Genomic DNA, 72089 nt, shown 5'->3' with positions numbered 1-72089 from the left:
ACATAGCACTTGTGTTTTATTTTGGTAGTTTACAACATTGTCTAAATCCCTTAACAGAATTAATTCTTGAAATCTCTTCTCAAATGTCAGGTAAATATATAAAAATTATCGCACTGCAATCTTTTATTTGCATTGCTAAAATTTTGTAACATAACAAAATAATTTTTGACATTGTTCACTGACTCCCTCGAGACAGCTCCGGTGGTGGCTGGATGAGTCTTGGTTTCCTACCGGGTTAAGATTACCTCTATTGTTTGTTTTATATCTTTCATCCTCCACAACTGCATTCCCCTATTTTGTTTACTTATTTTTGCACTCTAGGAACCTTTCTGACTCCCACCTACGACATGAACAGGAAGTGCCTCCAACTGCTTGCATTCAGGCCAAAGTTTATGAACTTGAGTAGCCACATCAGAATATCACCTGCTGCTTCTTAAGCTCAGAAGTTAAATAGAATTGCATAGAATCTGCAGAACCAAAATGGGCTTTTCATCCCAGATGATCCACATTAGTGCACGCAGTTGGGATACTTCCTGCGGTATTGTATTCCACGAAAATGAAACATTCAGGACATCCTCCATCTAAAACAGAAATTAATGTAATTGCAATTCAGAGCTGAACTGTCTCCAAACTGAATTCTACACTCTCCCAGCTTTTTACACGCCACTAGTCTATCACTACTCAAGATTCATCTCCCATTAATTTGTCTAATCTATAGCCAGGGGTAGAAAACAGTCGATTCACAAACAGTTAAGCAATACTTGTACAATCAATTATACAACATATTCCCAGTTTTTTTTCTCATTCTTTTAGGGAATGGAAAGGCCATAATTTGGTGCCCATTTCTGACCACCCATGCCAACATAGTACATGAGCTGAACAACGGTTCACTAATTCAATGTGCAGGATCCATAGCCCTGGAGTGCAAGTGTAATCAATCCTCTTGGGTGTCAAAGATGGGGGGAGAGAGGACAGCACGGTGGCACAGTGGTTAGCACTGCTGCCTCATGACGCTGAGATCCCAGGTTCGATTCCGGCTCTGGGTCACTATCCGCGTGCAGTTTGCACATTCTCCCTGTGTTTGCGTGGGTTTCGCCCCCACAACCCATAGATGTGCAAGTTAGTTGGATTGGCCACGCAAAATTGCCCCTTAATTGGAAAAAATTAATTGGGTACTATAAATTTATTTTTAAAAAGATGTGGGGAGAGATCTACTGGCCTTACCACGCTCTTGCTTCAGTGTGGCACAGCCGCAAGATCATGGGATATGCCAAAATCGGGAACTGCGCCAGGCGCAGATCAGCCAGTGATCTAACCGGCCCGCTCCTGATAGTGAAACCAGGTTCCCTGCGTGGCGAGAAACTAATAATCATCACTTAAAGCCAATCTCCAAACTATTAACAGGAACGAACCCCTATCTAATGGCCTCCCGTGATCCAACGACCTCCCCAGCAAGCGGTCACATGGGCGCTGATTAGTACAACTATTTAAAAACATGAAGCTGGCGGAGTAGCTGCTCTGGGGATCCGAGGAGGTGTTAGCCATTTTCTAAGCGGGCAATCAGCCCAGGGGCACAGGGGTTACTGGCCCAGTGCTTGGGAGGCAGTGTGGGGGGGCGTTGGGAAGGAGACTCCGGGGGGGGGAGACCCGGGGAGAGGGGGCAGCCTCGGTCAAAGGGTGAACCGCCATGGCTCGGAGAGGCCCCCCGGGCTAGGATTTGGGTACCCTCAGCACCTGCGGGTCTGCCATGCCACCCTCTGGATCATATGTACCCATAATGTAGGCAGTTCTGGTTACTGCCTATCTGTTCCACAGACCTCCCATGACCCTCCACTGACCGTGACGGCCTCCAGACACACAGCTGAAGGCCATTGCAAAATGCGAATTGGCAATTCTAGTAATGTGAGCACTTCACAGCCCCCAAGTGGATTCCTGTGGGAACGTGTGTCATATCGCAGGTGAGTTACTGCCTCGCATCCCAACCAGACAGTGAGGCCTGGACACTCTGCCTGAACACCAAAGGCTTCAACACCACAGAGGCAGAAGATAACATCCAAACACCCAAGAGCTCAGCACTGGGGACACACCCGTAACAATAGGGTGGTGGGTGGGTGCACCGGGGAGGGAGCCAGCACCTGGTCCAGGTAATGTTACCAGGGGGTGACTGGGGCACAGGCTCTGGTACCTGCGGGCTCCTGCTTGTGCAGGGTGTGTTGGATGGCACCCTGAGGGAAGGCAGGGTGTGTGAGGGGGGCAGCCATGAGGTCTGAGGGTACTGGACTGGAGCCCATCGCTGAGGAACTGTCCCTCACCCTTGTACATTCCTTACAGATATTCCATGGGATGGATGATATCTTGGATCCTGCGGAAGCTGCCAGCATGGTGCTGGTAGTAGGCCAGGCGCTGGAGAAGGCAGCGGCAGCAGCATCAACAGAGGCTCGAGGTGGCCGCCCTACACACTGAGGACCGGCTGACCATCAGGCCAGAGAGGAACCCAAAGTGGGAGGCCGACGACGGCCTGAGGTATGCAGGTGTCGCTGCTCGTTCGAACAGATGACTGACAGCATGTGCTGCAGGAGGCTCCACCTCAACAAGGGGAAGGTGTGGCACCTGTGTCATTGCGGACTTGTCACCACAAGGAGGAGGAGGATACCTACTCTCAGTGGCCGTCAAGCCCTGAACGTTTACACCGCTGGATCATTCCAAGGCTCGAGCAGGGACCTGTGCGGTATATCCCGTATTTCCCGTATTTCACGTACCAGCCTCCACGGACAGGCGCCGGAATGTGGCGACTAGGGGCTTTTCATAGTAACTTCATTGAAGCCTACTCGTGACAATAAGCGATTTTCATTTTTTTTCATTTTCATATCCCAACCAACAGCCCACATGTGCATCTATGAAGTCACGGATACCCTGTTTGCCCATGCGGCTAACTATGGAAACTTTGACCTGGACCAAATCAAACAGGATGCTCGTGCAGCAGGATCCTCCGTGATAGTCGGGATGCCCCAGGTCCACAGGATAATACATGGCAGGCATGTCACCTTGCATGTACCGGGGTGTCAGGGAGCACCCTACATGTAGAGGAAGTGATTCCACTCCCTGAATGTCCAACTTGTGTGCAACCACCACAAGAAGATCATGCACATGTGTGCAAGCTTCCCAGGGAGTGTGCACAACATTTACATCCTGGGAAATTAGAGTTCCCGCCATCTTCAAGGAATACCCCATGATTGCCTGAGGGCTCTTGGAGGATAAGGGGTATCTGCTTAGGACCTAGCTAATGACGCTAGTATGAAGCCAATGTGGCCACTCGGCTTGTCATTGGCCAGTGCATCAGACTGCTCAAAATGCTGTTTCGATGCCTCAACTGCTTTGGTGGTGCACTGCATTACACCCCCTGGGGGGTTGCCCACCTTGTGGCGGTGTGCTGTGCCCTCTAGAACTTGGCACAGCAGCGGGGAGACATGCTGGTGGTGAAGGAGGAGGAACATGCGACCACATCAGAGGAGGAGGTGCCTGACCAGGAAGAGTTGGAGGATGAGCCCGGGAGGACCCGCAGAACAAAGTAACAGCGGTGAGGACCAAGGAGGCACTCATCCTGGCCCACTTCACATAGAATGTGTTGCATCACTCCAGGGCGATGGGCCTGTATCGACACTTTAAACGGGTCCACGTTGAGGGCAGGAGGGTGATGATAACCCACTGTGAGCTGAGTACTGGTGCTCTTCACAATACCACAGTCTGACTCCTGTCTCTCGCCCAACACCTGCACGTGGTGTACCTTGGGTGGGGGGCAGATCCAAGACCACCATGCTCGGGGGCTGGTGCAGGGAGGTGAAGGTTGGCCTGCATTGTTGAACCGTAGAATCCCTAACCGTAGAATGAGGCCCTTCAGCCCATCGGATTTGCACCGACCCTCTGACAGAGCATTCTCACACCCTATCTTAATAACCCCTTAACCTAACCTAGACATCTTTGGACACTAAGGAGAAATTTAGCGTGACCAATCCACCTAACCCACACATCTTTGGACTGTGGGAGAAAATGAAATGAAATTAATGAAATGAAAATCGCTTATTGTCACAAGTAGGCTTCAATGAAGTTACTGTGAAAAGCCCCTAGCCGCCACATTCCGGCGCCTGTCCGGGGAGGCTGGTATGGGAATGGAACCGTGCTGCTGGCCTGCTTGGTTTGCTTTAAAAGCCAGCGATTTAGCCCAGTGAGCTAAATCAGCCCACAGTCCACACCCCACAGCCAGCAGCGGAACATGCCATGCCATGCACCTCGTTCCAGAAGCTCGTTCCAATAAACCCGAGAACTCGGAGGAATCCCACACAGACATGGGGAGAACGTGCAAACTCCATACAAACTCCAAACCCATGGTCAGAATTGAACCTGGGTCCCTGGCACTGTGAGGCAGCGGTGCTAACCACTGTACCACTGTGCCGCCAAATTGTGGAATAATGTGCCAGAGGCTTCACATGTCTCTAGTGCAATGTGTTTTATTGTTGTACAACAGTGACCCCCAACTGCCCCTCGATCCCGATGGTGCTGTTCGCCCCCTCCAGCTCTGCGAACCTCCTCCACCCCTCCTCCTTCCCCCACCCCATACCCTGCCCCATCCCTTCCCCACCCCAGTGCCCTCTCAGTGAGCCCATCGTGCTCCGCCACTACATCTAGGTGTTTCCCCAGGATGCACATCAGCAGTGGAGGCAGCCTGCTGCTTACACCATCCTGTGACTTCCGATGCCCTGGCGGGTGTCCTCTGGGGCTCTGGGGCGGAGGGCCCTGGCACAGTCGTCAGCGGAACATGCCATGCCATGCACCTCGTTCCAGAAGCTGAGTCCGAGACATACGGTTGTTGGGGAGGTTGTGGGGGGGGGGGGGGGGGGGGGGGGGGTTGTGGGGGGGGGGGGTGCTTGGGGATGCTGGTAGCCACCATTGCCACACCATAGCGAGGGTCCAGGTCGGCTACCATATCCCCCTCCTCCCAGTAAGTGCCCATAGGGCCATGGGGGTCACCTCGGACAGAGGGGCAGCTAGACTGAGCTCCGGATGCCGCTGCGTCATCAGGCACTGCCAGCCCTGGTGGTGCCCAATGTCTGCACCATGGTGTCAATACCCTCAGCGATGCCCCTCTATGAGCGATCCATGCGCTGCAGTGCCTCACTAATGTCTGCGACACAGTCCTCAGCAATTGGGACATGCTCGGGAGCTCCTCAACACTGTCCACCTGAGATAGGGACATGCTCCCCAGCGCTCTGAAAGGTCTACCTGAGACTGGGACACTTCCCTGAGTGCCTTGGACATTCTCTGCAGAACCTCGGGAAGGTTCACCTGCATTAGGGACACATCTCCCAGCGATTGGTACATGCAGCCTTGTGGATGAGGCATGGCCATCACTGATTAACAATGCCTTGGACACCCCTACCACTCATGGTGCTGATGCCGTGCTCTCGACTCTCCACTGCGGTCGTCACCAGAGCAGTGATGGCCTTGGTGCCACGCAATGTCGATGCAATCTCCTGCATTCTCCACCGTTGGGACTCCTCCAATTGGCTATGGAGCTGCTGGAGTGTCGCTGACATCCGCTCTGAACCTTCCACCCGCAGTTGAGGGGCACTGCTGAGGACATTGGCACCATGGAGCAGACATTGGGGAGCCGCCAGGACTGACAGGGCATCAGCTCTAGGTGAACCTGGTCCAGAGGCTCAGCATCTAACTGAGACCGAACTGGGTCCTGGCAGCCAGTAGACCTCGGACTGCTATCTCCCGTGAATGCTTCTGGACATGTGATCAGTGAGCGTCAGGATCAACATGCAGGCACGTACAATTCACATGTGACCGGGTCTCTGGTTGGGAGCTGGTGGTTATCTACCTTTCTCAACATCAGTGATCGATCTGAGTCTGGCCACCCCCACAACCTCCAGGGCCCATTCCTCATAGCGGGTGAGGACTCTGATATCCAGCACCTTGCCTTCTATCCGGGCCCTCTCCCCTCTATTGTGGGCCAGCTTCTCCTGCGGGGACACATCGTGAGTTGCATGCATTAGGCACCAGGGTGAGGGGGGTGGGAGACAACATGGTGCTGGGCGCGGGCAGAACAAGGCGCACAGTTGTCGGGAAAATGGGGGTGACAATGGGACCAGTGCCTGAGGCCTATGCCAACTCACCCACGCGGCCCGGTGAAGATCATTTCATTTTTTGCGGCACTGTGTGGTGGTCTTCTGGGTCAGGCATCCTACGCTGATATGGCCACTGCCACTTCCTCCCAGGCGGCACTGGCTGTCCTGTGGTTGACCTGCCGAGCCCATCCACCGCGTCCAGCAGGAGGACCAAGTCAGCATCCCTGAATCTTGGAGCCAGTCTCCTTGCTGGCATGGTTGCATGCTGTGTGGGATTACCTCTTTGGGATGGGTTTAAGTGCTGCTCCGCCTCGTTAGCGAGGGGCTGGTGACCTCAGTCCCGGTGAATCAGTCAGTGGGACAGACATTTGTGGTATGAAGCCTGTGGGGCCTCATTAAGTGGGTCAATTAACAATAGATACCAGTAACGGCCTTGCTGGCTCTGCTACTGGGAAGCTCCCTGCATTTTCCGCTCGCTACGATACTTAGAAATCTTTCCATTAGATCGCACCCGTGGAGATTAAAGAATAAGCGATAACAGGTTTAACATCATGCAATAAACTCATACTAGTGAAAATCCATGTAATTGGTCAGACATCACACGTCAGATCAGGCTCCAAAACAACTCCAACCGGTTCACAACCCAGCATCGAAAAGGGAGCTGCAACATTACACTTGAAGGAGAATTGGTGCATCATGTAAGTGCAGCACTCACCTACAACACAGATTAAAGGTCGTGTGGACAAAATGGAGTAAGACAGTGGGCGGGATTCTCCGCTTTCCGACGCTGAAATCGCGAAATGCGAAGGCAAAATTGCGGTAGGCACCAGTTTGACGCCAAATCAGGATGTCCGGCACCCCAAAAATGGCGTAAATGCACCGCGGGGTAAAAGTACAGTAGGCATAACATTAGCGGGCCTGACACCCTATTCTCTGGGGCCTCCGGAATATCATTAGAAGAGTACAAAAGCACACAGACTGGTGAAACTCAATTACGTGCGTCAGAAGAAAAGATGGATAATTGAGAGTAAGCCTCAATCCATGACGTTTAAGCGCAGCCTTTCATCCTTGTCCTTACAAAATCTACACATTTAGAAGAGTTACATTTGAGCTTGATGCCAAGCCTGTCAACTGCTCCTTACATCTCATAGAGAAATCCCAAGAGCTTACGACATTTTGTACCCCCGTTCGGAGAATATTGTCTTCACTGGCTACCTTTGAGGGTATCTGTTAGCCAGGATCTCTTTCAAACTCACATGTACCTTACATGTCCTGTGCTAAGAAGCAACTGTATCGCCAATGACATTGCTGTATGGGGAACAGCAAAACAAGAACATGACCAAAGCCGTCACTTTGAGTATGCTGGGATAGGTTTGACTGCACCGGGATAGCTTTGAGCATGTTGGGATAGCTTTGAGTGCATCAGGATAGTTTTGAGTGCACTGGGATAGTTTTGAGAATGCCAGAATAGCTTGGAGTGTACTGGGATAGCTTTGAACATGTCAGGATAGCTGAGAGTGCATCGACATAGCTTTCAGTGCACTGGGATAGTTTTGAAAGTGCCAGAATTGCTTTGAGTGTACTGGGATAGCTTTGAATGCACCGGTATAGCTTTGAACATGTCAGGATAGCTTAGAGCAGGGGTGGGCAAACTTTTCCGTGCAAGGGCCACATTCAGAAATTCACAATTTTAAAGGGCCGCATAGTATATTAAGTAAAATAATTAATATTTAAAACAGCCAAAATAAAAGGTTTTTAAAGAAAAAAAAGCAATTAATTTTTATTAATTAATATTTTAAAGTAGAAACTTCACATGAAACACATGTTGTGCCGAGCAATGATCACCCTACTCAAGTCAACGTATCCAGCCTATACCAGTAACCCAACAGCTCCCCCCCCCCCCATTAACCTTAAAATAAAAAAAAAGAATTAAAAAAAAAATTTTTTTTTTTTTTTTTTAATGACTTGATCTTGGTGGGCCGCATAAAGACCTTTGGCGGTCCGCATGCGGCCCGCGGGCCGTAGTTTGCCCACCCCTGGCTTAGAGTGCATCGGGAAGGCTTTCAGTGCACTGGGATAGCTTTAGAGCACATTGGGATAGCTTTGAGCACCTCAGGACAGCTTTGAGTGTGCCAGGATAGTTTTGAGCATGCCGGGATAGCATTGGGCATGTCTAGATTGCTTTAAGTGCACCGGGATAGCTTTAAGCATGCGGGATAGCTTTGAGCATTCTGGGACAGCATTCAGTGTTCTGGGTTAACTTTGAACAGGCCGGGATAGCTTTGGGCATGACTAGATTGCTTTAAGCGCACCGGAATAGCTTTAAGCATGCCGGGATAGCTTTGAGCATTCCGAGACAGCATTGAGTGTTCTGGGATAACTTTGAACAGGCCGGGATAGCTTTGAGCATACTAGAATAGCTTTCAGCCCACTGTGATAAGGTTGAGCACGCTTGTAATAGTTTTGAGCATGTTGGAATAACTTTGAGTGAGCAGCATTAACTCTGAGGACACTGGGATAGCTATGAGTATGTTGGGAAAGCTTTGAGCTCACACAAATAGCTTTGAGGACCCTGAGATAGCTTTGAGTTGGCCGGAATATCTTTGAGCATGCTGGGATAGCTTGTCGTGATAGCTTTGAATGCTATATCAGAGGTAGTATCAAATTCATTCCAAATTAGAGCTTTTGGTGTCAAATTGTAATTGAGAGCATGAATACACATGAAAGCAAAAATGATATCAACATTTTCAGGTCAGGACTGGTGTTCAACGGTCTGAAACATGTTACCAATAGGCAGCAGATCAATGTATTTGGTTCTATTTATTCCAGTGCTGGCACATGCCCCGATCCAAGTAAATGAGAAGGTATTAAATCCATGCCAATTCCTGGAGATAAACATGATCTCTGAAGATGTCTCAATCTCTTTAATTTCTTGTCTCCATTCCCAATTGTGCTCAAAGATCATCCACACTAAGGGGAGAAAGATTGAGGAAGGATATGCTATTCCTGTGGCACTAAGACCACCTTTGAAGCACTGAAACAGTCATTATCACAAGCATCAAGTTACTGGATACAATTCCAGGGAGACAACAGCACTGGAGTAGATGCCTCACAGAGAGGTCTTGGAGTGCTCACTACAAAAAGGAAATCCAGTTGCATTTGCTTTAGAAATTTCTGTATGTAACACAATAAAACTACTCCAACATTGACTGGGAAACACTGGGCGGGATTCTCTGATCCTGAGGCTAAGTGTTGGCGCCATCATAAACACCGTCGCGTTTCTCAACGGCGTAAACATGCCCCCAGGAACAGTGATTCTGACCCCTACAGGGGGCCAGCACAGCACTGGAGTGACCAACGCTGCTCCAGCTGCCAATACCGGCATCAAATGTGCGCCACGGGTCTGCTTATGCATGCTGCGACCGGCGCCAATGCGTGCATGAACAGTGCGACCGGTGCGATTGCGCGCATGCGCGGTGGCTCCATTCTCTGTGTCGCCCCCACGCAACATGGCGAAGGGCTATAGGGACCGCGCAGAGCAAAAGAGGCCCCCAGCCCGAAGGCCGGCCCGCCGATCGGTAGGCCCCAATCGCGGGCCACGCCAGAGCGGAGGCGCCCTCCGGGGTCGGACTCCCCCTCCCCCCCCACCAGGCCACCCCCGGATGGATGCATGCCGAGGTCCCACCGGGTAAGACCACAAGGCAGGGCTGAGATTTTTTATGCGGCCACTCGGCCCATCCCGGGCCCCCGACCGGCGCCGCGCCGACCACACTGGCGCCAATGGCGCAGATTCTCCGCTCTCCGGAGAATCGGCAGACCGGCGTCAGGGCGGCATCGCACGATTCGTGCCCAGCCCGGTGATTCTCTGGCCCGGCGTGGGCTGAGAGAATCCCGCCCATTAGCTTTAGTGTGTGGAATCATGTTCTTTCATACTAGCCATTCGGTAAAATATTTGTGGTAGAGACAGACTGTAAGCCAATGGAGATAATTTGGCAAAAACCATTAACAAATGAACTGCCAAGAGTGCTCTTGATAAAGTTTCAAGGCTATGAATGTGAGGCAAGCCCAGGTGACTTGATGATCACACTGGATACACTTAACAGATTGTCTAAGCCAATGAAAACAGGTGATATATCCTTGGATCTACAAGTTTACTTTATTATTTTATTAAACATCAAATTGATCTGTTACATTTTGTGCAAAGCAAATACCATCAGCTACAAGAAGAAGTGAAAGATTTCACACCACAGAAACTATGTGAAGGATGGCCTGATTCAATTCAGCAATTCAGCATGAAAAGGTGAGACCATTTTGGCCTTATCAGGACGAACTAGCAATCTCCCAGGAAGTCATTTTATAGACAGATTGGCCATCATGCTGTAATCTTTGTGACCTGATATTCTTCAACAATTTCATCACTCACACGTGGTGTAGATCAGATGAGAAAACTCGCAAGTGAGACAGTTCATTGGCCAGTTATGAACAGTAACATTTAAGTTATTGTCAAGCAGAGGTGAGACAAGTGAAGAACTTATGCTAAAGCATCATTGATTACACATAGAATTTGATCCATCCTTGGTCCAAAATCACATCTGACCTCTTTCATACATATCTCACGAACTTCTTCATCATCATTGACTGCTTGCCACGTACCCCATTATTTGACAATTACATGATACATCAAGCATAAATGTTGAGCACACGATAAGTGCTATTTCCAGTTTATTTGGCGTGCCAAGCGAGGTCATTATGTTTCATGGTCGGCAATTTATTGGTAAGCCATTAGGATATGTGTGAGAAGTGGAATATCAATCCCAGTACTTTATCTTCTCATTATCCTAGATCTAATGACCTAGCTGAATCTCTAATTCTGAAATTTAGACAGACCAAGCAAGGTCAAAGCTTTGCAATGTTATTTCTGGGAGCGATACCTTTAAGTGAAATTGCTCCATCATGTCCGGCAGGCTATTGCATCTACTCTTACCCATTCTACTCTCTCAGAAACTAAAGAGATACTTTTTAAACTGCAAGAGAAAATGACCAACGTGCATGCTAAAAAGGAAGGTACAGAACTTCTAAGTTTAGAGTTAGGATAACAAGTTCACATGCAAGTTCACATGCAAGATCCCACAGGAGATACGTGGCAACCGGACAAGGTGACAAGGATGTGTTCAGGCCCAAGACCCCATGAAGTTATTACAACAAAGGTGCAATGGTGAGATGTAACAGAGAGAAAATTAGATCAATTCCAGCTTCTCAATCATTGTACAGTCCTTTTGTATCGAGGACAAGATCCCAAATGAAAATAGGAACAATACTCAAGAATGACAACCCCAATGCTCACTGTGAGAAATTAAAGAAAGCTCCAGGCAAGGTTATCATTACAAGATTTGGATGTCCCAGCAGAGTACCTCTATGCTTTTGAGACTCATAGAATGTAGCCCTTTGGTATAGATCAATAATCCTGATATTCCATGTCAATACTTTTAAAGTCATCTAACACCAAGCAGATCACAATCTTGATAACAACTGTAGATTTCATTTAACAGTTTCAGTCCCATGTGACATTTTCCAGTAACTCAGCAGCAAATACATAGCTAGAAGATGCTAAAATCAATCCTTTCTCCAAATACCAGCTGATGAAAGTTATTGACCTCAGCAATTCTGCCGCCTTCAATATTTCAAATGCTTTATACCACCAGCTCTACACAGCCTCCCTCAACAAAAATACACAGAACCAATAAATAGACAGAGTTCAGAACATCTAATTCTCAGCATGACTGATTCTCCAACTATTTTCGGGCTTATAAGGAATACTTGGACCAAGACTTATTACATTTTTCTTGTGGAGGGATAATTTGCAGAACAATAAATTAGTTAGATTAACGTTTTTTTTCCTAACAGCGTTTTTTTCCTTCACAACACAAATACAAGAGATAATATAGAGGTAAACCAAACATACAGAGACCATTGAATCAGAACAAATTATGTATTTTCATTGGAAGCAAAATTAACATAGATAGCAACTAAGCAATTATATTTTATACAAAAATTATGTAATGTATCATCATATATATATCATGGGTGGGATTCTCCATCCTGCCGCACCCGATTTTAGGTGCAGCGCTGCCGCTCCAGCAGCAGGGTTCTCCTTCCCGGCAGCTGGCCAATGGGGTTTCCCATTGTGGGCACCCCCACGCCGTTGGGAAATTCACGGGCGTGTGTCTGTTGCCGGCGAAACGGAGGATCCCGCCAGCCGGAGAATCCAGCCCATATATATATGGGAGCTTTTATTCAAACTAAACACAAAAATAAAAGCAAAGTACTGTGGATGTTGGAAATCTGAAATAAAAACAGAAAATGTTGGAAAGGTTTAATAGGTCTGACAGCATCTGTGAAGAGAGAATCAGAATTATGGAATTGAAACATTAGCTGTATTTTATGCACCACTTTGCGCATGCGTAATTGGCAATGGGGGTGCATAATGTCACAAAACTCCATAAAGGGAATCTTGCCGGCAAGATCAGGTGAAGCGATCATCCCTGACCCTTACCATTAACTAATGCGGTTCACCCACAGGAAATCTGGTTCATTTTAGTATCGTTAATGGGCTTCCCCACTATATTGTCCCCTCACATTTGGCTTTCTCTCCTTGTCGTGTGACGTCACATTGGCATGGTTTACAACAGGTCTGGAACAAGGTGAACCAAGCGAAGAGAACCTGCCCGGGGTGCACAGGAAGTACTTCCCCCAGAACCTCCAGTGGTGTGTTGTAAGGGGTGACACGCATGAGATGCTTCCCGTGGGAGATTTGGGGCGGGATTCTCTGTTGGCTGACGCAGAAATCGCGAAATGCGATTGGTTCTGATGCTAAAATCGCAGTGGGGATTTGACACCAAATCACAATTCTCCATCATCTCGACAGCGGCGTCAATGCGGTCCTGAATGAACGTACAGTAAACATCGTTATTGGGCCCGACCCGGTATTTTCCGGGGCCTCCGTCTCCGATGGGCTGAGTTCCTGATGGCGCGGTTCACTTGTGCTTTAAAAATCATGAAACCCGTGTCTTGGCTGCTGAGGGAGAGAGAGTTATTACGGAAAGTGTCCAACATCGTCATAGTTTGCTGACTGTTGTGCCACTGGCCAGGGGGGCTACTGCCAGGGCCAGGGGGAGTAGCGAGGGTGGCCAGGAGGTGGGCTGTGGGTTTGGAGAGGGCGGGCATGGAACGTCATTGCCACAGCCGGCAAGGCAGCCATGTAGCTGCACACACCACGAACAGCTCACTGTGAACTTAGGACCATGGGTTGTATAGATGACTCCCCCAAGGCCTCTGGCCCAAGCCAAGCCATCAGTATTTTGAGCATGCTGCAGCACAACCAGTGCCATCTTATTGGCTGGGATGCGTGTTTGGGGGGGAATGTAATGTGTATACGGGGCTACAGCTTGTCAGCCTCCCGAGTGTCAATCACGGACTCGGCGAATCCCACATTGCAATTTTTCATTGCAATCCACAGGGCGCTGGTGCTACATAAGAACATAAGAACATAAGAACTAGGAGCAGGAGTAGGCCATCTGGCCCCTTGAGGCTGCTCCGCCATTCAATGAGATCATGGCTGATCTTTTGTGGACTCAGCTCCACTTTCCGGCCCGAACACCATAACCTGTAATCCCTTTATTCTTCAAAAACTATCTATCTTTATCTTAAAAACATTTAAAGAAGGAGCCTCAACTGCTTCACTGGGAAAGGAATTCCACAGATTCACAACCCTTTGGGTGAAGAAGTTCTTCCTAAACTCAGTCCTAAACCTACTTCCCCTTATTTTGAGGCTATGCCCCCTAGTTCTGCTTTCACCCGCCAGTGGAAACAACCTGCTCGCATCTATCCTATCTATTCCCTTCATAATTTTATATGTTTCTATAAGATCCCCCCTCATCCTTCTAAATTCCAAAGAGTACAGTCCCAGTCTACTCAACCTCTCCTCGTAATCCAACCCCTTCAGCTCTGGGATTAACCTAGTGAATCTCCTCTGCACACCCTCCAGTGCCAGTACGTCTTTCTCAGGTATGGAGGCCAAAACTGAACACAATACTCCAGGTGTGGCCTCACTAACACCTTATACAATTGCAGCATAACCTCCCTAGTCTTAAACTCCATCCCTCTAGCAATGAAGGACAAAATTCCATTTGCCTTGTTAATCATCTATTGCACCTGTAAACCAACCTTCTGTGACTCATGCACTAGCACACCCAGGTCTCTCTGCACAGTAGCATGCTTTAATACGTGTGTTGATCGGAAGAACCCAGTTTTAAAGGAAAAAAGAGGATTCTTCGATGGAGCACCAGGATCTCAAGTGCGAAGGCCACTCCATTGGGGAGGGTATCAGGACATCAGTGCATGTCCGCATTTAATGGCACAGGGGAGTCACATTGGGGATGGTTTATCCACCTCGGCTTCTAACGATATTTGAAGAAAAATACTGGGCTGGATTCTCCGATTCTAAGACGTGCTGATGCCGCCGTGGGAACGGTGGTGTTTTACAACTGAAAAAAACGGCTCACAACGGCCACCGATCCTCCATCTGGTGTGGGGCTACCAGGCACGCGACATTGAACACCTGGCTCTAGCTGCGGATATGACGGGAGAATTGCCGGATCTGTGGCCGCGCATGCGCACGGTGGCGGCATGCAGTGGCTGCACTGTCCATCATGGCGGCGACTGTACGCGGACGCGGCCTGCCATATAGTGCCATGCTCAACATCCCCGGATAACCCTCCCACCAGTGCCCCAGCCCCTGTCAAAGCCCCCCCCTCTGCCCATGGATCGGTTCCCGCGCCCCCCCCCCCCCCCGCCAATTGTGGCGGTGCTGGAATTAGTCCGCAGCAGCCACGCCGAGTTCCCGAAAATAAATACCGCATGCAACCGACGCCACACGGCGTACTCCTAGAGCATCGCTAAAGCGGTGCCGTCCCGATTTTGGTGCCAACGTGAATTCTCCGGTTGGGCGGGGTATCCCGCCATTGGGGTACTCTGCCGTCAGGATATTCTGGTTGTCATCAGCCCGGGGGTTTCCGGACGGCACGGGGCTGCCCAAGAATGGGAAACCCCATTGACCAGCCAGTGAAACTGAATATCCTGCCGGCATGCTGAACCAGGAAGAATGTCACTCGGGGGTCTCTTGGGCCATCGAGGTATCTGGATGGTCAGGGATTGGGCAGAGTGGCCAGCTGGCTCTTCCCTGGCATGCAGGCACCTTAGTACTGCCACTCTGGAACTGTCATGGTGCCTGTGTGGCAGGTTGTCAGTGCCACGGGTCAGGGCCTGAGGAGGGCTGTGCCCATGAAAAGAGGGTGGAGAGTGCGTGTGGGGGGGGGGGGGGGGGGGTGCAGGGCTACCTGAAAAGGGAGATGAACAGCTACCCCATAGCGTGGTGTCATCACTTGGTGGGGGGGGGGGGTTAATGCCCATGTGTGTGTGGGGTGACATTACCCATAGCGAGGGTGTGTGGGGGACCCACAAGCTCATTTAGAGATCAGCGCACCCTTTCGAATTGGTAGCCAGATGTTCAAGGAGTCCATCAGGCCATTGAATTCAGCTCCCCAGTGATTAAACTAATTCTAAGGGCTTCCAAGTGTGGCAACGAGTGGAATCTACTGTGAACTTCGCGACGCTTGACCCGGCGAGGCCATCATCGGTATCAAATGTTAATTAGTCTACTTAATGAGGCCCCATGGCTTCACACCGCAAATGATGGTCCCTCTGGCTGATTCGCCAGGACCCTGCCCGCCAGCTCCTCGCTAACAAGGGGGAGCTGCACTTAAACTAGTCCTGCAGAGCAAGCCCCACAGAGCTTGCAGCCATACCATCGAGAAGGCCAAACCCAAGATTCAGGGATGCCGACCTGACCAGATTGTTGGATCCAGTCAAGATGAGACAGGATGCCCTGTTCAACGGAGAGGCTCGGAGGGTCAGCCACAGGGCAGCCAATGCCACCTGGGAGGAAGCGGCAGCAACCGTCAACTCAGGGAACATCATGAGGAGGACTGGCCACATAGGTGGGTTGGCACCGGCCCCTTGCCCTGCCCTCGCCCACCACTACTGCCCCACACCCTATGATCATGTACCTTGCACCACCCCTGCCCAGCAACGTACCCCACAATACTCTCCATCCCCCCCAAAATCCACATCCTCCCATTCCATCCCATCCCCACCCAACCCCTGCGATGAACAAAGAGTGCAGGTCACGGTGCACCTCTGTGTCCGCGCAGGAGAAGTTGACCCACACCAGTCAGGAGAGGGCCCTGGCGGGCAGTGGGGTGCCGGACATCAGAGTCCTCACCTCCTATGAAGAACAGGCCCTGGAGGTCGCGGGTGTGGCCGAGGACAGATCACCGACATAGAGGTTGCCACAAGGCACAGAGGTGAGGATTCATCGGCCACCGCCCCCAGATGACCCGCCATATAGACTGACCCATCCGCCCCTCTCCGGCATGATCTCCATCCGACAGTGCCGCCCCAACTGGTGTGGTTCCCCCTCCCTGACTCCGATGAGAATAGCTCATAGGGAAGCTCAGGGAGCTCACCGCACCCACGGAACAGCTGTCATCCCCAGGGCAGAGACACACACTTTGGTGGATGACAGCATTGATCAGGCTTATGGGGCACATTCTGGTGAGTACCTCACAGTTGCTGATGTGCATCAGGTGGAGGCAGGAACCCGCAAGCGAGACAGAAGTCAGAGGTCTGCCGGATCCCAGATAGGCCCCAGTCAGATGCTGAGCTCGGGTAACCCAGAACTGATGCAGTCGTTAGGGCGCAGCCAAATACTCAGAGAGGGATGTCAACGACACTCTGGCAGGTCCATAGCTGATTGAAAGAGTCCCAGAGTCTAAGGGCACAGCACCGGCAATGCATGGCGCAGAAGCCAACACAACTGGATGGTGACCGCAGTGGAGATCCTGGTACACAACATCAACGTCATGAGTAGAGGTATGCAAGGCATGGCCCAGTCAGTGATGGCCATCATTGAGCACCTCAACAGCATGTCCCAGTCACTGGGGGACGTGTCCCAGTGTAGCATGTCAGATAGACATTGCCGGGGCATATAATCCATCTTGTATAATATCTGTAAGGAATTTAAGAGGGGGTGTGACTGACAACGAGCAGTTTCCTCTTCCCCAGGACCCCCCAATCCTCCAGCTCCCACATCCTGTGCCATCCAACACGCCCAGCCCACGTACCCGTGGCCGCAGCAGGTGCCCTTGGTCACCGGAACCCTCACCCTGTACCCCAGATACCCGCATCTGGACCAGGCGCTAGTCTCTTCCCCGGAGCTCTCTAGTTGGTCATCGACTTCAGGAAGCAAAGTACTGTACACACCCCTGTCAGCATCAACGGAGCCGAGGTAGAGATGGTGAGCAGTTTCAAATTCCTAGGGGTGAACATCACCAAAAATCTATCCTGGTCCACTCACGTCGACACTATCACCAAGAAAGCACAACAGCGCCTATACTTCCTCAGGAAACTAAGGAAATTCGGCATGTCCACATTAACCCTTACCAACTTTTACAGATGTACCATAGAAAGCATCCTATCGGGCTGCATCACAACCTGGTATGGCAACTGCTCGGCCCAGGACCGCAAGGAACTTCAGAGAGTCGTGAATACCGCCCAGTCCATCACACAAACCTGCCTCCCATCCATTGATTCCATCTACACCTCCCGCTGCCGGGGGAAAGCGGGCAGCATAATCAAGGATCCCACCCACCCGGCTTACTCACTTTTCCAACTTCTTCCATCGGGCAGGAGATTCAGAAGTCTGAGAACACGCACGAACAGACTCAAAAACAGCTTCTTCCCCACTGTCACCAGACTCCTAAATGACCCTCTATTGACTGACCTCATTAACAGTAAACCCTGTTTGTATATCTTGTGTTGCCTATTATGGATTCTCATGTATTTTCTTGAATTTTGTTTAATTCCCTTTTCTTCCATGTACTGAATGATCTGTTGAGCTGCTTGCAGAAAAATACTTTTCACTGTACCTCGGTACACGTGACAATAAACAAATCCAATCCAATCCAATCCAAAGTTGCGGAGATGTCCCTGGTGCTGGGGCCTAGCCCTCGGTATTCGGATGTTAGCCGCTGCGTCCTACGTGTTGCCTCCCACAATGTTCAGGCACAGTGTCCAAGCATTATAGTTTGATTGGGATGCTAGGCAATTACTCCCACATGCTCCATGGCACACCCATCCACGGCAATCCACTTGGGATGTGTGAAGTGCTCACTTAACTACAATTGCCAATTCCCTATTAGCTTTAGCCTTGAGCCGCACGGACAGAGGCCTCCGCTGTCAGTGGGAGCTATGGGTGGTTAGAGGGGCAGGGGGACTGGGGCTGGGTTTGCCCTCAGAATAGGACCACGAGGTCCAGGGATTGGCATGGTAGAGACACCGAACATCCAGACCCGTGGGCGCTGAGGCACCCAACATCCCCCCCAACCCCCAAGCCTAGCCCAGGCCATAGGCAGCCACCCCCGCTGCTACGCACCCCAGCCACCCACCGATGCTGGCTCACCCCAACCGAGGTTGGACCCCCCAATGGCTCCCCACCCTCCTCCAAGCAATGGACAGGAACCCCAGTGCACCCGGGCTCTTTGCCTGTGAGCGAGGATGGCCACACGACTCCTTGGGTGCCCGCAGAAAATCTTTCGCTAGCTTCACGTTTTTACAAAGGTGTACTAATCGGCCCACGTGACCACTTGCTGGGGAGGCCATTAGATCACAGGCGGCGTTAGATAGGGAGTCTTTGCTATTAATTGTATGGGCTTATGTGGTGGTTATTAGATTGGTTTCTCACCATGCTACAGCAAGATTCTGCTTTCGCCAACGGGAGCGGGCCGGTTGGATCGTAAGCAGGTCGCCGCCTGCCGTGGTTCACGATTCTGTCCTCGCCCATGATTTAACGGCCTCGTCGCACTCTCGCTTAAGCGGAATGTGGCTATTATATCACGCCTCATTTTCTTCTCAAAGTTCTGGAAAATATGACGGGAAAAGCCGGAAGCATGACTTCCAGGCCGCATGCCACTGTTCTCAACTGAGCAAGCACTTTGAGTACAAAAACAGAAAATTCTGCCCATTAACTCTGTTTCTCTCAACACTGAAGATTTGGAGGCAGTTGAGATGGCACTTTGAGCTGTGGGCGGGGTCAAGAGAGATGCCGATTAGGGGGAACCATAGGTTTGAGCCAGGGAAGTGGGATGGGAGATTTTGGAGATGGGAGTTAAGCGCATTGAAGGATTTGTTTCGGGGGGCCATTTGAAAATTGCTTATTGTCACAAGTAGGCTTCAATGAAGTTACTGTGAAAAGCCCCTAGTCACCACATTCCGGCGCCTGTCCGGGGAGGCTGGTACGGGAATCGAACCGTGCTGCTGGTCTGCTTGGTAAGCCAGCGATTTAGCCTGGTGAGCTAAACCAGCCCCTGAAGATTTGGAGGCAGTTGAGATGGCACTTTGAGCTGTGGGCGGGGTCAAGAGAGATGCCGATTAGGGGGAACCATAGGTTTGAGCGAGGCTTTTTGCGAGGCTGGAGGAGTTGGGGAAGGGGGAAGTATTTAGATATCTGCAGCTCCAGGATTTTGCCAAGAAGGAGGTTCAGAGCTTCTCGATCGCGCGGCCTCCACATTGTTGGAAGAGGTATTGACAGTAGAGGCAATGGAAAAGGGGGTGGGGTTGGTGATTTATGGGAAGATTCTGGGTGAGGGGATTAAAGCCAAGTGAGAGGAAGAGTTGGGGGAGGTTATGGAAGACGGTCTGTGGTGTGAGGTGCTCCGGAGGGTGAACGCCTCAACCTCGTGCATGAGGTTGGGGCTGATACAGTTCAAGATGGTGTATGGGACACACCTCATCATGGCGAGGACAAGCTGACTCATTGAGGGGTGGAGGATGTGAGCGCAGTGGGAGGAGCCCGGCAAACCATGTACACATGTTTTGGTCCTACCCGAAGCTGGAGGGGTATTGAAGGGAAGTTTTTAAGGTCATCGGGTGGGGTGGTATATAGGAGTTTCGAACCAGAGACCCTAGACACCATTTGTGGGGTGTCAGACCTGCAGGCGGGTGCGGGGGCAGATGTCTTAGCCTTCGCCTCGCTGATTGCCTGAAGGCGGGTCCTGCTGGGGTGGAGGTCAGCTTCTCTACCCTGTGCCTCGGCTTGGCGGGGGACCTGCTGGAATTTTTAATGATTGAGAAAGTGAAATTTGAGCTGAGGGGGAGGATGGAAGGGTTCTACAACTCATGGGCATTTTGTATCTTGCACTTTCAAGAATTGGATGCCATCGAACACGAGGGGGGATGGAGGGGAGCTATTGGCGAAGGGGGAGGGTTAAGTATGTTGTTCACTGTTTACTGTGTATGGGGAGACCGTGGAATCTGATGTACCATCAATTGGACGCGAGACACGATGGAGATCCAAACTGTGGCTTTAATCAGCTAGTTGTTAGCCCGGTGGTCGACTACAGAGAAAGGCTGACCGCCGGGAAACCTGGGTACTTATACCCCGCCGCGGAGGCTGGGTCTACTTGCCTCTCGACCAATTGGTGAGCAGTCACATGACTAGCCCCAGCCAATCAGACGAGAGGCACATGACCAGCCAGAGCCATGGGAAACCAATGCTCTGCACCAATGGCAGTGCTCCCACTCATATCACCACAGACTCTTATTTGGTCTTTTTTGTTTTGTTGCATTTGAAATGTAGGGGTGGTGTTTGAGTTTGTGTGTTGAAGGGAATGCTGGTTGTGGGATTGATAGTGTATTTGTTATTGTTGGTTATCTTTGTTTGTTGTGTATTTGATGAAAATGTGGAGAATAAAATTTAAAAAAAAACAGTTTTTCTCACCACAAATGCTCCTGGACGTGCTGAGATTTCTAGCATTTCCTGTTTTTAATTCAACGATCGTTGTCCGAAGTAGTGAATTTCTGGGTGTTGAGATTTGGATAGATCCAATTACAAGACACACCTTCAATTTAGTAAGAAGTCTTACAACACCAGGTTAAAGTCCAACAGGTTTATTTGGAATGACTAGCTTTCGGAGCGTTCCTTCTTACTGTGCCCACCCCAGTCCAACGCTGGCATCTCCACATCATGGCTTCATTTTAGTGGTATTTCAGATCAGGGTGGTCAGCAATTTGATGTGCCGGGGGGGCCTCCATAAAGGCCAGTTTGCCACCCAGGCTGTGAGAGCAATGTCTATGCTATTTATTCAATGGAGAGAGTCATGAATCCACCATGACTTTACTGTGGGATAAGTGCAATGTATGGAAGAATTTCTCGCCATATTCATATAGGCCCAGCATCAATCAGCAAACTGTAATATTGAGTTTCTGTGATTTTCATCTTTGGAGCTTCTGTCAGACTGTGAAATATATTGACGCCCTCTTACCCTGTGCCATGTGTTCCATTTCACATCATGATTTAATTTTGATGCTGGGCCCCTTTGCACATCATTCATTTGTTTTCCACAGTTCCCTACATTTCTCTGTATTCCTAAATATTAACTTCCTCTAAAATGACATTCCTAGCCTTTGAGTGACTTTCTGTTGTTAATATATTTCAATAACCAAACTAGCTTTTTTCTCGATTATCTCACCATTATGTGTCAAACTGAAATGTATTCTGCATCTAGTCTAAGTGGAAATTTCTACTGATTTTAATTTCTTACACTCTGCCCAACAGTTGTTCAGTTGTTGGTCGTTCTGGGTGAGTGTGCTTAACACTCAATTTGGCTCTGTTTCTGTACTTAGCTCTGGGGTCGCCAGGTGTCATTAAGACACCGCCACAAGCTTCAAGGTGAAGTTCAAAGCAATAAAACCATACACCAATTAGTAAGTCCAAACAACTGAGTTTATTATAATACAATTATAATAACTACCCATACACACGCTAAAAGGATTAAACTTATTCCTACCGCTAAATAAACTAATACTTATCTCGAAGGAACTACTGGGTCAGGGAACAAGGCCTCTTGCTCTGCTCTGGTCTGCAGACTTCAGGTTGGTATCAGTTAAAAGGGGTCAGGAGTGCCTATCTCTGGTAGCGATCGTTGTGAGGCACTGACTTGTTGCCGGCTGCTGTCTGAACCTTCTCCTCTCTCTCGTTCAAGATCTTCTTGGCAAAAGCTGGTAGAAGTGCTGGTCCACGGAGGAGTGTTGGTCAAAGAGAGAGAAGGGCTGGAGGGCTGGATCAGAAGACTGAACCATGTGTGGGACCTGTCTTTTATAGGTCCCAGGGGATCCGCGCCCCTTTGGGTGGACTCCGTTACCTGCTTGGAATCGATTGGGTCTCTTCCCAATCGATATGTTTGAACCCCCCAATCATGGGGCAGTTCCTCGGTCACTGGGGCGGTTCTTGGGACTTATTGTTTTGGGCTTCTCTGGTGCCGAAAGGTCTGGCCTTCCATTCAATGTATCGATCTGTGTTTAACTTGTTTCCATTGTAACTGGGGATCGCCCGGTATCGCCTCATTAGTATGTTAACTGGTTTATTTTCACAGTGCTGTCTGGTTTCTGCAGCAGTCAAAACTGGTTTCTGCAGCCGTCCCAATATACAAGCGCTTTGCAAGCTGCTTGCTTTACAACATGTCCATTTTCCCTGCATTCCTTGCAATCTTCCATTTTGTGTTGGGCAGTGGCCACCCCAGGTGGCTACACAGTATATTTAAAATATTGCGCCAGTATATTATTCTAAATGACAACATACTGTTGTAGGAAAGCATTTTAAAATTGAATGGCACAGAGGATTGAATCTTAATTTACTTCTTGTTGATGCTGTGCAACATGCACTGTGCAATCTGTTGTGATTTTCACGGTTGGAAAAAAAACTTCTTAACCCTGTGTTTCAAAATAGCAACTATTATATTTATTCAGGCTATCTTAAACTGGGAAATGTTGGGAGTAACTTATAGCATCACTAAAAAAAATGAGACAGATGGGGCTGTGTTTTTCAATGTTTCCTTCATGTTACAGTACTGTCACTTACAGCATCACTGAATTCATCATCAGAAATCTATGTAAATGAGGTGACACTGCTATTAACACCGAGCAAAAATTTATCTCTGAAGATGATGTTCAGCTGCTTTTCCGGAAGCAGCAGTGGCGGCAAATAAAAAGTCCTGGAGGGATTGTTGACATTTTCTTTTCTGTTTTGCACATTGCTGATTTGTAAGAGCCTTTAGAGATTGAAAATGGTCCAAGGCCAGAAAATGAAATCTGTGATGTGAGTTTTAGAAATGGCCTCAATATTTCTCCATTATTTTCAGTGTTTTTAAACTTGCCCCTCAATGTAAAATGAGCAGATTTTGTAGGCCCTGGAAGCATCAGTCTGTTGTAGAACCATTTCACATGGAAGCGATTATGTAATAGAACATAGAACATAGAACAGTACAGCACAGAACAGGCCCTTCGGCCCTCGATGTTGTGCCGAGCAATGATCACTCTACTTAAATCCACGTAACCCGTATCCCAACAATCCCCCCATTAACCTTACACTACGGGCAATTTAGAATGGCCAATCCACCTAACCCGCACATCTTTGGACTGTGGGAGGAAACCGGAGCACCCGGAGGAAACCCTCGCACACACAGGGAGGACGTGCAGACTCCACACAGACAGTGACCCATTGATGTGGTCATATGATAATATGATGTGGTCATAAGATTCGTCTCGATTCAAATAGATGTTATTTTTAAACAAAAATGAAGGAGTGAGGCTTGACTGATCCGATTCACTATGCTGCAAAATGAATATTATAACTTTAGGGCCTACCTTGGCAGTTCTATTGGCTATGGCAGTCCTGACTAATCCCATAAGCAATCTGAGCATTTTAGTTTAAGGTGGTGTGCCTATACTAGCAGCTCACACAAGTTGTAGTTTTTGATGGTACGTTAAATCAACGACTGCACAAGGGGCTTTCAATAAAAGGGAGCGTTATTAACTAAACATATCAACCCTTATTAATACATCTACTCATCCCAAGGTCCCAGGCAATTCTGCCAAGCTTCACCATTGTGATGCTCCATGTGACCGCGAAATCATAAAGAGCCAGTCCACTTCCTTCCCATTTAGTTTTGGCTCCCGGCGGTGTGAGATGTCACAGTGTACACATATAATTATGTACAACAAATGAATTTACAGAAGTGTACAGCAGTCTGTACAATGATTCACAATTGGGCTCTTGCAATTGGTGCAGAGCTTGTTGTGTGTCCATTAAGTGCACTCCTCCCTCTGGTCTTGGTCATGCTGTAGCTGCAAAGATAAGATCGGGAACATCAGGAAATGATGTCCGCTGCACACCTCAGATTGCAAGGCATGATGGAGGAATCCTTCCACCTCCAAACTGAGGTGATGGCACTGACATGCCAATACCTGAGGTCAACACTGGTGCGGTGATGGCCATTGTGCAGACCTTGGTCCAAGAAATGGGTCCTGCACTGTTGCAAGAGCTACACTCCATTGCTGTGCAGGATCCAGATCGCAACATCTCGTGAGATTTCACGAGATGTTGCGATCTGGATCCTGCACACAATGGGGACCAGGCAGAACAGCACTTGGGGGGGTGGGGGGTCTCCCTGGTGATCGCAGGTCCCTTGATGGTTGGCCTCTAGGCAGGGTGGTGCCCTGGCACTGCTGGTGCCACAAAGGCATCTGCCTAGCTGGTACCATGACAGTGCCACATGGGAACCCTGGCAGTGTTGCTTGTGTGCCAGCCTGGCACTGCCAGGGTAGACAGATGACACTGTCAGGCTCGCAGAGCCAAGGTACCCAGGTGGCATTCGACCCCTAGAAATCAGTCCCGGGGTGCCCTGCCCTTATGACTTGGGGTGCAGGGGGGCGGGGGGGGGGGGTGAGTTTGGCATTGGGGGAATCCGGGGGTCGTGTCGGATGGCCGCGAATGGCGCCCTGATCTCTTCCTACACTTACAGGCAGAGCTTCTCAGTGCAGGAAATACGACTGAGTGCGGCCTCAGAGGGGCATTCCCTGCTTAGGCCCGAAAGAGCATTAATATGCCATTCAATGGCAGCCACTTGTACCACCGGTAATGACCACGCCACTCCTGCCCAGAATGGGACTCTCTTTTTCTTTAGTTAGATCGCTCACAATGTCGCAAATTATTTACTCTCCAGGGAATCTCCAGCAATCATCACAAAAATGCATTCGGCATCCCTTTGTAAATAAATTGATTTTTATATAAATTTAGAGTACCCAATTATTTTTTTCTGATTAAGGGTCAATTTAGCTTGGCCAATCCACTGTAGCCACCTGGGGTGGCCACGTCCCGATTCCAAAATGGATACTCGCAAAAAGTGCAGGGAAAAATGGACAGCACTAGAAAAACAAGCAGGTACAAGGTTTCCTGTGGATTGGAACTTGCAGAGCCCAGACAGAACTGAAACTACAAGCCATTAGCATAGTAATGAGCTATCTCCGGGGACAAAAAGAAACATTGAAACAATCGGTACCAGGACAGACGTCCTGGCGCCAGTGGAAGCTAAAACAAAGGCAGGCCAACGGTTACATAGGGCCCGCCCAACGATCAGGGAACAACCCCGTTATTGGAGAAAATCGATACGAACGATTGGGACATGGTCCAATTAATTGGGACCAAGTCCAGGTTCCGCCCAGAAGGGCGCGAACCCCTGGGGGCTATAAAGCAGAGTCCCCAAGGTCAGTTCGCTCTCTTACTCTTACTCTTACTCTTACTCCTCTCCATCTTCACCTTGGCATTTGGCTCTCAGCAACGAGAGGCCGCCAAGTACCAGCCAAGTAAGTCTAAGGTCAACGCACGCTACGAGATAGGCGCTCCTAGCTACTATTCTATACCAGTTCGAAGCCAGCAGTATCAGAACCGGACAACAGCCATTATTCCTCTGACCCTGTGGGCCACTTGAAGCTAAGTATAGGTTTTAGTAGTAGTTGTAGTTTAGCGAGTAGAGTTTATGCACGAGTAATAATTGACTGTGTGTGTAAATAAATGTGCATTGATTTCAAACTTACTAACTGGTGTATCGAGTCATTGATCAGTATTCGGCTTTGAACCCTGTGGTGGTATCAGAAAGATACCTGGCGACTCTTGAGCAAAGGTAATTAAAACAGAGCAAATTAAGGGAAAGCATAACGAGCAACACCACACACCCTGCACATCTTTGGGTTAAGGACATGAGACCAACGCAGACATGGGGAGAATGTGCAAACTCTACACGGACAGTGACCCAGAGCCGGGATCGAACCAGGGTACTTGGTGCCGTGAGGCAGCAGTGCTAACCACTGCACCACCGTGCTGCCCCCCCCTGTAAATAAATACGTGGTTGGAATGAATGATAATAATAATCATTATTTTTGACACATGTAGGCTTACATTAACACTGCAATGAAGTTACCGTGAAAAGCCTGAGTCGCCACATTCCGACACCTGTTTGGGTACACAGAGGGAGAATTCCGAATGTCCAATTCACCTAACAAGCACGTCTTTCGGGATTTGTGGGAGGAAACTGGAGCACCTGGAGGAAACACACGCAGACACGGGGAGAACGTGTACACTCCGCACAGACAGTGACCCAAGCGGGAGTTAAACCTGGCACCCTGGCGATATGAAGCAACAGTGCTAATCACTGTGCTATCATGCTGCCTGTGATGATCTCACTTTTACAACATCTTTATTGTACCTTTTGCAGACACTCCACCAGCCTGTAGGTTAAACCAGGATTTTTTAAAAATAGTGCTGCAACAGATTAAATACCTTAATTCAGGCTTTTGATAACATATAGAACAGGATATATAATACAATCTACATAAATATTTCCCACATTCATCACAAAATTAAATTCCTAATGTTTGTCAGTGAGAAACGCGGCCTGTTCTTCTTCCGAGTTCTTCGATATCGCCACGTAACACGCCCTTCCCAATCGTGTGTGGAAAGTCCCAGCCAGTGTCTTAGGGTTCATAGGAAATAGTAAACTTTGAGAAATAGACTATGTCAAGGACTATAATGGTATGTTCGATATATATGAAGTGACTAAGTTATCATTGACTGCTGTGTCAAAACTCTCCAAGGTACCAAAGCAATTCATAATGTAAACTTGCCAGACATCTGATAAATAGCATTCAGGGGCTCAGTCTCAAGATACGGTCTCTGAATTCATTGTGTATAAGAGCTGGGGGTTTCAGAGATGGTGTTATCCGGATGTCGGTCCATATTCAGACAGAGGTCTGGACAATGAGTGGATGCTTCAACGTGAGGGTTGATGGAGTGGGTTTTTTTCCATTACATCGTCGCCACATGCTCCTGAGGCTCTTGGCCTTCCAAAGATGAGCTCACCATTTGGGTTAAAGGTGCCTTATGCTTCCTCTGTTGTCATTTTAAGATTGGTGACCTATCATGAGACGCTGACGAGGACAATGAAGGTCTTATGAAATGAAATGAAAATCGCTTATTGTCACGAGTAGGCTTCAAATGAAGTTACTGTGAAAAGCCCCTAGTCGCCACATTCCGGCGCCTGTTCGGGGAGACTGGTACGGGAATCGAACCGTGCTGCTGGCCTGCTTGGTCTGCTTTAAAAGCCAGCGATTTAGCTGAGTGAGCTGAACCAGCCCTCCCTATATAGAACGTCAGGAGAACTGCACTCATATTGTGCATATCTCATCGCTATGGGTTTGTCACAGACATGTTTTTCATGTCATGCTCATGCAATGGCACCCTCATCTAGTCTGTTTGAAACCTTGTTCTCCTCACATTCATCCCTTCAGCATCCTCCTCATCCATGGAGTCATGTAGCTCCTCCATGTATCTCTGTGACAAAGCATTCCCACTTTGCAGAGCTAGGTTATGTAGGACGCAGCAAAGATTGATGATGCAGGAAATCTTCTGTGGTGAGTATTGAAGACTGCCGCCTAATCATTCCAATCATCTGAAATGCATCTTTAAGCTTAAAATAAACTGCTCTATCCGACCTTGTGGTGGAATATGCAGAATCCTCAGATTGTGGATAATGGATGGGCATCATTAGCCATGTCTTGTGGGAGTATTCCGTATCACAAAGAGTAACCCTCTATGTTGCTTCACAGTGCCAAGGACCTGGGCTCGATTCCCGCATGGGTCACTGCCTGTGCGGAGTCCGCGTGTTCTCCCCGTGTCTGCGTGGGTTTCCTCCGAGTGCTCCGGTTTCCTCCCACAGTCCAAAGATGTGTAGGTGAGGTGGGTTGGCCATGCTAAATCGCCCTTAGTGTCCAAAATGGTTAGGTGGCATTACGGGGATAGGGTGGGGATGTGGGTTTAGGTAGGGTGCTCTTTCCCATGGTCGGTGCAGACTTGATGGGCTGAATGGCCTCCTTCTGCACTGTAAATTCTATAATTCTATTCTATGATGGTACACTGCACTAGCAGAAGCCTGAGATTGCAAAAAAATCCCTCAGCTCTGGCAGCTTGGCTTGTTTCATACATACTGAACAGCATGATTTGATTTGATTTATTGCCACATGTACCAAAGTACAGTGAAATGTATTTTTCTGCGACCGAGACAACATACACAGTAGGTACATAGACTAAAAAAGACTAATCGCAGAGTACACTGACAAACATTTATTGGTTACAGTGTGGAACAAGGGACCAAACACAGTAAATACATGAGGAAGAGCAACACAGGGCGCCGTGAATAGTGTTCTTACAGGGAATAGATCAGTCCGAGGGGGAGTCGTTCAGGAGTCTTGTAGCTGTGTGGGAAGAAGCTGTTCCTATGTATGGATGTGCGGGTCTTCAGACTTCTGCATCTTCTGCCTGATGGAAGGGTCTGGAAGAAGGCAATGTCTGGGTGGGAGGGGTCACTGATAATTCTGTCTGCCTTCCTGAGGCAGCGGGAGGTGTATACAGAATCGATGGGAGGATGGCAAGCTTGTGTGATGTGTTGGGCTGAGTTCACCATACTCTGCAGTTTCTTGCGATCTTGGGCCGAACAGTTGCCATACCAGGCTGTACTGCAGCTAGATAGGATGCTCTCTATGGCACATCTGTACAGGTTTGTGAGAGTCGATGCAAACATGCCGAATTTCTTTAGCTTCCATAGGAAGTAGAGACTTTGTTGGGCTCTGTTGACTGTTACATCAACGTGAGTCGACCAGGACAGACTGTTGGTGATGGTGACCCCCAGGAGCTTAAAGCTATCGACCATCTCCACTTTGGAGCCATTGATGCGGACGGGAGTGTGTGTCGATGATCAGTTCCTTGGTCTCTCCGACATTTAGAGAGCGGTTGTTTTCGGTTCACCATGCAAGTAAGTGATCTATCTCCCTCCTGTAGTCTGATTCGGCATTGTTTTGAGATACGGCCCACCTCAGTCGTATCATCTGCAAACATATAGATTGAATTGGAGTTGAATCTTGCCACACAGTTGTGTGTGTATAGGAAGTACAGTAGAGGACTGAGCACACATCCTTGCGGGGCCCCGGCATTTAGGACTATTGTGGAGGAGGGGCTGTTGCCTATCCTGACAGATTGCGGTCTGTTGGTGAGGAAGTCGAGGATCCAGCTGCACAGGGAGGGGTGAAGTCCAAGATTGCAGAGTTTGGTTATTAGTCTTGTCGGGATAATGGCATTGAAGGAGGAGCTGTAGTCTATGAACAGCAGTCTGACGTAGCTGTCCTTGTTGTCGAGGTGTTCGAGTGTTGATGGTAGAGCCAGGGAGATAGCATCTGCTGTGGACTGATAGGCGAACTGCTATGGATCGAGGCCGTCTGGGAGGCTGGCTTTGATCCGTCTCATGACGAGCCGCTCAAAACATTTCATGATAACAGACGTCAGGGCCACTGGTTGGTAGTCGTTGAGGCAGGCTACCTTCTTCTTCCTTGGTACTGGTATTATGGTGGTCTTCTTGAAGGAGGTGGGGACCTCGAAGCGGAGGAATGAGGTGCTGAAGATGTCTGCGAATACACTCGCCGGCTGATGATGGTGAGCTTTATCTAAAAGTGCATCACTCACCCCTTTTAGGCACTTATGTGTTGCTAATTGTGAGATTATGCAGAGGTTATAGAGCCATAGTTTTACAATATAGAAAGAGGTCATCATCACTGTCAGAGCGACCAAGCACCCCGATTCTGATCCCATTTTCCAGCACTTTGGCCGTACCGCTGTATATTCTGGTGTTTCGTGTACATATCTAAATGCTTCTTAAATGTTGTGAGGAGTCCTGCCTTTCGGGTATTGAGTTCCAGATTCCAACTATCTTCTGTGTGAAAACATTTATCCTCAATTCCTCGCCTGCCCATTCCCTTAAATCTATGCTCCCTGGTTGTTGATCCCGCTAAGAAGGAGAAGTTTCTTCCTATTGACCTATCTATGTTCCTCCTAATTGTATGCAGCTCGATGAAGTCGCACTCAGTTTCTCTCCTGTAAGGAAAACATCCCCAGCCTAACCAATCTCTTTTTGTGGCTGAAATGCTCCAGTTCAGGAAACCTTCTGGTGAATCGCCTCTGCATTCTCTCTTCTGCAATCACATCCTTCCTATAGTGCGGCGCCCAGAACTGCACACAGTATTCCAGCTGTGGCCTAATGAGCATTTTATAGAGCTTCAGCATAACCTCCCTGATCTTGTATTCTATGCCTCAGCTAATAAAGGCCCTCTTGAACCACCTTATCTACCTGTCCTGCTGCCTTCAGGGATCTATGGACATGCACCCCAAGTCCCTCTGGTCTTCTGTACTCCCTAGTGTCCTACCATCCATTGTGTATTAACTTGCCTTGTCAGTCATCCCAAAATGTATCACCTCGCATTTTTCATTGTTCAATTGCATTTGCCACTGTTCTGACCATCTGACCAGCCTGTCTACATTGTCCTGTAATTTAAGGCTATTTACCACGCCACAGATTTTCGTGACAATCTGTGAACTTCCTGATCACACCTTTTACATTCACATCTCGATCATTAATGTACTCGACAAACAATAAGGCACCAATTCCTGTGGTACACCACTGGACACAGGGTTCCAGTTTCAAAAACAAACTTTAACCATCACCCTCTGCTTCCTGCCACTAAGCTATTTTGGATCCAATTTGCCAAATTGTCCTGGATCCCATGGACTCTTATCTTCTTGGTCAGTCTCCCATCCGGGACCTTGTCAAAGCCTTACTGAATTCCATGTAGAGTACATCAGCTTCACTGCCCTCCCCTACACATCTTGTCACCTCGAAAAATACAAACAGATTTGTTAGCCATGATCTACCCCTAACAAAAACATGTTGACTATTCTTGGTTAATTCTTTTCTCTCCAAATGGAGATTAATTCTGTCCTTCAGAAATGTTTCAATAATTTATATACCATTGATGTTAGACTCATTGGCCTGGAAGTTCCTGGTTTTTCCCTTCTTCATTTCTTGAATAATGGCACCATGTTAGCTGTCCTCCAGTCCTCTCCTGTGGTCCCCACTGGAGCTCTGGAAGATTCTCACGCAAAACAGTTGAGTGTGGAGGTAACCTTAAGAGCAACCAGCATTGGATGGCCTCCCAGTCGGTGCGGGATGAGATCTTCACAGAGAATGTGGTAAACATGAGCCACCACCTCCCAAGACAACCAAAGGTGTCTGCGGTAACGTCTTTAACTCATCTCCATGTTTGAGCTATGTCTTCTGTCGACTCTTGGTTGCACTATACATCTTTGTTGATTTGGTTCCTCCTAAATAGCAGTTGAGTCTTCCTCGGATCCCACTGCCTGCTTTACTCTGGGTAATGGTCTTCCCTGAGTTTTGCCAAATGGCAGCTGGCTCTTCTCCTCATTCATAACAAGGCTATTAAGAAGGCCTGCAGCCTTCATTCTCCACTTCTTCTTGTATCTGGAGATAAATAGACTTGAGGCATCATTGTACCTCTTGAATATTCTCCCTCTATCACCAAACCTAGACACTAGCATCGGCCTGCATTCAGTCTAGACATGGCCTCCACAGGCCACCCTTTACAGGCGAAGCACATCATAAAGGTTCACAGGTGGTTGAGCTTCACTCTCTGACATGATTGTGTATTCACAAGGATGGCCTTGTTCAGGGTGAATACACTCATGTGCATTAGTCCTCAGACAGGTTTTTGTCAACTGGCCTCTGTTAGCCTAGACAGTCATTATTGATAGGCTAGCCTTAGATAATGCGATGACAAATGAATTTAAACTAATTCAGCAGGGGGATGGGAACCTAAATTGTAGCCCCAGTGTACAGGATGTTGAGAGTAGTGAGGTCAGGGATAGGGTTAAAAGTTCGAAAGAGGGCACCGGCAAGCAGGACGCTGGTTTGAAGTGTGTCTACTTCAACGCCAGGAGCATCCGGAATAAGGTGGGTGAGCTTGCAGCATGGGTTGGTACCTGGGATCTCGATGTTGTGGCGATTTCGGAGACATGGGTAGAGCAGGAACAGGAATGGTTGTTGCAGGTTCCAGGATTTAGATGTTTCTGTAAGAACAGAGAAGATGGTAAAAGAGGGGGGGGTGTGGCATTGTTAATCAAGGAAAGTATTACGGCGGTAGAAAGGACGCTTGAGGACTCGTCTACTGAGGCAGTATGGGCCGAGGTTAGGAACAGTAGAGGAGAGGTCACCCTGTTGGGAGTTGTCTATAGACCTCCGAATAGTCCCAGAGATGTAGAGGAAAGGATTGCAAAGATGATTCTTGACAGGAGCGCGAGTAACAGGGTAGTTGTTATGGGGGACTTTAACTTTCCAAATATTGACTGGAAATACTATAGTTCGAGTACTATAGATGGGTCAGTTTTTGTGCAGTGTGTGCAGGAGGGTTTTCTGACACAGTATGTAGACAGGCCAACAAGGGGCGAGGCCACATTGGATTTGGTACTGGGTAATGAACCCGGCCAGGTGTTAGATTTAGATGTAGGTGAGCACTTTGGTGATAGTGATCACAACTCGGTTATGTTTACTTTAGCAATGGGCAGGGATAGGTATATACCGCAAGGCAAGAATTATAGCTGGGGGAAAGGCAATTATGATGCTATTCGGCAAGATTTAGGAGGTATAGGATGGGGAAGGAAACTGCAGGGGATGGGTACAATCGAAATGTGGAGCTTTTTCAAGGAACAGCTACTGCGTGTCCTTGATAAGTATGTACCTGTCAGGCAGGGAGGAAGTTGTCGAGCAAGGGAGCCGTGGTTTACTAAGGAAGTTGAAGCACTTGTCAAGAGGAAGAAGAAGGCTTATGTTAGGATGAGACATGAAGGCTCAGTTAGGGCACTTGAGAGTTACAAGTTAGCCAGGAAGGACCTAAAGGGAGAGTTAAGAAGAGCGAGGAGAGGACACGAAAAGTCGTTGGCGGATAGGATCAAGGAAAACCCTAAGGCTTTCTATAGGTATATCAGGAACAAAAGAATGACTCGAGTAAGATTAGGGCCAATCAAGGATAGTAGTGGAAAGTTGTGTGTGGAATCAGAGGAGATAGGGGAAGCATTAAATGGGTATTTTTTGTCAGTGTTTACACTGGAGAAAGACAATGTTGTCGAGGAGAACACTCAGGTTCAGTCGACCAGGCTAGATGGAATTGAGGTTCAAAAGGAGGAGGTGTTAGCAATTTTAGAAAATGTCAAAATAGATAAGTCCCCTGGGCCAGATGGGATTTATCCTAGGATTCTCTGGGAAGCCAGGGAGGAGATTGCAGAGCCTTTGTCCTTGATCTTTATGTCGTCTTTGTCGACAGGAATAGTGCCGGAAGACTGGAGGATAGCAAATGTTGCCCCCTTGTTCAAGAAGGGGAGTAGAGACAACCCTGGTAATTATAGACCTGTGAGCCTTACTTCGGTTGTGGGTAAAATGTTGGAAAAGGTTATAAGAGATAGGGTTTATAATCATCTTGAAAAGAACAAGTTGATTAGCGATACTCAACACGGTTTTGTGAAGGGTAGGTCATGTCTCACAAACCTTATTGAGTTTTTTGAGAAGGTGACCAAACAGGTGGATCAGGGTAAAGCTGTTGATGTGGTGTATATGGATTTCAGTAAGGCGTTGATAAGGTTCCCCACGGTAGGCTATTGCAGAAAATAAGGAAGTATGGAATTGAAGGTGATTTAGCGGTTTGGATCAGTAATTGGCTAGCTGAAAGAAGACAGAGGGTGGTGGTTGATGGCAAATGTTCATCCTGGAGTTCAGTTACTAGTGGTGTACCGCAAGGATCTGTTTTGGGGCCACTGCTGTTTGTCATTTTTATAAATGACCTGGAAGAGGGTGTAGAAGGATGGGTTAGTAAATTTGCAGATGACACGAAGGTCGGTGGAGTTGTGGATAGTGCTGAAGGATGTTATAGGATACAGAGGGACATAGATAAGCTGCAGAGCTGGGCTGAGAGGTGGCAGATGGAGTTTAATGCGGGAAAGTGTGAGGTGGTTCACTTTGGAAGGAGTAACAGGAATGCAGAGTACTGGGCTAATGGCAAGATTCTTGGTAGTGTAGATGAACAGAGAGATCTCGGCATCCAGGTACATAAATCCCTGAAAGTTGCCACCCAGGTTAATAGGGCTGTTAAGAAGGCATATGGTGTGCTAGCCTTTATAAGCAGGGGGATTGAGTTTCGGAACCACAAGGTCATGCTGCAGCTGTACATAACTCTGGTGCGGCCACACCTGGAGTACTGCGTGCAGTTCTGGTCACCACATTATAGGAAGGATGTGGAAGCTTTGGAAAGGGTTCAGAGGAGATTTACTAGGATGTTGCCTGGTATGGAGGGAAGGTCTTACGAGGAAAGGCTCAGGGAATTGAGGTTGTTTTCGTTAGAGAGGAGAAGGCTGAGAGGTGACTTAATAGAGACATATAAGATAGTCAGAGGGTTAGATAGGGTGGACAGTGAGAGTCTTTTTCCTCGGATGGTGATGACCAACACGAGGGGACATAGCTTTAAATTGAGGGGTGAGAGATATAGGACAGATGTCAGAGGCAGTTTCTTTACTCAGAGAGTAGTAGGGGTGTGGAACGCCCTGCCTGCAATAGTAGTAGACTCGCCAACTTTAAGGGCATTTAAGTGGTCACTGGATAGACATATGGATGAAAATGGAATAGTGTAGGTCAGATAGGCTTCAGATGGTTTCACAGGTCGGCGCAACATCGAGGGCCGAAGGGCCCGTACTGCGCTGTAGTGTTCTATGTTCTATGTTCTAAATGAAAGAAAACTGGGGAGAAAAAAATTGTATAATTAACACAATAACAAAGGTGTCTCCATAAAACTGCTGAATTAATAAAAGTTCAAAATCAACTAGACAGATCAGTGCAAAAATTAGCTCAAGCAATCAACCTCAAAATGTATTTTCTTCCAGTAATTTTGATATTGGGGGGATTTTCTGGCTTTCTTGCCAGCGGAAACTTCTGGTCCTACTGATGGAAACCCTTGCCATGGGTGGGATTCTCTGCCGGCAAAGTGCTCCATTCTGCCGGCGCCCGGGGGTTTCCCGACGTCATGGGGCTGCCCCACAATGGAGAATCCTGCCGGCGGGTCGAGGCAGAAATATGGTGTGGTGGGGCGGAGAATCCAGCTCCGTGGCTTTCCTGGTGGCTTTAGTTGTTATTCATTCTTTCCCTAAAGATTGGACATCACACGCAGCAAGTAACATTACAGCTGAAGCAATGGATAACTCTAATGGATTGACATCAAATATAAATTATTCCATTACAGGCTACATCAGGCAATGGAACAGGCCTGATGTTTTCACTAATACTTCAGACTCTGGTGATCTGCGTTCAATTAGCTTTAAAGCACTGTTTCAACAAATTAATCTTTGGCAAATGTTAGACTGTTGGCAAAGAGAAAAACATGAAGAGTCATGTACCACTTTTGTCAAGGTGGCACAATGCACATGCAAAACAATCTTCCAATGCAATTTGCCTCACTGCATTTTGTGTTTGGAAGCAAGTGTAAAAAATTGCCAAGTACCTGTTTATAAAGATACTACTTTTGAACAGTTGTTTGTTGTTGATTCTCTTCAAGCATGGCTGACCTGCAGTCTCCCCCACTTTTAACCGCCTGCCATTGACTTGTTGGAAGGATTTTGCAGATTGATACTCAACCTATTGAGCACTATATGAATGCACCTACCTTGGCCATCAAATAACGGGGTGGGACATGAGACCCGAGCTTCTGGCATAGAGGAATTACGCCACCAGAACTGCTCTTTTAACACTACATAGGTAATATTGCACAGAACGCAAATCCATTTTAGTCCCTCGACAAGGCAAAGATATCCATCTTTTTGTGTGATGAGTTATTGGTGTAAATCTGCACACTGTGAAGCACTGTTATGACAATATGTTATTACCCACAGGAGTCTCAGGGAATGTGAGCAATCACCACCCCCCCTGGATCTTGCCGAATATGAGCTGCCCCGATAAGGCAGCGGGGAGCCGAGATCGATCATGGTTAAGATCCACAAGAAGTCGGCCAAGGATTGAACCGACAGCACAGACTCGGCTGGGTTCTGATGTATGTTGTAACTACCTTTACATTACAATAACCAAACTTGATTTAATATAATCTTAGTTTGGACTCCTTTATGTTCTGCAAAACAATGCAACATAAATTTATACATTTTTTGAAAATTAACACTTACTGAATATTTTCTGAAACAGTCAATCATCCTGGATGAATGAAGAGATGCCAAAAGTAGCTGTTGTGAAGTAGTTACACAATCAGGTGGCCATGTGTGGCTTGTGACTTCTGCAGTAATGTGCAAAAAGCCTTTCAAATTCTGGACTCCATTAAGCAGAAAGAAATCAACACAGTACTTTGTAGAAAGTTTACAGTGCTGTCTGCATAAAACGTGTGGCAATGGCTCTTACTTTTTGGGAAAATTGAAAATCTATTATAGCAGAAGAGGATTTAGCTGCCTGCGATATTTCGATCACACAATGTACAGCTGCAGAAAGTAGTAACTTTTAATTTCCTATTAATTAAAATTGTGTTGGCCTCAACAAGGCAGTTTCACAATGATAAGAAAATCTGCTTCCTATCCTTCGAAACAGAGCTGCACATCCTGTCCAACTCGTGGGTCCAAGTGCCTCTGGGATTTGTCTTTGACAGTCTATCCTCTGGCAAAATATACTTTCTGAGCTATGAGCCAAGGCACAGCTCACCACAGGAAATTCCACCATGTATTATCTCAAACATTTTGAAACATCGGCCAATATAATGGGAAAATATATCTCAATGTCCCACATGGTGTTGTTGCTTAGTAAGAGAAAGGGGACAAAGAGGCAATGGAGTGTAAATCTGCCAAAAACATTGCTTATTTTGATATGTGAGTAAAAAGCATGAGAGAGTTGTAAGTAATAATGGATTTTTTTTTACTATATGAAAAATGTAAATTTTTCTAAGTCTTTCCGTAACATTTCAAGGTCAAATTGAAACTCATTGCAGCAATAAGTGCTCCTAGATCTCTCATTGTTCAGAGATATAGGCCGGGATTCTTCGAGCCCGCTCCGGGTCAGAGAATCGGCAGTCATGCCGGTAATTCCCGCCATGCAACTCTGATGCTGGGTCGCGATTCTCCGGTGACTGGAGAAATGGCGGCAGTCGTGCACACATGCGCACGGTCAACGCGGCGTTGGTCGGAGCCCGTTGAAAACGGCCCCCGCGGCGATTCTCTGCAGTCAATCGGCCGAGCTCCCACCAAGTTCTGCTGGCGTGTTTCCAACCTGATACTACCCAGCAGGAGATTGGACCCACGGCCGCAGTGGAGCCTACCTCCTTCCGCACGGGGCCTCTGTGTGGCTCTGCCATGTTGTGCGGCGCCGATGCGGAAACAGCCACCATACACACGGGTCGGCATGGATATGGCCATCACGTGCATGCGCGGACCCGCACCAGCAGTGCAGGGCAGCGCATCAGCGCCAGAGCTGTGTGCAGCAATCCGGCGCCGTGCTGGCCTCCTGTGGGCCAGTGAATCACTGGGCCAAGAGACCTGTTGACACCGGGTGAAACACTCCTGTGTTTACACTGCCGTCAACACTTAGCCGGGATTTTGGAGATTCCCGGCACTAGTATGGGACTTGGAAGACAGTTTTTGAATGTTGCGTGGACCAACTGCAGCTTAAATCTGACAGTGCTTGTCCACATGTCTGTCCTTGGCCTGCTGCAATGTTCCAGTGAAGCTCAACGCAAACTGGAGGAACAGCATCGCATATTCCGGTTAGGAACGCTACAGCCTCCCGGCCTCAACATCGAATTCAACAACTTCAGATGATTAGCTCTACCCCACCTCGACCCATTTATTTTCATCCCATTTCATTTTAACTGTCTTTTACCATTTCTCTCTTTCTTGTCTTTCTTAATATAAATATTTCCCATTTTTTCTGTCCGTTAGCTTTGACAAAGAGTCATCGGACTCGAACCACTAGCTCTTTTCTCTCCCTACAGATGCTGCCAGACCTGCTGAGATTTTCCAGCATTTTCCCTTTCGTCTCAGATTCCAGCATCCGCAGTAATTTGCTTGTATCCATTGCTTTCCCAATGCTGATTAAAGTTACTAAAACAACAGATCACATGGTTTGTAGAAAGTAGAAATGTTTCACACATTGCTGATGCCAGCTTCACAAATGTCAAATTTGCAACTCAATTAACCCAGAATTTTTCAAAACTTTCTAAAGGCGGAAGATTAACCTCTGTCAGAAGCGTCAAGAGGATGATCCATTCTGACCTATTTCTGAGGTCCCCAGCTTTACAGATGACAGTCTCCATCCATTAATTCCTCAAGGTACTGCCAAGACTTTAGGCCCTGACAACATTCAGGAAGTGGTATTGAAGACTAATTTTCCACAACTAGCTGTGCCCCTTGCCAAACTGTTTCAAAACAGCTATAAGGCTGGCATCCAACTAACAATATAGCAAATTTTCCAGACACAGCCTGTTGACAAAAAGCAGAACAAATCAAACCCAGTCAATTACCGCCCCATCAGTCGATTCTTGATCATCAACAGAGTGATGGAAGGCACATTGAGTGCTATCAAAAATGGCTCTTACAGATAAATAACCTGCTCACTGACATTCAGTTTTGCCACTTAGTTCCAGATCTCATTACGACTTTCGTTCAAATGTGGATAAAAAGGCCAAACTCCAGAGATGAGGCGAAAGTGGTTCACTTGACATCAAGGTCGCATATTTCTAAGTGTATCAACAAGGAGCCCTAGCAAAACTGAAGTCAATGAGCATCAGGGGGAATTCTCTGTTGGAGAGTCATCGCTCACAGAGAGGAAGATTTTTGTCACTGTTGGACGCCAATCATTTTATCCACAGAATATCCCTGCAGGAAATCTTTATCTCAATTCTCATGTATTCTCATGTATTCTCATGTATTTTCTTGAATTCTGTTTAATTCCCTTTTCACCCCATGTACTGAATGATCTGTTGAGCTGCTTGCAGAAAAATACTTTTCACTGTACCTCGGTACACGTGACAATAAACAAATCCAATCCAATCCAGTTGCTTCATCAACGACCTTCCCTCCTTCATCATGAGGCCAGATGTTTGCTCATGATTGCGCAACGTTCAGTCCTATGGAGCAGTCCGTGTCCACCTGCAGAAAGACCTGGATAATATTCAGGCTTCGGCTGATGATTAGCAAATAACATCCATGGGATACTCGTGCCAAGCAATGGTCATCTCTAACCAAGAGAGAACCTAACCATCTCCCCTTGATATTCAATGGCATTATCATCGCTGAAACACCACTATCAACATCCTGGGGTTACTATTGACCAAAGATTGAACTGGACAGGCTACATAAATACTGTAGCTACAAGAGTAGATGAGAGGTGAGGAAATCTTACCTCCTCCTGAATCTCAAAAGCCTGACAGAGAGGTATGTGGCCTCTTGTTACCAATGTCACCATAATCGGTGAAGTGAATGTACTATGGCCTCCCTTAAAGATATAAAAATAAAAGATTTTGCCTGCCTTATGTAGGTCAGCATGAGATCTTAGTGGTAGCAGGACTGGTTTATGATGCAGAGCAAGGCCAGCGTTGTGGGTTCAATTCCTGTTCCATCTGAGAATCTGAATTCTCTTTCTGTGAACCCGAACAGGCGCCAGAATGTGGCGACTCGGGGCTTTTCACAGTAACTTCATTGCAGTGTTAATGTAAGCCTATTTGTGACAATAAAAATATTATTATTATTAGCAGTTCTGAGGTAATATTTCTCTGGAGAAAGCAAGCTGTATCTTTCTCTTTGGAGGAATAGCAAACATTTTTCTTTTATCTCACTTAAATTCTCTTTGTTCTGTATGATTCTTCACCTAACAGGTAGAGAAAGATGTTTTTACAGGTAAAGTACATTAGGGCATGAAGTAAAACATTGAGTTTGAACATGCCAGCTAATTACAGGCAAATAAACCTGCAAACTGATGCAGATTGCAAATAGTTGCGGCCTCAGCACTCATCCCTGTTTCACTAGGTGGGGTGCTTGGAGGGCAGATCACTCCGTGGGGAGACGATCAAAGGTTTCTGTTTTTTGGAAGAACGTGAACGTGGTGGGGGAGGGGAATTGGGGGTGAAGGGGTTAAGAACCTTGGGTGGGAGCCATCATGCTAGCTGGGCGAGCTAGTTAACGGGAGTGAGGGGGTGGCTGTCAGGAGGTAGGCATGGGGGGGGGGGGGGGATGGTGTTATTGTTTTGTTTACTGAGGGGGGGAAGGGTTGCTTACAAGGGTGCAGTTGCTGTGGCACAACTGGAAAGGGAGTGATGACAGTGGACATCCGAGGGTGGGCCGGGGGGATTGCATGACACGGGTTGGGGGCTGGCCCAAAAAAGAGTTGACCTAATTAATCATGCGTCCAAGTGTTTTGCACTATATTCCGTGGAAGGGCAGGTCAGATGCCACGTAGTCTGCCGATGTGTCCGAATGCCATATTGAAAAGGCACTCACTACCCACGATTGAAGATAGATGGTGGACCGCCTGAAAATGAAGGTGGATATTCAGGAACATGCATAGAAACATACATAAAAATTAGAAGCAGGAGGAGGCCATTCGGCCCTTCGGCCATTCTGAGGCTTGAAGGTGGACATCCTGAGACTGAAGATAGATGTCCAGGATTATTTTGCGGCTTGAAGATGAACATCCTCCTGAACACCAAATCTGTAAAGTCCACAGGACGATGCTTCCCCCCAACCACCTATCAATGTTGCTGATGGTCTCCAACTGGTGGGTGAATTCATGGACATCTTCAACCTGTCCCTACTTTGTTTGAGGATCCCACCTGCTTCAAGATGACCACCATCATACTGGTGCCAAAGATGAACCAGTCAACTTGCCTAAACGACTACCATCCAGTGGCCTTGACATCCATGAATATGAAGTGCTTCGAGATGTTGGGCATGAGACACATCAACTCTATAATCCCAGAATGCCTTGATCCACTGCAGTTTGCATACCGCCACAACCGATCCACTGCAGAAGCCATCTCCCTGGCCCTACACTCATTCCTGGAGCATCTCGACAACAAGGACCCCTATGTCAGACACCTATTCATTGATTACAGCTCCACCTTCAACACTGATGTGTTGGGCACTTTGGATCCGTGCGTAGACATAGGCCACCAACACTGAAGATGGTTCAACACTATTTTACTAACTCTTATAAAATGTGAGACATACTATTACTTTGGGTTTACACAATGCTAGATTAACTAGAGACCTGTGCCTGTCCGAACCAGTTGAATCACTCAGCACGTGGTGAGTCAGTACTGTAACTGATAAGCTCTTGTGCTTCTGAGAGGCAGCAATCAGAATGAGCGGGAAAAGTGTGTGTTCTAACTGGTGATTGGCTGCGGTGTTTGTGCATGTTGATTGGTCCTAGTGTATGTCCATCAGTGTGTGTGTCTGCACCATGATACACTGGTGTATATTATGACATCCTCCCCTTTTAAAAAAGTTTATGTGTGTGTGACAATAAATAGTGTGAGTGTGTGAAGAATGTCCCTAACTACATGTGAGGTGTAAAGACATATATACAGAGCTATATACAGGAAAACAAAGCTAAATACAAGGGAAGGTGCCTGGTGCAGATAAGTAGTATGCAACAAATTGAACAAGAACACGTTCGTTGCGTCCAAGCGCGGGAGCCCACGAAAAGCGCGCAAAATGGCCGCCTTCATCCAGGCTGAGGCCCTGGAGCGATTTGATGACCTGGACCCGTTCTGCCTCGTGGGGAGCTTGCTGTGCCGTTTCAGTGGCCTGGATGCGGGAATATCGCGTGGAGGCGTGCTCGTGGAACACACTGGTCTCTATGGCAGTGGACAGGGTGAGCTGCTTGACCTTAAGAAGCTGCTGGCGAAGGGGCTCCGACTGAACGCCGAAAACTATCTGGTCGCGTATCATGGAGTCAGAGGTGGACCCGTAGTTGTAGGACTGTGCAAGGACACGGAGGTGGGTGATAAAGGACTGGAAAGGTTCGTCCTTACCCTGTAGGCGCTGCTGAAAGATGTAGCGCTCGAAGCTTTCGTTCACCTCGACCTCGCAGTGGCTGTCGAACTTTAGGAGGACCGACTTGAACTTAGATTTATCTTCCCCATCGGCGAAGATGAGCGATTTAAAGATGTGGAAGGCATGGTCCCCGGCTGTGGCGAGGAAGAGAGCAATCCTCCGAGCGTCCGAGGCAGCTTCCAGGTCCATGGCCTCAGGGTACAGCTGGAAGTGCTGTTTAAAAATCTTCAGTTGGAGCCCAGGTTGCCGGTAATGCGGAGGGGCGGCAGCAGGCGAACGGTGTCCACACTGCTGGATGGCTGAAGACTGGTGGAAGGCTGATCACTGGCAGGTAGGTCTTAGAAGTTCTAACATCCCTCAACTACTGGTCCCATAATGTGTTGGGCGCTCTGGATCTGTGAAGCACATACAGGCCACCAACACTGAAGATGGTTCAACGCTATTTTATTAACTCTTATAAAATGCGAGACATACTGTTACTGTGGGTTTACACAATGCTAGATTAACTAGAGACCTGTGCCTGTCCGAACCAGTTGAATCACTCAGCACGTGGTGAGAGGCTGTACTGTAACTGATAAGCTCTTGTGCTTCTGAGAGGCAGCAATCAGAATGAGCGGGAAAAGTGATGCCCTCTGTCTTCATAGTGCGTGTGTTCTAACTGGTGATTGGCTGCGGTGTTTGTCCATGTTGATTGGTCCTAGTGTATGTCCATCAGTGTGTGTGTCTGCACCATGATATACTGGTGTATATTATGACAAACACCATAATCACAGCCAAACTCATATCCAATCACCAAAACATAGGACTTGGCTCCTCATTCTGCTATTGGACCTTCGACCTCCTGACCCATAGACCACAATCAGTAAGGATAAAACAGCAACACCTCCTCCATGACAGTCTGCAATACTGGGTCCCTGCAAGGCTGCGTACTTAGCCTCCTTCTATACTCCCTGTACACACACGATTGTGGTAATTTCGGCACCAACTCCATATACAAGTTTGCTGATGACATGACCGTAGTGGGTCGTATCCCGAACAACGACGAGTCAGAATACAGGAGGGAGATAGAGAATCTAGTGATATGGTACAATGACAACAATCTAGCCCTCAATACCATCAAAACTAAGGAGCTGGTCATCGAATTCAGGAAACAAAGTGTTGTACACACCCCTATCTATATCAATGGTGCTGAGGTGGAGATGATTGACAGCTTCAAATTCCTAGGTGTGTACATCACCAACAATCTGTCCTGGACCACCCATTTTGACGCTATGACCAAGAAAGCACAACATTGCCTATATTTTCTCAGGAAGCTAAGGAAATTTGGCATGTCCACACTGACTCTTTTCATTGTACCTCGGTACATGTGACAATAAATCTAAATCTAAATCCCAAATGCCAGAGACATCCCCAGGTATTGTTCAGGTGAGCCCTGACATCTGTAGACCATTTTGCACCAATGTGTTTCCCCGCCCAGTAAGGCAGAGAATCTGCCATGTGAGTGGGGGGGGGGAGAAACGGTGGCGGTCAGGCCTTGAGCTGCATCCTGTTAACGGGATGGAAATTGGTTTCTCACCGGCCTCTGTGCAGGTTTTCTGATTTGCCACAGCTGGCAGCAGCAGAAGATACCAATATAAATTCATGTCAGCCCAAAGTATGCGTTCAACATTATTTTCCTTTCTTCCCATCATGAATTATCCATTCTCACTCTCTCAAGGACCAATGCTCCTTTTAATTACTCTTTCCCTTTTGAAATCTTGTAGAATCTCTATCTGTTTTTTTATTCCCAGCTAGCTTTCTCACATGCACTAATTGCTCCCTCCTTTTTTTTTGTCATTTTTTACTGGTTTCTAAATTCTGTCCAATCTTCTGACCTACCACTAACCTTCTAATACTTTCTAGCAGCTCTACGCTGCTGTCCTGCAAGGTCCCAGCAACACAGGGAATCGGTGACTGTTTTGCGCCAGTTTTCCTCCGTACCCATGCCGGCTCTAATTCAGAAAATCCAGCCCCGAATCTCCAAACATCCAGAGTGTAAATGGCATTTTGATGCACCAGGCTTGTGCTCTGCATAATGACAAAAATAACTATTTACCAAATCAGTTAATATTTAGAAGAGAGGCAATATTGGCAGTTTTCTTTTCAGTTTAAATAGCATTATTAAGTTATTTCCCTGTTGCGAATAAATGAAAGAAACCTCTTTTACTAATATTATAATATAAATTGAAATCGCACAGATCGAAAGTTATTGCAGAATCTAATATCAATTCATTACCTAACTTAGAGTTTTTGAATATTAGCGGTTGTGCATAAAATGCAATTGACATATTCCTGAAAGATGTATTGGGACACGGAATGTTAAAGGAATATCTAATAGGAATGTTTAAAAATATGAATAAGGATGGGAGGGCAATCAGCGAATGGTTATTTTTAATGATTGATAAATAGGTAACAAGATGGCATAAATTCAGGTGTAACAATATAAAGTGGGAGGATAGAAGATTACACTCGTGTGGGGGTTTGCCAAGTAGAATGCATTGTCACATATGGCTATTGATGTCAATCTCAGAGAACTGGATAAGCATTAAATATATCAGTATCATGTGTACAGAAAAAGGCAATGCATTGGAGTGTATCGCAGTGTAGTGGAATTAGGGCAAGGACAGAGATCATAGGTCAATATTACCTTCTTCCATGTTTACATTAAAATAGTAGTGGGTACATATCTGATGTCATTCTTTCGTGTTTGAAAGATCTCGGTAAACATCGGGACTCATACTGTCAACTGCAATTAAATATGACAGCCACAACATATGTATTCTGAATAATAATTTCTTGACTTCTGTAAATTAAGGTTATTTATCAGATTTTCTTTTCGTTCCATATTTTTTTCAAACATTGGTACCTTTATAATTTCTGATAGGTTCAAAAACAGGCAGTTGCCATGGTACAGTATTGATTCCAAGATCAGAGAGAATATCATGTGACTCCCACAGCACCAGGTCTATACTGCATTAAAATCCTCCCTCGAACATCAGTGCATTTAAATCCAGGACATAGCAGTTTACCAGCAGTTTATCTGATGCAGTACTTATTTTACAAAATCCATTAAAAATGAAATGATACCATGTAAAAAACGTCAAAAAAACAGCACTTTGGTACAGCACTTTGGGAGCAGTAGTCTGTGAAATTTTTCATTGCATGTTTGTTTCGGTAGCATAAATTATTTTGGCGGCATAAATTATTCAGGGCTTTTTGTGAATCTACCAATCTTGCTTTCCATCAGAAAAATAACTGTGATTTTGTGTATGATAACCCTTAAGAATATCTGCAATGAAACATCCATGAACATCTGAGAGCGTAAAATAAGATTCCACTTCAGGTCACCATTTAAATTGTTCAATAATTCTTTGTTGACTCCACTTAATTTCCCTGCAGCATTTTTATTTGAATTTCCATGAGAAACATTTACAGCTAAATTATAACAGCATTTCAAATGAAATAATGCATGGACTGCAAGATCTAATACACAAGTTGTACCTAATAAATATACTCCCATTTATGAAAATTATTTTAATAAAAATATTGGCACTTTAATTTTTAAAAATATTATGCTTGTTAATTTATTTTAAAAATATCTTTTGGGTATTTATTAAAAAGCAACCTACATTAGAATGCAAACTTGATGATGGAGCAAGGCACTTGAAGTCATTCCATGATTAGATCACATATTTAAGAAATTATATTAATTCTCTGTTTATTTTTCAAATTAATTTCAATTTTGATAACTTTACATTTGTCTTTTGAGACACAACAATGCAATGGGACCTGAAACCTGGAGCCTATCACTGCAGATCCCATTCTGCTAAATAAAATAACAATTCCAGATCCCACATCTTGGAAAACCGAGTGGTGGGAGGGGGGCTACGGTTAGCAGCCACCTTTTGGTATCTTGACTGTGGTGTTCCTTGTGCGGCACAAAGGCAGGCTCCCTGTGCAAATAAGGGCAGCCAGACCGGCTCTCGAAATTAGACGGCTAATCACAGCTGCAATGGTTGGTGAGTAACCGAGAGGGTGCTTCAACACAAAGATGCCTCAATGAACACAAATGCTTCACAGCTCCAGGGTCCCAGGTTTGATTCCAGCTTGGGTCACTGTCTGTGCGGAGTCTGCACACCCTCCCCGTGTGTGCGTGGGTTTCCTCCGGGTCCTCCGGTTTCCTCCCACAGTCCAAAGATGTGCAGGTTAGGTGGATTGGCCATGATAAATTGCCCTTAGTTCCAAAATTGCCCTTAGTGATGGGTGGGGTTACTGGGTTATGGGAATAGGGTGGAGGTGTTGACATTGGGTAGGGTGCTCTTTCCAAGAGCCGGTGCAGACTCGATGGGCCGAATGGCCTCCTTCTGCACTGTAAATTCTATGAAAAATGCCCTCACCCCAATATCAATAGAATTCAATCAAATTCTGTATCCAAACAGATTTCAAACTGGACAACATTTGCCAAATTGGTTTCAGTTTGGTTATTTCAGAATTAGACGCATCTGTACTTTTAAAAATACACTGGGACAAGTATTCTGCTACACATGTACTGCAGCATTTTAAGAGTACTATCCCTGTCACAGATTTAGTTTGAGGCATTTTTATTCCTCCTGAGCTGCTGTGTGGATTTTGGCTACAGCTTCTATTTAACTAATTCCCCAGTGGAATAGTGCAGCAATATTCTGTGTTTGCTTCTCATCTGGAGAGACCTTAAGTACTCGTGAACATTGCATAATGATTTCTTTGAACCGTAAGCATAGAGAACTAAAACTTCCATTACCTATGATGGAGGTAAAATTTGAATAGTAGGACTAGATACTTTGGAGTTCAGTATAGTATGAACTTTGCATATTCTTGGACCAGCAAGGAGATTTATTTTTCTTTCTCTTCAATTTCAAACCAATAATTTTTCATCTAATTGGCTTGCAAAAGACCAAAACCATGGCCATTGCCAGTTCAAATTGCAAGTATGAGCATTTCTGATTGGCATGTCATGCATTCTCCATGCCAATTCTCTTGTGAAGTGTCAGTTTCTACTTAATCTGCCCCTCCAGCTGTGCATCATTCATTCAGTGAACTTGAAGGAGTTTTAAAGCAAGTTTTAAAAATTTGAAAATACAAGGGACATATAGGGACTGCGAATTTAGATTCAGACAAATCTTCCTCCATTATTGTTTCAATACATTGATATTTTTTTTTTAAATGTTCATTTCAGTTTTTACATAATATCACAAACAAGAACAAATGAATACAAAACATCACAAGCAAATACAAAAGTAACAAAAACAAACACATAATTAACTTAAATACTAAAACTAACTTAAACTCCCTAACAGGCAGTTTATTAGAATAAAAAGTTGGAACAAATGGGTCTTTTTCCAAAATGGCAGGCAGTGCTAGTGGAGCACTGCAGGGATCTGCGCTGGGACACCAACTGTTCACATTATATCTTAATGATTTGGACAAGGGAGCGAAATGTGGGAGGCTGTGAGGAGGATGAAGAGATGCTTCAGCAGGATTTGGAAAGGTTGAGCCATTGGGTTTATGCATGGCAGATTCTGTATAATGGGGATAAAGGTGAGGTCATCTGTTTTGGTAGCAAAAATAGGGAGGCAGGTTATTATCTGAATGGGAAGGAGAGAGCTGGATACTTAGCAAGACCTTGGTGTCCCCGTGCATCAGTCGCTGAAGGTAAGCGCACAGGTACAGCAGGTAGTAAAGAAGGCAAATGGTATGTTGGCCTCAATGGTGAGAGGACTTGTGTAGGAAAAGTGGTGTTTTACTGCAATTGTATAGGGCATTGGTGAGGCCACTCCTGGAGTATTGTGTTCAATTTTAGTGTGCTTATCTGGGGAAGAATGTTCTTGCTATGGAGTGCAGTAAAGGTTTAGCAGGCTGATTCCTGGGATGGCGGGACTGTCATATGAGGAGAGACTAAGTTAGTTAGGATGATATGCATTGGAGTTTAGAAGAGTGAGAGGGAATCTCATATAAACGTTTGAGGATAAAGAGTAAACCTTTTAGGATCGATGTGAGGAGAAATTTCTTCACCCAGAGAGTGGTGAATCTGTGGAATTCACTACCACAGAAAGTAGTTGAGGTCAAAACATTGTATAATTTCAAGAAGGAGATAGATATAGCTATTGGAGCTAAAGGGAATCAAGGAGATTGGGGCGGGGGAACTGGATCAGAGTATCGAACTTGATGATCAGCCATGATCATGATGAATGGCAGAGAAGGCTTGAAAGGCCGAATGGCCTCCTCCTGCTTCTATTTTCTATGTTTATTTCTAAGTAACAGCTGCCGGTGACTAGATCCTAAAAAAATAAAATAAATGCTTGTCACCTTAGTTAGAGCCTCTCTACTGACCCCTTGATGGTGAATTTGACTTTCTCCGAGTATAGGAAAGACAATAAGTCACCCAATCAAGCAGAGGAATTGGGTGGAGTGGGAAATGCATTGATACTTTACACCTGAGAAAAATTCACAGTTGACATCAATCACCTTCCTGGGCCATTCATCTGAGCTCCCGCAGCCTCCGTGCACCACAAAATCCTTCCTTCACTTATTATTTTAGTTATGGGTCCAACATGTGCCATTTGACCTAAAATTTCAAAATTATCAAATTTGCTTAAAGATGGGTTTTTAAATTAGAGAAACAACTGACCTTTCAGAAATTTGTACAAATTTTGGTATTAGAAAGCATTCTGCCACTAATTGCATCACTTATAATGTGATGCAATTAATCTTTACACTTAAAATAAAACACCCTGCCTTATTTAATTATTCATTTTATTAGCTTTAAATAAATTGTATGGTTAAGGTACAGTATAATAAATATAAAACATTTGTATGATTAAAAAAGATTAACCAAAGCACAAATTATGGTTGTAAGCTTTAAAAAAAATATTATAAACAGAGTTTACAACGTAAAGACTGGACACAAAAAAAATGGTTTCCCCATCCTACTTAAAACGCACACTGTGCCTTTGTAGCACGAGTGCAAAAGCTTCCTGGTTAATTTAAACAGTTTTAACATTTAAAAATAACACTAATCTACAAAAATAGTAAAGAATCTCTCAAGAAATCTTTAACTTACCTGTGATTCATTGATGATTTCCAAACCGCAGCGTAAGTAAACGGAAGAACAAGGTAAAACGCGGGACACAATGCGGTCTCATTCACAAATTTTAAAACTGTAGTAGTTCACGTGTTCTTACCTTGCGCACGTGGTAGGTCCATCCGGGTGCTGTGGAATCAGGTGATTTTTCCCTTTGTTCATTTCGCCGGTAGTGTCTTTGCCATGATCAAACATGGTAGACGTAAAGTTTTCTGGGACATCATTTAACATCATCAAAAAGGTAATTGCAATTTTTTTGTTAAAAATGTGGGCTATATTTAATGTTTTATGTTGTAATGTGTGCTGCTAATGTATGTTTATTTTATACTGACAAGACTGACTTGCCAACGGAGTTTAAAAAAAATTTACATAGCTTTTAAATTCGAGATCCAACGTAAATAACTGGGCAATAAAATTTACAAAATTTGCATTTTATTCCAGCACAAAAATGATAGACAACATTTAAAATAAGGAAATGTAATACTTTCCAGAATTAACCATTATTGATAAAATTGTGATAAACAGCAAAATCACTCAAATTCATTAATGAGAATGAATTATACAGCCTTAAGAACAAAGAGAGTTTCCATGTCTCTAAAAAAAATGTGAAAATGTGGGGGACACGAATGATTAAGTTATAAATTTGAATAAAATCATCTTCTGTTTTTCTTTGACCCGAGTACATTTGAATACCCAAGTATAATCCTCATAATAAAATTAATTTGGGTGGTGTGTGTGTACATGAATTTAGCATAAAATATGTATGAAATGTGAATACCCTTTAAAACCACTCTTGGCCTCCAAAAAAAAATAACTTTGAAAAGTTGGATTCATAGAACATAGAACAGTACAGCACAGAACAGGCCCTTCGGCCCTCGATGTTGTGCCGAGCAATGATCACCCTACTTAACCCACGTAACCGGTATACCCGTAACCCAACAATCCCCCCATTAACCTTACACTACGGGCAATTTAGCATGGCCAATCCGCCTAACCCGCACATCTTTGGACTGTGGGAGGAAACCGGAGCACCCGGAGGAAACCCACGCGCACACGGGGAGGACGTGCAGACTCCACACAGACAGTGACCCAGCCGGGAATCGAACCTGGGACCCTGGAGCTGTGAAGCATTGATGCTAACCACCATGCTACCGTGAGGCCCCTATTCCACAGGACTGTTGATATTTGTGCATATTTTGGTGATTGTATTGTGATCTTTAAAGCAATAGGGAGTTAATGCAGAAGAATGGATCCATTTTCCAATTTTTGCACCTACAAAGTCATTCTGCATTCCCAGGTGAGGCAACACGTCATATGAAATGAATTGTACTCGCATAAACTTTCCATTTCTCCTCCTTGAGGTCTTTTGAGTGAGAGGGCTAATTTGCACCTAATTATATTCTGGTGATTTCTTTTGACACAGTCGGAACTGGCATGTGATAAAACATTCTTAATGAGCAAGGAAACATTCACCCTCTGACTTGAATCATATCAGATTTGGCTCAAATGGCCGCACACTTATCCTCATCTTAGAGTCACTGTATTTTGATCTCACTTCAATTGACAAGCTGCTTGAAATTCATGAGCAGCCAACTGAAGATTTGGAAGAGAAGCTTGCCCAGAAACAGTGCTCGGGTTTTGTCCCAGTCCCTTGACACAGTGGAGGAAATTTACAGCCCGTGTTAGCCGTCAGCAAGAACAGCGACACTGCGAGAATTGGAAAATGCAATTCTTACCAGCAAGATAGCATTTCCTGATTTTCCACGACACTTGCCAGCGACATAACGAGGTTCATGCAGCAGGAAGCTCAAGTTAACACATTTTTATATACTTACTGAGCCCACCCTGCCACATGATTCCCACTCACTGAATATTCATAACTCGCCGACGTGACATCACATCAGCGAGGTTTATAACCGTTTTGGAAAAACGGAAGTCAGTCGAAGGGTGCAAAGATAAGTATAGTCGCCCAGGGAGAGTGATTGAAGGTAAGGGGCAAGAGGCCTCGAGGGTATGTGGGGGAAAAACCTTTTCATCCAAAGGATGGTAGGACTTTGGAGCTTACTACCTGAAAGGGTGCTGTAGGCAGAGGCCCTCTTGACAGTTAAAAAGTATTTAGATGTGTACTTGCGATGCCAATGAATACAAGGTTGTGGGCCAAATGCCTATAAAATTGGATTAGAATACATAGGTGGTTGCTTTTGACTATTGCAGATATGATGGGCCAAAGGGTCTTTTCTGTGCTATAAACCTCTATGACATGCCCAGGCAGTGCCCCCGGCACTGCTCCCTGCCACAGGTTGGCACTACCAGCTTGGCACTGTCAACCTGTGCCGGGACAGAGCTTCTGGTGAGCCTTATTTGGGCCGATGTTTGCGTTATATTTGTTTGGGGGGGGGGGGGGGGGAAAGTTAAGGGTGGCACAGCAGCACAGTGGTTAGCACTGTTGCTTCACAGCACCAGGACCCAGGTTCAATTCCCGGCTAAGGTCACTGTCTGTGTGGAGTCAGCACATTCTCCCTGTGTCTGCGTGGGTTTCCTCCGGGCACCCCAGTTTCCTCCCACATGCCCCGAAAGATGTGGGGCGCAATTCTCCGGACTTACGAAAAATCGGAGAATAGCGGGCGGCGTAAATTTTTACGGACACGCTGGTCCGACGCCCTCCCGCTATTCCCCCCCCCCCCCCCCCCCCCCCCCCCCCACGGCCGCCCCCCCCGACACAAATCGCTGCTCGCCGTTTTTTTACGGCGAGCAACGATTCTCCCCTGGCCGATTTCCAAGGCTTTTACGGCCGTTTTTATGAACGTAAAACACACCTGGTCTGACCGTTCGTAAAAACGACCGTAAAGTCCCGATCTGGGGAACCATGGCACCGATTGGCACGGCCGTGCCAAGGGTGCCATGGGCCTGCGATCGGTGGGCACCGATCGTGGGCAGCTGGTGCTTACCCCGCGCACTCTTTCTCCCTCCGCCGCCCCGCTGGATCCATTCGCGGGGCGGCTGAGGGGCATACCGGCCCGCGCATGCGCGGGTTTCACGCATATGCGCGATGACATCATCCGCGCATACGCGGGTTGGAGTCGTCCAATCCGCGCATGCGCGGCTGACGTCATCTGACGCGTCAGCCATCGCTAACTTTGGCTAGCGGGCTTAACAAAATTCGTTAAGCCCGCGATGCCGGAGTTCACGGCCGTGCGATTCTAGCCCCGACCGGGGAGCAGAATCGGTTCCTGGTCGGGGGGGCGGAGGCTGGTGTCAAACGCGCCCGTTTTTGACGCCTGCTTCCCGATTTTCCGTAACTCGGGAGAATCGCTCCTGTGCTGTTCGGTGAATTGGGCATTCTGAATTCTCCCTCCGTGTACCCGAATAGGCACCGGAATGTGGCGACTGGGGGCTTTTCACAGTAACTTCATTGCAGTGTTAATGTAAATCTATTTGTGACACTAATAAAGATTATTATTATGGGAGGCATCCTCCATTTCTGTGGGGTAATTGGGGGCAGGGGGACATTATGGGGGCACATTATATTCTGTGCTGACAGGGTGCCTCTGTCTCTGTGGAGCCAGCCTTGCTGTCACTAACAGGCCCCACAAAAGTGGCGGCATAAACTACAATTCCTGATTTATTTGTTTCCAGAGAGGCTCAAAATCTGGACTAAAACTTTGACTGTGCAGCTGAAGAGCTACGCATTAGGTTTCAGTTAACGACTGACACTGAAAAAAATGTGGGTAATATTCTGCCCTTTCTGTGAAGAAGATTGTGGCCTTTGTTCTAAATTCAGATGAAATAGTTGCTCCAAATTTATGCCACTGAATTCCTTTATCATTTTAAATCACAAAAGGCGAGCATACAGGTACAGCAAGTAACAGGAAAGGTAATAAAATGTTTTAGTTTATTGTCAGGGGAATTGATTTCCAAAAGTAGGGAGGTTATGCTTCAGTTATACAGGGTATTGGTGAGACCACGGGCGGGATTCTCCGACCCCCCCCCGCCGAATTCTCCGGCACTGGAGATTCGGCGGGGGTGGGAATCGCGCCGCGCCGGGCGGCGGCCGCTCACAGCGGCCACCCCGGCGATTCTCCGCCCGCGATGGGCCGAGTAGCCCGATCTTTTTTGCCGGTCCCACTGGCGTGGATCAGACTAGGTCCCTTACCAGCCGGACATGGCGACGTTGGCGGGCTCCGGGGTCCTGGGTGGGGCGTGGGGCGATCTGGCCCCGGGGGGTGCCCCCACGGTGGCCTGGCCCGCGATCGGGGCCCACCGATCCTCGGGAGGGCCTGTGCCGTTTTGGCACTCTTTTCCTACGCGTCGGCCGTGTCAGCCTCTGCGATGGCCGATATGTAGGTGACCCCCCCGCCCTGCGCATGCATGGGGATGACGTCATTAGCTGCTGACGCACCCGTGCATGGGTGGACTCTCGCCGGCCGGCAGAGTCCCTTCGGACCCGGCTAGCGCGGCGCCAAAGGCCTTCCACGCTGGCCATGGGGCACAAACCACTCCGGTGCTGCCTTAGCCCCTGACGGTGCGGAGCATTCCGCACCTTGGGGGCGGGCCGACGACGGAGTGGTTCATGCCACTCCATCCCGCCGTGACCCCCCGCCCCGCCGGGTACAGGAGAGTCCCACCCCACATTTCAGGTATTTTGTACAGTATTAGTCTCCTTATTAAAGGAAAGATGTAAATATGTTAGAAACAGTTCAGAGAAGGTTTGCTCGACAATACTAAGAGTGGGTAGAGTGCCTTTTGAGGAAATATTAGAGAGATTAAAGGCAAAATTCTCCATCTTGCGACACTGCAAACGTGAACCGCCCTCAAGTGGAGAATCGGACGTCCAGCCAAAATCGAGGTTGTGCCCGCCATAGGTTCAGACACCATGCTCCAGCCCCTCACTAGTGGCAATAATGAGGTTTGCGCCCTGTGCCGGCATGCAAAACAGACATTTGCATTAATTTCAACGTGATTAGCGCATTTGACCCACTATGCTCTCGCCCTCCGCGATGCTTGTCCCTCGCAGGAGAAAGTCACGCGGGGGGTGCGAATTACTGCAGGTATTTGCAAACAAGGACTGGGGGGCATGGTTGCAGCGGGGCGCAGAGCTCATCGCTGACATGGGTTGCGGTAGCCACTGGTACCCCTGTTGACATCGATGGGTGGTGAGGATAGAGGCTCCCCGGTGACACTCACTGATGGGGACAGGGATGCAGTATGGAAGGTAAATATCAGTGGCAACGGCTGAGGGATGGGGTGGATTTGGAGGGGAAATGTAGAGGGCAGAGCTGAAGTATAACTCAGGGTCGCCATGTATCCTAATGGATCCGGATGGGTAGGGAATACTCATCTTGCTGACATGTCTCCTCTTTTGCCCCCTCGGATTTCTGAGTGCCAGCAGGAATGCTTGCTATCTACTTGGCCACAGCTGTCGTTGCTGGAGGCTGGAGGCACAGGACCTGCTCTGGCAGGACCCTGCACAAGAGGAGCCTGCCCCAGAAGAGCAGGGGTCAGCCGCTGAGGCCCGTGTACCGGAGGAGGTGCAAAGGAAGCGCCACAGCACGCCACGTGTATACTGTCAGCTCCTGTCCTTCAAGGAAATGCCAAGGCATCTGTGCTGCCAAAGGCTTCAGCTAACCAAGGAGGCATGCTCCACCTGTGCCAGATGATAGCGTGCATTGCACTGCGTGGGTTTGGAGGAGGACCGCCACTCCCAGTGGTTGTCAAGGTGAACTTTTATCCCTCTGCCTCTTTCTAGGGGCCGAGCAGGGAGCTCTCGGGCGGTCTCTCATACATCAGCGCAGGTGCATTCATGCTGTGAAGAATGCCGTATGCGGCCAGGCAGCAGACTGAACCAGGCAGCAAGATTTGCTGCCATCACTCGCCTTGTCCAGGTCCAGGAGATGATCAATGGCACACATGTTTCCATACGGACATTGGCTCATCAAGGATACCTTTCATCAATTGGAAGGGCTTCCGCTCCCTGAATATGCAGTTTGTGTGTGACCACCAGCTGCACATCATGCACGTCTGCACCTGATATCCAGGCAGCGTGCGCGATGTACACATCCTGGCGCACTAGTCGACAAGGTTTAGCCCACTGAGGTCTTGGCTAATAAAGCCTGTGCGGAGGCCCCAGACCGACATGGAGAACCACTATAACAACACCCATGTGGAATCCATGGCCATCATTGTGCGGTGCAAGGCATCCTGAAGATGCGCTTCCGATGCCTACCCCGAGGGGCATCTCCAATATAGCCCAGAAGGGTCTCCAACATGGTGCTAGCCTGCTACATCCTGCGCAACATTGCTCAGCAGATGCAGGACATGCTCAAGGAGGAGGAAGAACACCAAGCCTCATCTGACGAGAAGGATGGCCAGAAAGAACTGGGCATGGAACCACCGGCAGCTCCGCCATTCTGTCCCACATCTCCATACTCTCCCCACCCCACACACCAAATCCCACCCTCTTCCCATCCTCCCCATGTGTGCGTGAGTTTCCTCCGGGTGCTCCGGTTTCCTCCCACAGTCCAAAGATGTGCAAGTTAGGTGGATTGGCCATGCTAAATTGCCCTTAGTGTCCAAAATTGCCCTTAGTGTTGGGTGGGGTTACTGGGTTATGGGTCTAGGGTGGAGGTGTTGACCTTGGGTAGGGTGCTCTTTCCAGGAGCCAGTGCAGACTCCATGGGCCGAATGGCCTCCTTCTGCATTGTAAATTCTATGATAATCTATGAATTATGACAGTGACAAGGTACACAATGTAACTACATAACACCGGCATTGAGTGAAGGGGTGTAGTGTTAATGAGGTCAGACCATAAGAGGTCGTTTAGGAGTCTGGTAACAATGGGGAAGAAGCTGTTTTTGAGTCTGTTTGTGCGTGTTCTCAGACTTTTGTATCTCCTGCCCGATGGAAGATGTTGGAAGAGTGAGTAAGCCGGGTGGGAGGGGTCTTTGATTATGCTGCCCGCTTTTCCCAGGCAGCGGGAGGTGTAGATGGAGTCAATGGATGGGAGGCAGGTTCGTGTGATGAACTGGGCAGTGTTCATGACTCTCTGAAGTTTCTTGTGGTCTTGGGCCGAGTAGTTGCCATACCAGGCTGTGATGCAGCCCGATAGGATGCTTTCTATGGTGCATCTGTAAACGTTGATAAGAATTAATGTGGACATGCTGAATTTCCTTAGTTTCCTGAGGAAGTATAGGCGCTGTTGTGCTTTCTTGGTAGTAGCGTCGATGTGAGTGGACCAGGACTGATTTTTGGAGATGTGTACCCCGAGGAATTTGAAACTGCTAACCATCTCCACCTCGGCCCCATTGATGCTGACAGCTGTGTGTACAGTACTTTGCTTCCTGAAGTCAATGACAAACTCTTTAGTTATGCTGGCATTGAGGGAGAGATTGTTGTCACTGCACCACTCCACAAGGTTCTCTATCTCCCTCCTGTATTCTGACTTGTCGTTATTCGAGATCCGGCCCACTATGGACGTATCGCCAGCAAACTTGCAGATGGAGTTGGAACCAAATTTTGCCACGCAGTCTTGTGTATACAGGGAATATAGTAGGGGGCCAAGTACGCAGCCTTGCGGGGCCCCGGTATTGAGGACTATTGTGGTGAAGGTGTTGTTGTTTATTGGGTTATGGCTGAGGGTAAGGGTGAGATACCCCGGACAGCCCAGCCTGGTCTGATGGTGAGCCTGCAAGACAAAAGACAAGACACATGAAACAAACAAAGAAACAAAGAAAATTACAGCACAGGAACAGGCCCTTCGGCCCTCCCAGCCTGCGCCAATCCAGATCCTTTATCTAAACCTGTCGCCTATTTTCCAAGGATCTACTTCCCTCTGTTCCCCACCCGTTTATATGTCAGTCTAGATGCACGTTAAATGATTCTATTGTGCCCGCCTCTACCACCTCCGCTGGCAAAGCGTTCCAGGCACCCACCACCCTCTGCGTAAAAAACTTTCCACGCACATCTCCCTTAAACTTTCCCCCTCTCACCTTGAAATCATGACCCCTTGTAATTGACACCCCCACTCTTGGAAAAAGCTTGTTGCTATCCACCCTTTCCATACCTCTCATAATTTTGTAGACCTCAATCAGGTCCCCCCTCAACCTCCGTCTTTCCAACGAAAACAATCCTAATCTACTCAACCTTTCTTCATAGCTATCACCCTCCATACCAGGCAACATCCTGGTGAACCTCCTCTGCACCCTCTCTAAAGCATCCACATCCTTCTGGTAATGTGACGACCAGAACTGCACGCAGTATTCCAAATGTGGCCTAACCAAAGTCCTATACAACTGTAACATGACCTGCCGACTCTTGTACTCAATACCTCGTCAGGTGAAGGCAAGCATGCTGTATGCCTTCTTGACCACCCTATCAACCTGCGTTGCCACCTTCAGGGTGCAATGGACCTGAACTCCCAGATCTGGACATCAATGTTCCTCAGGACTCTTCCATTGACCATATAGAGTCTCAATGATGTCCTTGCATTACCATGGAATATCTTTATGCAACTTAATGACCATTGTTCCTGAGCCAAATCACATTCCCAACCAATAATATTCATATGGCTCTTGAGTTATTTCTTTCCAAAGTAGTTTGATAAAACATTTTTTACTACGAAAAGCTATTTGAGACTGATTCTTGCATCATGTGCAGTTTCTTATTTGATAGGCAAGCAATGTGCTGGTGGGTTTCTGCTTTTTAAGTAAGAATGTCTGAACACCTTGAACCTACTTTTTTTGCTCTGGTGCTTCTTGCAGTGAAACTATAAGACCATAAGACGTAAGAGCAGAAACTGGCTATTTGGCCCATCAAGTCTGCTCCGTCATTCAGTGAGATCATGCGCCATTCAACGAGATCATGGCTGATCGGATCTGATAATCCTCAACTCCACTTACCTGCCTTATCCCTGTAACCCTGTATTTCCTTGCTGATTGAAGATCGGTCTATCTTGGTCTTGAATAGACTGAATGACTCAGTCTCAACGGCCCTCTGCAGGAAATAATTCCACATTTATTACCCTCTAAGAGAAGAATTTCCTCTTCATCCCTGTCTTAAATGAGCAACCCCTTACTCTGAGATTATACCCTCTGGTCCTGGACTCTACCACAAGGGAAATCAACCTCGGCATGTAGCCTGTCAAGCCTGTGGAAAATCCAAAATGTCTCAATAAGGTCACCTTTCATTTGAGTACAGGTCCAAACTATTCAGCCTCTCCTCATAAGAAAATACTTCCAAAGGGATCAACCGAGTGAACCTTCTTTGGACTGCCTCCAATGCCAGTATATTTTTGAATGAGGGTGACCAAAACTTTTCACAGTATTGCAGGTGTGGTCTATCCAACTAGTGCCCTGTACACTTTTAGCAAGACTTCCTATTTTTATATTTCATTCCCTTTGAAAGGGGACATAAATTTAAGGCGAATGGTGGAAGATATAGGGGGGATGTCAGAGGTAGGTTCTTTACCCAGAGAGTAGTGGGGGCATGGGATGCAGTGCCTGTGGAAGTAGTTGAGTCGGAAAGATTAGGGACCTTAAAATGACTATTGGATAGGTACATGGATTATGGTAGAATGATGGGGTGTAGATTAATTTGTTCTTAATCTAGGACAAATGTTCGGCACAACATCGTGGGCCGAAGGGCCTGTTCTGTACTGTAGTTTTTTCTATATAGTCGGTTCTTGAATTAGATCTTCCAAAATGCATCACCTCGCATTTGCCTGGATTGAACTCCATCTGCCATTTCTCTGCCCAACTCTCCAATCTATCTATATTTTGCTGTATTCTCTGACAGTCCTCCTCGCTATCTGCAACTCCACCAATCTTAGTATCATCTGCAAACTTGCCAATCAGACCACCTGTACCTTTGTCCAGATAATTTATGTATATCACAAACAACAGTGGTCTGAGCACGGATCCCTGTGGAACACCACTAGTCACCTTTCTCCTTTTTGAGACACTCCCATTCACCACTACTCTCTGTCTCCTGTTGCCCAACTATTTCTTTATCCATCTAGCTAGTACACCCTGAACCCCATACGACTTCACTTTTTCCATCAACCTGCCATGGGAAACTTTATCAAACACCTTACTGAAGTCCATGTATATGACATCTGCAGCCCTTCCCTCATCAATTAACTTTGTCACTTCCTCAAAGAATTCTATTAGGTTTGTAAGACATGACCTTCCCTGCACAAAACCATGCTGCGTATCATTGATAAGTCTATTTTCTTCCAAATGTGAATAGATCCTATCCCTCAGTATCTTCTCCAACAGTTTGCCTACCACTGACGTCAAGCTCACAGGTCTAGAATTCCCTCGATTATCCCTGCTACACTTCTTAAACAAAGGGACAACATTAGCAATTCTCCAGTCCTCCGGGACCTCACCCATGCTCAAGTATGCTGCAAAGATATCTGTTAAGGCCCCAGCTATTTCGTCCCTCGCTTCCCTCAGTAACCTGGGATAGATCTCATCCGGTCCTGGGGACTCGTCCACCTTAATGCCTTTTAGAATACCCAAACCTTCCCCCTTCCTTATGACGACTTGACCTAGAGTATTTAAACATCCATCCGTAGCCTCAACATCCATCATGTCCCTCTCCTTGGTGAATACCGATGCAAAGTACTCATTAAGAATCTCACCCATTTCCTCTGAGTCCACGCATAAGTTTCTCTTTTGTCTTTGATTGGGCCAATCCTTTCTCTAGTTACCCTCTTGCTCCTTACATACGAATAAAATGCTTTGGGATTTTCCTTAACCCTGTTAGCCAAAGATATTTCATGACCCCTTTTAGCCCTCTTTATTGCGTGTTTGAGATTCGTCCTACTTTCCCGATATTCCTCCAAAGCTTAATCAGTTTTGAGTCGCCTCGATCTTATGTATGCTTCCTTTTTCATCTTAGCTAGTCTCACAATTCCACCCGTCATCCATGGTTCCCTAATCTTGCCATTTCTATCCAGGTCCAGTATGGCCCCTTCCCGAGTTGGACTATTTACATACTGCTCTAAAAAACTCTCCTGGATGCTCCTTACAAACTCTGCTCCATCTGCACCTCCAACACTACACAAGTCCATTTAATGTTGGGGAAGTTAAAATCTCCCATCACAACCACCCTATTGCTCCTACATTTTTCCATAATCTGTCTGCATATTTGTACCTCTACTTCATGCTCGCTTTTGGGAGGCCTGTAGTAAAGTCCCAACAATGTTACTACACCCTTCCTATTTCTTAGCTGCACCCATATTGCCTCAGTACTCAAAACCTCCATCATGCCCTCCTTAATCACAGCTGTGATATCATCTCTAACTAGTAATGCAACTCCTCCACCCCTTCTACCTCCCTCTCTATCCCTCCTGAAGCATCTATACCCTGGGATATTCAGTTGCCAGTCCTGCCCTTCCCTCAACCAAGTCTCAGTAATACCAATAACATCATATTCCCAGGTACTAATCCAAGGCCTAAATTCATCTGCCTTACCTGCTACACTTCTCAAATGCACCTCAGACCACCTGTCCCTTTGAGTTCATCATCTGTTCCCTGTCTACTCTTCCCCTTAGTCACATTGAGTTTATTATCTAGTACCTTACTGGCTTTAGTTGCTGCCTCTTTACTGACCTCTAACTTCCTAAACTGGTTCCCATCGCCCTGCCACATTAGTTTAAAACCTCCCCAACAGTGTTCGCAAACGGACTCCCTGGGACATTGGTTCCAGTCCTGCCCAGTTGTGGACCATCCGATTTGTAATGGTCCCACCGCCCCCCAGAACCGGTCCCAATGTCCCAGAAATCTGAACCCCTCCCTCCTGCACCATCTCTCAAGCCACGTATTCATTCTGACTATTCTTGAATTTCTACTCTGACTGTCTCGTGGCATTGGTAGCAATCCTGAGATTACTACCTTTGAGGTCCTACTTTTTAACTTATCTCCTAACTCCCTAAATTCTGATTGTAGGACCTCATCCCATTTTTTACCTATATCGTTGGTGCCTATATGCACCACGACAACTGGCTGTTCACCCTCCCTGTTCAGTATGTCCTGCTGCCGACCTGAGACGTCCCTGACCTGTGCACCCGGGAGGCAACATACCATTCGGCGGAGTCTCGGTTTCGACCACTGAAAAGCCTGTCTATTCCCCTTACGATTGAATCCCCCATGATATAGCCCTGCCAGTTTTTTCCCGCCCTTCTGTGCAGCAGAGCCAGCCATGGTGCCATGAGCCTGGCTACTACTGCCTTCCCCTGGTGAGTCATCTCCCCCAACAGTATCCAAAACGGTATACCTGTTTTGGAGGGAGATGACTGCAGGGGACACCTGCGCTGCCTTCCTGCCCTTTCTCTGCCTTTTGGTCACCCGTTCTCTGTCTCCCTCACCAATCCTAATCTGCGGTGTGACCAACTTCATGGTTGATGATTTTTTGATGATCAAGAGTTGTGATTTGACAGTAATGGGCTTTTTGTGGGTGGACATTCCTGGATTGAAATATGACGTTGATCATTGTCATTCGACAATGTTATTTGATGTTGAGCTGCACTGGAACAGCTTGGCTAGGGATGCAGCTCGTTCAAGAGCACATTTCTTCAGTATTAAAGCAAGGATGATGTCAGGTCCCAGAGCCTTGGAGATGGACAATGTATGCCAGCATTGACAGCAACACCAATATCCTGAAGAATTAATTTAAAAACTTGCCAAGTCCAATCCTTTGCGTGCCTAACTCAATGAGACTCTCCTATATGTCAAACCATTGCAATATAGTTTGATTATGACACAATGTATTGCAGTTTTCAATGGAGTGCAATTTTATTTCATTTCTCTTCTGATAAGGAAATGTAAAACTTATTACAAATCCTGTGTGGCCTCATTTGTTAACTTGCTGGAGTGGAACGATTTCTCTGCTGATAGAGTAAAGTCAGTTTCAATTTGAGTTATTAGGAGTTGAAGCTGGGAGCTCCGCCAACAGTAGGAAAAGTACAAGGACTGCACTGTGTCTCCCTCACAAATGAAAGAGTTTCTTTCACAGATCTAAAATAAAAATTATCATTAAAGGTGGTTCTCCACCTCAGTTTCAGCGATTCCAAGCATACCAGAACATTCTTCCAAAAATTAGCACAATCTGCATAAAGGTTATGTAACAGAGGAGTGCTATGAGTGATGGTACCTGTTAACTCAGTAAGTACTGCCACTTTAATCCTTAAATTATTGGTCTAGGTCTTTTTTTTAACAGGAACTGTAAGTCTGCAGTTTACAGTGTGATAAGGGTCTTGTAAATTTCTTCTCATTTTGTAACATTTACCTCAGATATGTGACAATATTTACATCCAAACACAATTAGGGTTTTAAAAGTTGGAACTCAACAAACCATTTTTTAATGAACGATTTTATTCATTAAAAAAAGATGTTGAATTTATTTTTTGAAATTTGTGTTGTTTCGTGCTGATGAATTACTCTCATTAGAAATTGGATTGAGTCATTTAACAAGGAATACTTATGGCCAACAGAGAAATGAGACTTCCTGGGTGGGATTCTCCATCCCGTCCCACCCGTTTTCTGGTACGGTGCGCCCCGCCAGCAGCGAGATCCTCTGCCCCCACCAGCCGGCCAATGGGGTTTCCCATTGTGAGCACCCTACGCCTTCAGGAAATCCACGGGCGTGAATGCGCTGCCGGCGAAGTGGAGGATCCCACCGACGGAGAATCCAGCTCAATCTATCAGCGTAGATTTGAATCAGGATAACACAGTTGACAATAATAATGTACTGCACCACCAGTGACTAGCTATTGTAACATTCAATGGAGCTGTCACAGAAATGCAAAGCAAATTCCACATCTAGCACATAAGGACATTTTGGATAAACCACAATCCTGCAGTGCACTAATCCTCAGAATTAGTTCTATGGAAATATCATCAAATGTTAGAAGGTTCACATTTGAAGTTAAAAATTCAGGAAGAATACATTGTTAGAGAATAAAATTCTCGTCAATTACCAACAATGTCTCCTTATTGTTAGTAATCTAGTGGAAAAAACAGAACATGCCTCATAGATAAAATTGCTTATTTTGACAGGTGTAATTCACTGCATTACTCCCACACAATAACGTTAAGATGAATTTAATTAATCAAAATGGAAATTGGAAAACAACATAACCTTGATTCAGATTAAGTTCCTCCAGGGCCACTGAGCTCCAGACCTCATTACAGCCTTTGTCCAACCATGGACAAAAGAGTTGAACTCAAGTGGGGAGGTATGTTTGACATACCCTATCTAGAGAGACTGTAGTCTTACTCTGGTACTTGATTGAAGTGGTTTATTAACACTATATATTACAGGTTATAAAGTAGGTTTGTCTCTCCTGTAAAGGACCCCGCTGATGTTAAATGCAAAAATACCTTGGAACACTGGTTCTTAGTGTTTTATATTTTCAATTTGGTATACTGTGCAAAAAGATACAGAAACTAAGGAGGAATAGTCCACACATATTGTGATCAGTTAATTAAGAATATTTATTCACTTAAAAGAAAAACATACAAGAAGAAAGATCATAATACACCACAAAAGTACACTTAATCACACTGATGCTACACGTCCTCCCCGTGTGTGCGTGGGTTTCCTCTGGGTGCTCCGGTTTCCTCCCACAGTCCAAAGATGTGAGGGTTAGGTGGGTTGGCCATGCTAAATTGCCCATAGTGTCCTAAAAAGTAAGGTTAAGGGGTGGGGGGTTGTTGGGTTACGGGTATAGGGTGGATACGTGGGTTTGAGTAGGGTGATCATGGCTCGGCACAACATTGAGGGCTGAAGGGCCTGTTCTGTGCTGTACTGTTCTATGTTCTACATACAGATTACATGAAGTTACCCCTTTGTTCCCAACTACTTACATTTTCTGAAAACTGAGATGTCCCTTATTCACACACAACACTAATACTACACAACTCTATAAACTAAATCCAGCAGATAATTACCATGCGCAGGTTATTTGCCCACATTTGGGAAACCATCTTCAGTTTCAGGGAAGCCATTATCTTCTCAGTTCGAGTTTTGGATTTTAATCAATAGCTTGTTTTCAGGCGAGACTGTTTTCTACAGCTGGGTGTGGCTGTGACTGTAGCTGCCTCTACATTGTCCCTTTCTCCATTTATCATGCTATTGATATACCATTCGTTTAATGTCTGTTTAATAACGAGGTTAACCACCCTGTATACCCAGTGTCATACCTAGCACAAAGGAAGATGGCTGTGGTTGTTGGAGGCCAAACATCTCAGTCCCTGGACATCACTGCAGGAGTTCCTCAAGGTAGTGTCCTAGGTCTAGCCATCTTCAGCTGCTTCATCAATGACCCACCTGCTATCATAAGATCAGAACTGGGGATGTTCACTGATGACTGCACAATGTTCAGCACCATTCGCAACTCCTTAAATACTGAAGTTGCCCTTGTCCACATATGCAGCAAAATCTGAACAACACTGAGATGATGTGTGGCAAGTAACATTCACACTATACAAGTGCCAGAAAATGACCATCTCCAACAAGAGAGAATCTAACCATCTCCCTTGAAAATCAACAGCTTGAACACTCCTGAAACCCCCACTATCAACATCTGGGGTTTACTGTTGATCAGAAATTTAATTGGATCAGCAATATAAATACTGTGGCTACGAGACCAAGTCAACAGTTGGGAATTCTATGAGGAACTCACTTCCTGACTCCCCAAAACCTGTCCACCATCCAAAACAGGGGATTTCAAATTGCGGATGGCAACCAGTGGATGGGTCGCGGGCGGTGTCAGAAAGGTTGGGGGCTAATGGCCATGGCGTTCTGAATCCATCAGTCACTAACTCCAAGTTTCCCGACATCAGCATTCAGACTATGGAGAAAATCCTGCCTAAGATGTTAATTCAGTCCTCCAGAGGAAGCAGTTATTTGACAGATTTCCTGTAAGCCTCAAGGTTCCCCCCCTCAACCCACCACCACCAACCTCTTCTCAGCAGTGGCTCCACTTCGAAAGCCATGTGCCGTAAAACTCTCCTGGCCAAAGGTGCAGCTCAAGAGTTCTCCCAGGTGCAGTCCATCTGCACTTCCATCCCCTGGACATGAACTCCATAGGTTCTGCCCCGAAGCAGAACAGTGGTCCGGTGGATGACATCAAGGGAACCATAAATCCCTCCCTCTGGGAGACCATCCTGCAGCAGAATCAAACTATCATGAAACAGAAGGTAACCATCAGTGAACTCACTCAGCAGATCCGAGACTCAGAGTATGTCAGAGCCCTTGGTGAGTGAGCACAAACCTGGACATGGAACCCTTGTGTCTGTGTGTGTGTTTATCAATCTTTATTATTGTCGCGAGATATTTCACTCCTATCACTGATCGCATCCGACGAAAAAGCGGGAACAATAATAATAATCTTAATAGCAATTTTTATTGTCACAAGTAGGCTTACATTAACACTGCAATGAAGTTATTGTGAAAATCTGCTAGTTGCCACATTCCGGCGCCTCTTCAGGTACACAGAGGGAGAATACAGAATGTTCAAATAACCTAATAGCACGTCTTTCAGGACTTGTGGGAGGAAACTGGAGCACCCGGAGGAAACCCACACAGACACGGCCATAGTGCTAACCGCTATGCTACCATGCTGCCCATGTGTGTGTGTCTATGTGCCCATGCAGATAAATAGCTTGAAAATCTTCTGCACATCTTCTTGTCAGTGGCTGCTGAGGGCCAGAAGTGTCTGACTCAGTGACACCATGGAGACACATTCAGTGTGAGGGAATCGGCTGCCATTGCAGCAACAGTCACATTATTGGAGAAAACAGTCTCCATGAAGTGACTGCAATGGCATGCCTTCTTGCCTTCTTGTTGGGAAAACATGAGCACATCATAATGGCACAACTGAATATCTGAAAAAATAATGAATATTTGAGGAAGATTTTTTCAATGTCCATTTTGTCTAATTAATAACAACTGGAACAGTTAGTTTGTCAGATTTCTGTGGGTCAGTTTTAATGCTGTCAGCATTCATCAATATTGATGTCCTTGATTCTAATACTGTACTTTGAAGTTGATAAACTTGTTCTAATTAATTGAATTGCATTTAAGCCAATTATAAATCAAGATTTTAATAATTGAGAGGGTTACAGCTTTATTTATAATAACCACAAATGGATCTCTGCCACTGATAACTGTTCTTCTTCCTTCACTTGCTATTTGAGCCTATGCATTGAATAAGGATAGACTGAGTTAGCAATGTGACATGGTCCCAAATCTCAGCCGGTGTGGGTCCTGAAGGTCGGTCAGTTGGCAAAAGTGGGTCCGAGGAAACATAGTTTAAAAAACACTGCTCTGAATGACACAAGTAGGCAGTGTGATGAAATACGTTTCACTTGCCTTGATACATGCAGCTTCAACAACATTCAAGAAGCTTGACACCATCCAGGACAAAACTGTCTGCTTGATTAGTATCCCATCCGCAAACATTAACTTTAACTCCCTCCACAAGGTGTGCTGCAGCAACTCATTAAGTCTCCTTTTACAGCACTTTCTAAACCCCTGATTTTCACCACCTAGAATGACAAGGGCAGAAGATGCATGCGAACAGCACCACATATAAGTTCCTCTCAAAGCCACACAGAATCCTGTCTTGGAATTATATCACTGCCTCCTCATTGTTGCTGGATGAAAACCCTGAAATTCTCTTTCTAACAGCACTATTGATGCATTGACATCAAATGGAATGCTGCAGTTCAAGAAGAAGGCTTACCACCTTCTCAAGGAACATCTCCTGGCCCCAAACCATTGGCCCCGTCGAGCTTTCCAATGTTTCCAAAGAGGTTCCCACGCAGACCCAGCAGAAACATACGAAAAATACATTAGAGCTGTTTTTGAATCTAATTTATGGGCAGAGCGCCCAATTTACCTGCCTCATCAGATGCTCCATCCCTCCCAGTCGAGAGTCCCACTGGTATGGATTGGTGAAAGTCCTGAGAAACAGGAACTTGGCGTCTTGCTATCCGAGCGGTGGCAAGAGTGTGAGTGCCCTCCCTACAAATGCCTCCAGGATGCCGAAGAGATCTTTCATGGGGGGCGGGGTCAGGAGGGTTTTTGCTGGTCTGGAAGGACTCAGGCCGGGTGTCTTTCCTGGGATGGTGGCCGTTTAGCTATATTTATTTTGGTCTACTAATGAAGCCTCTGGGAGTATGTTTCTCCACATCACCTGTTTGTCATTTGTCTTACAGCCTCAAACACATTCTGATGAATAGAAGAACATAAGGAATAGGAGCTGGAGTATGCCATTTGAGCCTGTTATGCCAATAAATAAGATCATGGCTGATCTGATTATATATTTAACATTTTCTTGTCTGCCCCTGTAATTTTTGACTACTCTGTAGATCAGAAATGTTCCAGTCAGCCGGCGGGCTCCCCGCGCCAGTCGGCGGGCCCCCAGCGGCGATTCTCCGGCCCGTGATGGGCCGAAGTCCCGCCGCTGACAGGCCTCTCCCGCCGGCATGGATTAAACCACCTACCTGACCGGTGGGATTGGCGGCGCGGACGGGCTCCGGGATCCTGGGGGGGGGGGGGGGGGGGGTGCCCCCACGGTGACCTGGCCCACGATTGGGGCCCACCAATCGGCGGGCGGGCCTGTGCCGTGGGTGCACTCTTTTTCTTCCGCCTTCGCCATGGTTGTCAAAGGCCGTTCACGCAAGCCGGCGGAGTGGTAACCACTCCGGCGTGGGCCTAGCCCCTCAATGTGAGGGCTTGGCCCTCCGCACCTTTGGGACAGCCCGACGCTGGAGTGGTCCACGCCACTCCGACACGCTGGGACCCCCCGCCTCGCCGGGCAGGGAAGAAATTCCTTCTCAAAGAAACAATCTCCATCACATTGCAGCAAGTGATATAGTCCAATAAATTAGCAGAATGACACCTCTCCCGCCCCTCCCACCACCCTCGACAAACATCTCCCACCTCCTTACTTTTGCCTAAATTCTGGTTTGGAAAACCAACATTCATGTTTGTAAGGGATGTAAGGGAAAGAGTCCGTTACGACACCCTGGGCTAGTGTGAGGTCAATTCCATCCCCAAAGGTCCCAATACAAGTAAATGAATCAATAATTTGTTTGTTTTTAGAGATCTTTGACCCTCAATAATAAGAGAAGAGGTAAACATGTAAAATAAATAATGGAACAATGGTTTACCAATCTAATTATTGCCCAAACCCCATCCCTCTCTCTACCCACACACAGACAATACAGACACATGGCGGGCGCGAAGGATAGGTTCAAAAATAACAGTGATTTCTTTTTTAATAATAAGAATAATCTTCATTGTCACAAGTAGGCTTACATTAACACTGCAATGAAGTTCCTGTGAAAAGCTCCAGCCGCCACATTACGGCACCTGTTCGGGTACACAGAGGGAGAATTCAGAATATCCAATTCACCTGACAGCGCGCCTTTCAGGACTCGTGGGAGGAAACCAAAGCACCCGGAGGAAACACACACAGACACAGGAAGAACGTTCAGATTCCACATACACAGTGACCCAAGCCGGGAATCGAACCTGGCACCCTGGAGCTGTAAAGCAGCAGTGGTACCCATTGTGCTACCGTCATTAAAAGGGCTGAGTTGAATCTTTGCTGCGGAGGTGGTAGCCTTTGTGGTTGGCAATCATGAAATCATTGTTTAGTTTGGATCTTTTAGAATCTACCATCAATTAGATCTTGTGGGCTGCAGGAATTGCTCTGGAACGTCACCTTCACTTGTACACGCCTCCACCAGATTGACTGTCACTGAGATAGTACGAGAATTCTCAACCTGAGAGTTTACAGAAAGTTCACTATTCACTCTGCCAGTCAGCTGCTTGTCTGCTTTGTGCAGGGTTTCCAACTGTGGTACAGAGAGAGAAATAAGAGCCTGGACTTTGGGATCCTTTTGGATTCTCAGGAGAGATACAAACTTGCACAGGCCTGGATGGATAGAGAATGCTTGCAGCATTTAAACCAGGAGTTAAACCTGCACAGGACTGATAGAGTATCCAGACAAGCTCAGTCTAGCTGAGATATCAGAGAGGGAAGATGTTTTGGCCTTTCTGGGAGAGATATTTAATTGGCTTCTGCCCAGCTCCTTTTCAGAACAAAAATGATAGCAAAAATGGAATGTGCCTTCTGCTCCAGAATCTTATGAAAGGCTCGACCAATCCCAATCAAAAACAGGAACTGTCCTGGAGTTTCAGAAGAGGGGATCAAAATTACATCGCGAGCTCTGCCGCAGATCACAGAGGATTGAGGACTGTGCCTGTGCCAGTTCAAATAGCAGCTTGCAGTGGTGGTGGTGGTGGTAGGCAGGGCAGGGGGGGGGGGGGGGGGGTTCAGTTCAAAGGTTTAAAATCAGCCAGCAGGACAGCCATTAAAAGGAGACCAAGATCAGACAACGATTTGAAAGGGATTCTTTACAAGCCTTACAGACTTCGGCTTGGACTACCTCTCCTGTGAAAAGATTATAGCCAACTAGCCCATTTGAAGACAAGTACTGAAAATTAGTACAACGCATTTTGAAGACCATCCATGCCAAATTTGCAACATGCCCAGAGGAAAGCCAGAGGTGGGGCAGCTGCAGAATATCCCCATCCATCAACAACAACAACATGAACTGTCAGTTCTTGTGGACGTCCATGCTGGTCATGTATCAGATTTTTCAGTCATGAGAGCATCCACAGATGATGGAATCATTTACAATTTGGACATATCTGAACAATTAGTTGTCTATCATAGGAAGGGTGAAAAGTTTATTTAAACATATGAGGCGCAATTGAGCAGACCAAAGTTAAAATCCGGTTTTGGTCCCGTTGGTGGGAGTTTTGCGATGGCCGCATTGGCAAGATTACAACCCACATTCAATGGCAATTAAAGCACAAAATGAGCCTCCTTGACATTTTTGACATTGCCTGCTCCTTTGCCGTCTGATTCGCCTGACTCGAACCTCAGCTGCTTGCTGAGGGAGAACTGTTTTTAAACGCTCCTTCACTACTCACTCCCAGTCAACACACAAGTATAGCAGTGCATAGACCTGCTCCTCACTTTGGGGATGGCAACCTCACAAGGCTTCTCGATGCTGTAGATGAGAATTGGGGCACTCTGATCCCTTGAAGGGATCGGAGGACCAGCAGCAGGGTGAGAAATGCAGCCTGGGAGACAATGGTTGTGGCTCTCTGTGCAGGCAGAATGACAAGGAGGACCAACGTCTAATGTCAGAAGAAGAGCAATGACCTCCAATGAGTTGTAAGGGTAAGTTACCTCTCTCCTCGCATCATTTACTACTGCCACCCCTCAAATTCCCAAACTCGCACCATCTCCAATCCATTGACTGACACCGCGCACCCTGCTCACATCTGATCTTCAAGCTTGTTCTCAGAACCCCCGGCACCCAAAAGCACACCCGTCCATGTCTAGTTGCAGTGCCCACACCTGCCACCTGCTATAGACGCCCATGACCCATCATCTGGCCAACACTGCTCTCTCTCTGTCCCAGCAGGAGATAATACCCAAAATAAAATGGGAAGAGCCAAGAAGGGAGGAGGAATCCCAAGGAATACCCTTAGAGGAGTGGGCCACTGAAAATTGCAAAGTTGCCTGAGGAGAGAGAAGTCACCATCAGTGTTGTTGCCCTGTGCCAGAGAGCCGAGGAACCATTTCCACTTCACCCAGATGATCTGTCTAAAGCGAATTGTCCATGTCAGCCAAAATGCTCCTTTGCTCTCATTGACCGCGTGAACATTGTCTCGCAGGATCACCACCTGATGAGGCCGGGACAGCCAATGTCATAACCCCCTCCCCCCCCCCCCCCCCCCCCCCCCCCCCCCACCACCACCCAGGAGAACACCTCGGGGGAGAGTTCTGAAGAGAGCACTGGTGAGGCATCACAGCTATCACCCACACCTTCTGGCAGTACAGAGAGACACATCACGGGGGAAACATTAGTGGTCAGGCTGCAGGGGCACAATCTGGTGAGCACCCCACAGCTGCTGATGCACAGCAGCTGAAGCAGTAACATCCAAGGGTGACAGCAGTCGGAGCTCTGCTGGATCCCAAGGCACAGATGGATCTCAGCCAGATGCTGAGCCTCTGGACAGGCCCTCCTAGAGCTGATGCAGATGATAGGACATAGACGTGAAATTCAGGAGATGGTGTCAGCAACATTCCAGTGATTGCAAGGCCAATTGGAGGAGGCTCAAAGGCTCAAGCCACAAGAGATGGTGACGACAATATGTGGCACCGAGGCCAAAACTGCAAGGTTGGCGACCACAGTGGAAAATCTGGAGCACGACATCCAGGTCTTGA

This window comes from Scyliorhinus canicula, chromosome 6 (genome assembly GCF_902713615.1).
Source record: "Scyliorhinus canicula chromosome 6, sScyCan1.1, whole genome shotgun sequence".
Lineage (NCBI taxonomy): Eukaryota > Metazoa > Chordata > Chondrichthyes > Carcharhiniformes > Scyliorhinidae > Scyliorhinus > Scyliorhinus canicula.
The sequence above is the reverse complement of the archived record's forward strand: the minus strand, read 5'-3'. Positions refer to the sequence as shown.